Source organism: Protopterus annectens, chromosome 15.part0 (genome assembly GCF_019279795.1).
Source record: "Protopterus annectens isolate FY-2018-M chromosome 15.part0, PAN1.0, whole genome shotgun sequence".
NCBI classification, from domain to species: domain Eukaryota; kingdom Metazoa; phylum Chordata; order Ceratodontiformes; family Protopteridae; genus Protopterus; species Protopterus annectens.
Genome location: NC_056749.1, coordinates 169,506,384 through 169,578,472, shown reverse-complemented (window position 1 = coordinate 169,578,472; position 72,089 = coordinate 169,506,384).

The window sequence follows — 72,089 nt, the reverse complement described above, 5'->3', positions numbered from 1 at the left end:
TTGTCACCCACCAACAGCTACGGCAATTTCTAGCTTGCTATGGTGGCAAAGATTATTTTTGAATGAATAATTGACTGAGGGACTTGTTTGTTCCACGGTCAAGCTGGAAATTGTCCTTTCCTGTGGAAAATAGGCAGCACAAACTGGTAACATTTTAAAAGTAGTGTAGTGCCACTTTTCCCCAATAAAAACACATTAAAAAGCACTTGTAGAATTTACTAACCCCAGAAGGCAATACAAACACTGTTTCTCCACACAAAAAAAAAAAACAGTTTTAGAAGGTTTAAATCAACTTTTAAATTGCCAAACACAAAAGTACACTCCTGTTTTAAAAGTACAGCAAAAGTCACATTACAGTCAATAAAAATACACAATCCTAGCTTGAAATCCCTTTCCCAAACAGCAAGGTAAATTTAAACATTAAAAATATGTGGGAAAGTTTTTCTTTCCCAGTAAGGGACTTATCTACCCAGCAAGGGAACAGCACAAACTGGTCAGCCCACTGAAGTCCAAATAAGAGACTCTTTGGTAGTAGGAAACCAAAACCTGTCTTTTTAGTCAGCTCAGTTCAAGTTGACTAATGGTTTGATTGCATGGAAGGTGCCGCAAAGCTTCTAAAGCTGGCCAGCTGTTACATTCTATGCAGGATATAATCAATATAGCTTAGGCTACTGCATGGGTAGTCAATATGAAGAACATCTGCTTTAATGCAAACACAAGTCCTGAACTAGCTTCTCACACACACCACATAAGAAAGAAACCAGGGTTTAATTCCAACAACATTGTAACTATTTACAAGAATTACTAATATAGCCTTAAATACCTTAGCTAAAACAGATGCAGATTGCTGAAATGAATGTAAAAACAGATAAGTGAAAAATCTTCACTTACCTTTGTTTAATGTAAATAAATGGATAAACATTTTTTTAAAGAATCTACTTATTTTGCTAGCATCATCTGCTTTACTGTTGAAATAAATTTCAACATACTTGAACACTTTTTCAAAAAGAAAATTCCAGCATAGAAGGCAATTAAAAAGCCCATAGAAAAAATATAAACTATGCTAATGATGTATGAGAATATGCAAAAATTGTGAAAAATAACAGCAAATAGTACTGAATTACTTGTTTCTAACACAGCAAGTCATATCTAAACAACTAAATCCAGATTTTAAGAAGTGCAGCTCAACCAAAGTATAGATTATATAAAACCACCAAACAGTGAAGTATTTGTGTTCCACAACCACAAGAACCAGGATTCCAAAATGCATAAAAAGCACAATTTTCTGTTTTATTCAAATAAAACAAATTCTCCTAGTGCCTTGGCTAACAAAAAGCCTTCACAGAGTAATCCCTATTCTAAAATACACTCCTTATATACACAGCATTCTTCCAATTACATAATTTTAAAGCTGTTACACAATTAAACAATTAACAATACCAAATGGCTATCATAAAAAAAAACATTTCTAATTGCACACACTATTTAATCCCCTTGGATAAAGTATGTTATATTTCAATATAAAAATGGATTATTTTTTTCTTAGATGATTTGATGCTCTCTTCACTCAAAAAATTACTGTTTGTTCCAGAGCTGTAACTTGTAGACACTCCAAATTTCCTATATAGAATTTATTAAAATGTACTACTGGACTGGTAAATTTATTATTCTTAATATCTCTTGCATGTTATTTAATCCTAACTGCTAGGCTCATTTTACTTTCTCAAACATAATGTTTACCACAAGGGGACCTTAAATCATAAATACCTACAGTTTTACAAGAAAAAGGCCTCTGCTCTTGGAATCTTGTTACATTTATAGTTGAAAACATTTTAACTACATATTAAAAGTATAGATTTGTTTAATGGCTCTCGTAAACTATAGTTAAGAATCAGTATTTGAACCATAAAATAAGAAATGATAGCTGACAGCTGTAGTTTTTATGGATATATGATTTGAAATAATTTTCTGACAAAAGCAGCAGTTAGCAAAAATCTTATTAAAATTTGGCAATTGTTTAAAAGTTCCAAAATATTTAGCTGGTGTTTTAAAGAAACTGAGGAAGTTAACACATCATGATAGTTTGCTGAAATTTAGAATATATAACTGGTATATGTTGAAAAATTGTTTAAAAATTTGAGAAATTGGCAGTTTTTGATTAAATAAGATGAACTATGTTCTTAGACTGTTAATCTACTTTGTATCCTATTAGTAATTTTGTGCATTTAACAAATATTTGTGTACATAATGTAACTTGAATGATTACTGAACACCAAACATTCACAGAAAGCACAAGGTATAATCATGACCATAAAAGACACTACCCTTATGTTTAGTGCTGTGATAGCTGACGGAATAAAAAAAAAAAAACTTTGTCCTAGATTGTTTAGGGTACTCCATGTTTTGCTAACATTGTAGGCATCATTTTAAAATGTTTCCAACAATGTGAAATGTGCCTAATTTGTAACACCATCAGGACTCTGCTTTATAATCTCAAGGATATGCATATAAGCATTACTATCACTTCTGCCAACTCTGAGTAGGATTTAATCACAGGCAATGAAATGTCAGCTTTACACAGCATGGCCTTGTTGCCTGTTTTAAGACCCATACTCCAGATCATTGCAATGATGTTTGCCTAGCTTCTAAATGATCATATTTAGAATGCAATTAAGTCGTAACCAGTGCTACAAATTTGGATTAATTAAACCTTAACATATTTTATTGTGGATTGGTGTCACATGTTTTTCCTTGATATGTAATTGGGAAAACCATTGTGGATATACTTTGCTCCACCACTTTAACTTTTTTAAATGTTCAGCTACTCTCCAACTGATTCTTACTAGGCTCACTATTATGTCTCACCAAGAATTAGGTAAAAAGGTGTACATTCTGACAAAGGTTTGTACCCAGACTGCATCTTGAACCCTAACTAAGGGGACATGCAGTTTGTGTTTATGCTGTAATGTTATATAACATAGATGCTTGGAATCCTCATAATTTATTTATGTCCATAGATGAATGGGTCCTAATCCTTTTCTACAGGCATGTTCTGCTGTCATCATAATGGCACACATTTTGTGCTGCTTACATACCTTAGCCTTTGATTTATACTGTTAGCCAACCTGCATATGCCTTGAGAAGGTGACATCTCCACCTTTGTTTCTATATGTATACATACACAGTTCTACAGTATCTTGAATATCAGAAAAAGAAGATCATTGACATAAATTAGCTGTGATTTACATCTCAGGTAGTCTGACAGATTTAACTCAGAACATGTACCATTTTTGGCTTATTCCAAGCAGATTAAAACTTTTGCTTACTGAAATGTAGAAACTATGATTCTATGTGAAATGAAACAATGACATTACCACTGGTATGTTTTACTCTCCACCTGAATAACAGATTTGAAATCTCGTACAATAATATTAGATAAGGTTAATCAGGACAAGCTCAATTCTTTTAGATCACTAAGGAGCCATTAGATCCAGATGCAAGGATCATTTTTGGAACTTGGGGTGCCCATGATGGTCATCTGTCTCCTCCTTTGGGATATGGATTGATAAGATCAGTTTGAGATGGTGAGTTATTTCATAGGTTTGTGACTCACTGAGAGAGAAAGTTGTTCATCTTCATCTTGCGGTTTATGTAGAGTTTTATTGAAGCTTTTCATTTTGTGGTCAGATCGTGGGAATGTACTCTTTAAAAGTGTTTCAAATAATATGTCTTTTAGTTGTCAGAAATAAATCTCTCTATGAAGGCAGTGAAATGCAGATCATAGACAAGGTGTTGTAGTCACTGGTTATAAGAAAAACATAGAAGCCCTTCAATTCTCTTTGAGGCATCTTTGTTCCTTTTGCAGATTCACCTGTGGTTTCCCTTGCGTAAGCAATGTTTGCATCATTCAAATAAAAGGTACATACCTTCATTGTGAGTTTCATAATTTTGAAAATAAATTATTATATTTGCACTTGCAGGAATTAAACATTAGTTTAGGTCTTTTAGCCTGGACTGTGTGTACATGTATATAAGTGTCATTAGTAAATAAACATTATCATATTCTGTCTTTTAAATATGGAGATCTGATGATGTGGTTTATATAGATGACTATCAAAACTGGTTCTTTTGAACATGAATAGATCAAACTCTTCAGGATGGGATGTGTGTGGCTAGTATATCTAGCAACAGATAACTTTTGTTCGGCTTCTTTTCACTTTTTTGACAGGAATTTATAATTTGTCAAAAAACACAAATATAATTACATATATTTACTACTATAATTGTTTAGTGTTAAAATTAAGAAGAAATATGTTTCCAGGATTATTTTTGATTTTAATCCTGTCAGAAGTTCTTAAGATAGATGCAGTCATGAGTCACTCTAAAGTGTCTCTTGAGGACAGTGCAATGAAGAAAAATTGCAAACCGTTATCACAAGTATTCATGATCATCCTATCAAAATGGACACTTTGGAGAATAAAATGGATACCATGAAGCAAAATAGCAAGAAACATCTGGATTTTCTCAAATCTTTACAAAACATTCAGGTCATATCTCAGTCATTGAAGAATCAGTTAGTGACATAGCTGGAAGACGGACTGAAAATTAAAATCAGTTTGAATTTCTTCTAAAACAAAACACATTTGGAAAAAGTGGAAGATTTAGAAAGCTAGGAAAAGACTAAATAATATCAGAATGTATGGAGTGCCAGAAAAGGTGGAAGGTAATATAGTTCAATTTCTAAATTATTGGTTGCCTAAAACATTAAATTTACCTGAGTCACTATCCTTTGGAATAGAGAGAGCTCATAGGTCTTTGTCAATTATTTATTCATTAAACTACTCATCAGCTTCATGATCCATAATAGTTAAATTTCTATCTACACAAGATAATGTTCTGGTCTTAAAAACTTCCTAGTCGAATACTCCAATTAGAATGAATGAGAAAGGCATAATATTTGATGCTGACTGTACTGCTTTAGTAATATCTAAAAGGAAAGCTTCATTCCTCTAATTAAAAGCTTAGTCTGACATCAAGGCTCAAATTATCTTCCCTGTTAAAATAAAGATCTTTCTTCCTCAATGTCAAAGAATTTTTAATACTGTTGCTGAATTTTTGGACTTTACACAGAAAAATAAGCTGTTGAATAAACCCGAAGAAATAGAATGGTCTTTGTCTAGCCTGAAAAGACAAGCAAGTAAAAATGATTGGACAACTAAAGACAAGAACAGTAAAATGTTTGAAGAAAAACAATTTTCTTTTTTCATTTATTTATGGTGTTATATTGAATATACTGCTTTAGTTTCTTCTGAGGAATATTACAACCATAAGGTAATATCTTTTATTTCATCTAAACACTATGAACATTTGCATAACTGGTACTTTGCAATATTATATGGAATAATGTAGTACGAGTAGTCTTCGTATATTAATGTTTAGTGTAGTTATAATAGACTTAATATTTAGTCATGTAGTTTTTTTCTTTGTGCTTTGTTTCCCTGTTCTTTGCAGTCCTATTTTTTTCCTCATACTTTTTCTCTCTCTCATACTTTCTTCTTTGTTTTATTTACTTTGAGTATTTAAAATAAAATGTGATGACTTTACATCAGTGATGGGAGAATGGTTTGGATGGAATGATGTGTTGGCTTTCCTATAAATGTCCATTTTCTCAGTTTCTAGTGTCTGATTTGTTTCATACTTTTAATCTTCATTCATCAGAAATAATCATGAGCTTCTCATTGTATAATCTACTTAAGACTAAGTTCCCACTGGAACACATCAATGTACTTTTTTCATGATGAAAGGAGTCTGAAGCAGTTTCTTGAATTGCAGTGGTACACAGTGTCATTGCCAGTATGTAGATGTAGTAGGAAGAACATTCTGACTTTGAACTTACCAGAATTATGCTCATTTTAATGTTGAGACAGAGAGAATAAGGAAATACACTGAAGATAGTAAATGTAAGATATGTCAAAGAATAACACTTTGCACTATATTTTTTCTGTGTAAGATATCATCAAATTGTAGATTTATGCACTTTTTTAATTACTTGTATTTAATGTTTCTTTTATTGTTTTAATCCATAATATTATTTTTGCAGGGTACCTTTCTGGAAGGGTTCCTTCTACAAAATAGTTTTGCCTAGTAGGGTCAACTCACTTAACAAATGTACATAAACAGGTAAATCAGTATTTGCACGAAAGGTATAAACAGATTCAGTTAGTTGTCCATTCAGGGGAAGTAATGCAGACATGTACATAGGAGTGTAAACAGCAGCATATGAAAGTGTGCAAGTACATTGTCAATGGCTTCAAGGTATACCAGATCAAACATCTCAAATGCTAGCATATTCATTTTAGAGTGGTTACAGCAATTACTCCCAGCTCTCCTTTACATTGTAGCAAAATTCTAGTCGAGTTACACCCAAGTTATTTCTCCTGCAAAAGAGGTACTCATCCAACAATTAGACATCCTATAGATGTAAGAGACATCGGTGGAAAAGTTGGGGTAATTTGAGACATAAAGCAGGTCACTACAGCTTGTAGTTCAGTTGAGAGTTGTCATCTTTATAGTGTAGAATATTAATCATTATATAAGTACATGTCACAGTAAAAATACATTTTTAAATGCAGAAATGAAAAGACATGCAAGATAACTGTCATGTTCAAATATATTTACCAATGCCCATTTTATTTCATCATAGATTTATTGGTACTATGTACATAACTGAGCAAGTACTTAAAGTCTTAGCAATCAAGCATAAATCAATAACTGAATTAACATACCATGAATAACAGCGTACATTTAACATTTAAAACTCATCAATATAGCAAGAGTACTCTTTGCATGTAGCAGGCACCAAAAACAATGTAAACTGTTCTCTGGAAGCTGCCTACTGAACCCAGAATTGAGCCCAACTTCACTTTTAGCTACACTACCACTTGAGAAGGTTGAGTGCCTTCGTCAGTGCTACAATTTGGTGTCTTTAAAAGTAAAAAGCAAGAGAGGCGAGATTGCGTTGGTTTGGACATGTGCTGAGGAGGGATGCTGGGTATATTGGGAAAAGGATGCTAAGGATGGAGCAGCCATGTAAGAGGAAAAGAGGAAGGCCTAAGATAAGGCTTATGGATGTGGTGAGAGAGGACATGCAGGTGGTTGGTGTGAAAGAGCATGATGCAGAGGACAGGAAGAAATGGAAACAGATGGTCCGCTGTGGTGACCCCTAACGGGAGCAGCCGAAAGAAGATGATGGTGAGAAGTACACATTATGCAGGACTCCTAAACTCTTTGTCAGCACTAACAGACATCTTGGTCAGCATAATGTTGAGGGGTGAGTGTCTTTACATGAAAGAGGTGGTCATTATAAATTGAATCATGCAAAACTGTCCATTAGGGAACAACACTAACTTAATCTACTTTTAATGGTATCTTGTCCTTTGCTGCTTAAAGGAGATTGCCTTGGAAAGGTTCTAGGGTACTGTAAAAGGCACCTCAGTGGTGGTCCATAACGCTCACTACAGAGAGAGAGATACCTAGATGGCAGGCTAGAAGAGTGTGGCAATTTATGTATATTACTACTGTAAAGCAAGTTGCTACACTGCTCTGAACTTCCTTTAAGAAGAACACAGGTCCAGATTGTAGATTTGTGCAGTTTAAATACTGGAAAACAAGAATTGTTGAACTCTGGTGTGGCATGCTGAACACTGTGTTTCTAGGCCTTGGTATTTAAATTACTTGTTTCCAGTTAGGAATACTCAGCTCCACTACAGTATCTATTCCATACAAGTATTTAAAACAGGATTTTAATGATTACAGTTTTACACTAAAGTTCCTAATAAATTAAAAAAAAACATTAAAAATATATGGGTATTGGTATTACATTTTGGTTTTATTCTGCATTTTAAAGTGTTATTTGATTGACAATCATTTTCAGTGAGCAAACCCTACACAATTTGAGAATGTGATTCTAATTGCTGTTTATAAGTTTTGAATGACAATATTGATATCTAAAATGTAAACTGCTAAATTGAATATTTAGCTACTTTGACATTCTTAGACAATAAACCTTGTATTGATAATTAGTACATTTACGAATACAAAATTGATCATATAATTATTGAGAGTCTGGATTTAGATATACTGAAAATTGATTTAAAGCGATTGATATTAATGAGAGAAGCTGTTTATTTTAATTTACTCTGTTAAATGGACTACTTTCTGAGGTAGTATGCGGGTTCGTATTAGATGACTGATCGAACTTGAAAAGATGAAAAGGCAAAATGACGAAGCGGCATATAAGAGAATTCTTTTCCTGGGAAAGAAATCACTTTTTCGTGTCCATTACTTTGCCGTTTTCGTCACTGTAGCGCCATCTCGGAGTTGGTAAATTTAAGTACAGGGGTGTGGGGGCGAAGCCCCCCCCCCCACTTTGTTTTAAGTGTTTTATTTATTTTTTTGGAACAGTGATTTTTTCCCCTTGGAAAAAAATCATTGTTCTAAGCGTTCGAGTTTGTAAGCTTTCACTTACATGGGATCAATAAATCATTGTTTGCTTTTCTAAGCATTCAGTGATTTAATATAGACCCAGATAGTGCTAAACTAGAAACACTATCTCGTCATTCCAAGAATATTTTATTCCATGTGAGGTGGTGTAAAGTTTTTTTAAATTAATGTTAGCAGTAAGGTGGTTGATCTTGTCCATAACAGAATTTGCAACGAGTGTATCTTATTACAAAACTATACTTTATTATATTTTTGTTTTTTTAAATGTATAAGTGCATCTCATTGATTATTAATGGTCTCAATCTCCCTATGAAGAGAGGTAATTTAAATATTTAAAAATAATGTCCTTTTCACTTTTTTGCAAGAAATGCGTTCGATGAAGAAGAACTTAGACTATTCAAAGATTATTCAATACTTGCAGATTCACATTACAGTTCAAAAATGAGGCCCTCTCATAATTTAGAAGAAAACATTGACTATATCTAAGAAGTTAATACATATATAGATAAAAATGGAGTGTTGGGTTTGGTTGTTCTGGAAATTAATAAAATACACATTTATGAATGTTTAATGGATCCCTGGAATTGGTTCTAATGTGGCAAGAAAGTACTTGGATATAACTTTATATTGGAAGGATGAAAATTTTATTGACTGGTGATTTTAATTATATTCCTTCTGAAAAAGATATTGTTAAAATTAGGAAACCTAGATTATCTGCTGCTACCAAACAGATTACTTCAAACATTCTTCTATTTTTTCTTTTGGCTATTCCCGTTGGGGGTCGCCACAGCCGATCAACTGTTTCCATTTCTTCCTGTCCTCTGCATCTTGCTCTGTCACACCAACCATTTGCATGTCCTCTCTTACCACAGCCATAAACCTTATCTTAGGCCTTCCTCTTTTTTGTTGCCTGGCAGCTTCATCCTTAGCATCTTTTTCCCAATATACTCTGCATCCCTCCTCAGCACATGTCCAAACCAGTGTAATCTTGCCTCTCTGGCTTTGTCTCCAAACCTTCCAACCTGAGCTGACCCTCGATTATACTTATTCCTAATCCTGTCCATCCTCGTCACACGCAGTGCAAATCTTGATATCTTCAACTCTGCCACGTCAAGCTCTGACTCCTGCCTTTTTGTCAATGTCTCCAATCCATACAACATAGCTGGTCTCACTATCCTCTTGTAGACCTTCCCTTTCATTCTTACTGGTACTAGTCTGTCACAAATCACTCCTGACACTCTTCTCCACCCACTCCATCCTACCTGTACTCTCTTCCACACTCACCATTACTCTGAACTGTTGATCCCAAGTATTTAAGCTCATCCACCTTTACCACCTCAACTTCCTGCATCCTCACCATTCCTCTATCCTCCCTCTCATTCACACACACACAATCTGTCTTAGTCCTGCTGACCTTCATTCCTCTTCTCTCTAGAGCATATCTCCACCTCTCCAGCATCTCCTCCACCTGTTCCCTACTCTCACTACAGATAACATTGTCATCTGCAAACATCATAGTCCATGGGGACACCTATCTGATCTCGACTGTCGACCTGTCTATCACCATTGCAAATAAGAAAGGGCTCAGAGCTGATCCTTGATGTAATCCCACATCCAACTTAAACGTATCCTTCACTTCCACCACAGACCTCACCACTGTCACACTACCCTTGTACATATCCTGTACCACTCTTACATACTTCTCTGACACTCCAGACTTCCTCATACAGTACTACAACTCCTCTCTAGGTACCCTGTCATATGCTTTCTCTAAGTCCATAAAGACACAATGCAACTCCTTTTGACCTTCTCTGTACTTCTCCATCAACACTCTCAGAGCAAACCTCGCATCTGTAGTGCTCTGTCCTGGCATGAAACCATACTGCTGATCACTAATCATCACCTCCCTTTTAAAACTAACTTCCACTACTCTTTCCCTTACCTTCATGCTATGACTGATCAATTTAATGCCTCTGTAGTTACTACAGCTCTGCACATCACCCTTATTCTTAAAAATTGGTACCAAAACACTTTTTCTCCATTCCTCAGGCATCCTCTCACTTTACAAGATTTCATTAAACAATCTAGTTAAAAACTCCACTGGCATTTCCCCTAAACACCTCCATGCTTCCACAGGTATGTCATCTGGACCAATAACCTTTCCATTCTTCATCCTCTTCATAGCTATCCTTACTTCCTCCTTGCTAATCCACTGCACTTAAATGATTCACTATCCGCACATCATCCAACCTACTTCATACATTACTTAAATTCATAAATTACTTTATACATTCTATGAAGCTAAAAGATGTATTTGAAATAACATTGCCAAATTTCCTTCATTATGTATATTGCTCGTATAAATTCGGTACCCAAACAAATATAAATATATATATATATATATATATATATATATATATATATATATATATATATTTTTTTTTTTTTTTATTTCTAAGATTATTTTCTGAAGCTGATAGTTTCAATTTCATGTTTTTTTGTCTGATCATATTGCTATCATTTTCAACTTCAGTGTTAAATCTAATGACTTAATTTTTTGGCAAATAATTTCATCCTATGTTGTAAAGATTAAAAGGTTCAAGGAATGGTTCTTAAAGGAGTTAAACTCATTCTTGGAATTTAATAACAGTGGTGAAGTTTCTGATGTTATTTTGTGGAATACATTAAAATCAAAAAGTATTAACTGAGGTACAGTCAAAAATCAATAATTTAAAATTAAGCTTAAAAACTAATGCTATAGTTGCAAACTCTAAATTGAATGATCAGAATCAAAAGTATATATAAATATTAAACCATAAAGTTTTAATAAACAGAGAAACTTAAATTACGATAATACTCTGTTAATGCAAAAGTCTGCATAGATTAGCCATCAGATGAAAAAGATTAAATAACATAAATTATATCAAAAAATTACTTGTCTTGATAGTAAGCTTAGAAGAGCAACAAATGTAAAGGATATATTAGAAACATTTAGGAAACACTATGAATTCATAATAGTAAATCCACTTCAGATAATTGCAATTTAACTGATGGCTTTTAAAAGGAAAATATAGCAAATTGACTGAAGAACAAAATGTGAAATTAAATCAGTTTATTTCAGAGAATTAAAAGAACAAGTCAACCATTTAAAAAATAATAAGGCCCTGGTTTAGATTGCATAATTCCTAAGTTATATAAATTAATTCTGGATAACACTAAGAATTCTTTTAAGAGCTTTTGAAGAAGTCAGGAATGAGTCGATTTTTTTTTCTCTCTTGGAAATATGCAATATCATCTCTCATTTTGAAGCAGGATAAAGAACCTAAATTATGTTTTTATTGCCCTATTTCACTTTTGAACATTGATTACAGAAATTATGTCTATACTGGGGAAAAGACTAAATCAGATGATGTCAAGATTAATAGAAGATAATCAAACTGGCTTTATTTTAAATATGAAAGTACATATCATCTGACTTCATTGATTGATATAGCTAGTAAGAAAATTAACTTTCAATCATAAGTTTAGACTTAGACAAAGCTTTTGATTCTATTAATTTGACTTAAAGTACTTACATTTCTTTTAAAAATTATAGAATTAATAATTTATACAAGAATTCCTTATCCTTTGTCAAAATTGGGTTATTTTTGTGTGGCACCTTTAAAATATTGAAAAAAAGCACAAATCACCCAAAACAGGAACTTGAAAAACACACAAATAGCTGGAAACAATCCACCAAAAAACGAACGGCAGCAGATGAAAATTGCCAATACAGTTTATTCTGGTACCTCAGGTTTTCACCTTCTAACGAAAAAAAAATCACAATAAAACAGCCATCTTATTTAAACCCCCAAGTGTAGTTAGTCGATAAATTTAATTAATTTAAACATAAATACATTTTTCCAATTTTCATCAAAACATGTACCCTAGCAAGACAATGAACATGTACAATATCTTTAAACATTTTTAAAACGTTATTAAACATATATATTTTCAAACCTTAATAAATACTAGGAGTTAATATGTTTTATAATACTATGTGAACAGAATATAACAATTTTCATTAACAAATCCTATAGTTATAAATCACAGAAATAGATTGACTATAAAGTAATATTGCCATCAATGTTAATCCCCCTTGGATGAAGTGTTCTATAATTTATAATCATTCTACGCTCCAATTTATCAAGTTCATCCTTAAAGCTACTCCCATATTTCAAACAAAGGGTGTGCCAACACACTAAAAAGCAAACTAGTCTGAGAACCCCCATGAACATACAGAAAATGATCAGCTATTGGGCTATTAGCATTACATCTCCTAATGTCACCCAAGTGTTCCATGATTCTAGTCTTAACTTTTCTCTTTGTTTGCCCAATATGCCATTTGGTGTCCCTGCAACTACATCAAATAACATATGCAACACCCTGTGAATTACAATGAAATGCCTCTCTAGCCTTATATAATCTACCATTAATTTTGCAACCAGTTAAATTATTTGATCTACCACAAACTGAACACTTACGCATCCCCACCCACTCATCCATGCTATGAGACCAACCATCCCCATTTGACAGTTTTCAAATTATTATATCTCCCATAGGAAAAAGTTACGTGTTGAGGGAAAAGATGTCCCACATTCACATAATCTATGACCATATACCAAAACTCACTAATAGTTTTTTTTAAATATTAGAAAATAGAGAGTATTTGGTAACAAAAAAACTATTTTCCTCCATCTTATACTCATTTGTATCATTCTTTTACACATTTGCTTAATCCATTATCACATTTGTTCTGCTTTTTCTGAATCTAACTATGAGCCTCATCCAAGACAATACTAGAATACCCTTGTGAGCTTAACGTATTATAAACTTCAAAAAACTCCTTTAAGCCTCACTTCAAGCATATTCTGATATATTCTCTTGAATTCACCATGAGGTAAAGATTTTATCAAATGTGGGGGGGGGGGTGCATTCTATCAGCATGTAGAAAACTGTTGACAGATGTAGATTTTCTATAAGGTTTAAACTGAATAATGTTATTTTTATCCACATTAAATTCCACATCCAAAAATGTGACTTTCACAGAATCAAGATGCCATTTAAATTTCAAACCATGGAAGGTACCATTCATAAGTGCCATAAACTCCACAAATTCCTTTTATCATCCTTACAGATAAAATTCAAATCCTCAATGAATCTTTTGTAATAAATTACATTCTTTGTAACGTATTCAATTGGGTACATACATTGCTTTTCAAATTCACCCATATACACCACAGCATACGTGGGGGCATAAGATGCCCCATCACTGTGCCTCTTTTTTGCAAAAAGAATTTGTCATCCCACCTGAAGTAACTGAGTAAGACAGAATTTTAGCACTAACAACAAAAAAAGAAGTATGTGGTCCCTCACTCATAACCTCAGTCATAGCCTTTAAGTCCCATATTATATCAGTGTTAGTATATAATGAACTAACACCTACTGTGGCCCCCCACAAATTCTGCTACCACCTCACTTCATTCAATCCCATACATAATCCTCTAGTATTCCTAATAGAAGGAAATTTCTCCAAATATTTTTTTTAAATGATCCAAAAACAAACCAACATATTCCACATAAGATCCTGCCATCGAGATGATCGGTCTCCCCGGGGGGTTTATCATAGACTTGTGTATTTTGGGGACAGCATAATATTTAGGATCCCTAGGTTATTTGACAAAAAGTCTTTGCACATCCTTGCTATAGTTAGGAAAACTAACCTTTCCCCTTTCTCCAGTAATTCAGTTAACTCACCATTAAAATCCTGTATTGGGTTGCTGCAAGTTGAACATGAGCTTTATCATAAATAAGATTACCAACATTTTATGACAATCATCCCTACTCATTATAACCCAATTAATCGTTTTGTCTGATAATGATCCAAATAGTAACGTGTCATCTGTAATTCTATCCACTCATTCTTAGTTATATTATACATTTTATTACTCCTGCCATTCATTCATTTTTTGGTGGATTGTTTCCAGCTGTTTGTGCGCATTTCAAGTTCCTTTAAAATCTTGAATGATAGGAAACACCTTTATCTCTTTTGTTTGCTTTGTCAATAGAGCCCTTTGCTAATTTTATTAGAGCAAACTCAGATAAAGGAGTTTTCCATTGGTGAAAATTATAGTTCAAAAATACAATGGACCACACAGTGGTGCAGCGGGAGTGTTGTCACTTCATAGCAAGAGGTTCTCTGATTTGATTCACAACTGGGATGCCTTCTGTGCAGAGTCTGCATGTCCTCCTTGTGTTCATGTGGGTTTCCTCTGGGTGCTTTGGTTTCCTCCCATGTTGCAAAGACATGCATCTGGAGCATTTCTCCCTGAGCCACCACTAAAAATTGGCTTCGTTCCAAGTTGGACCTTCCCAGTTAAACGTTAAAATAAATCGTTTACAGTTGTTATCTTATTAACAAGTGGGGGCACTGATTTTCCATTAGAACATATTAACACAATAAAACATTTTGAGAAAATGTCATGTCTAAGTTCCAATCATAATAAAACAAACTCTGATAATTAACTGGGAAAAATAATCAACATAATCATCTGTGAGTTATAAAATCTGGTTTGAGACATTCACTTACAGCAAACTAGAAATCTGTAGTCAAAACAATATTAAAAACTACTGGTAAATGAAATAAAATGTCTTTCACAATGGAAGGCAGGCTCACTTTGATAAAAATGATTATACTACCAAAAATGTTATTTCTTATACAGTCATTGATTTTTACTTTCATCTCAAAAAGCGATTACAGAAATACTCTATATTACTTAAGTTTTTTGTGGCATACTCAAAAATCAAGAATTGCATTTGATTGGCATGTTAAAAGTTGGGAAGAAAGTGTAATTGGTTTTCCTAACATCGAATTATATGCCAAATCTGCTATTTTAAATATAGTGGGCCATTGGTTAAATTCTCATATACTTCAAACTAGAAAAAGATTCATTAATCAATGTTATAAATTGATATAGCAGAATAAATATTGAATTACTTTCAGATATTAAAATATATTTGATTAAAAGAGGTTTGTTTAAATGCTAGAAATTATCCTACCACTATCCCTTTTGTTAGCTAAATTTTAACTAATTTAAAGAATGTGATGTATAGCAATTATCTCATTAAATATTTATTAATTCTAATGTTCCCCATAGTGTACACTAATTGTTGTTTGGAGTCCTTTAATCCAAGTAAAATAGATATTGTAAAAAATGGTTTAAAATGTTGGCATCAATTTTTAGATAGCAATACATTACATAATGCTGATTATCTCCTGGCCAAACATAATAAAAAATAGTTGGTTAAATATACAAATATTTAGATAATTTATTAGTAATAAGATACAAATAACATTACATATCAACTTAATGACCATTCCAAAGATATTAGAATTCTTATTTAATGATTAATAGTATAGAAAATAAAAATAAGTATCATTAGTTAATGTATAGGCTCTTAAGAACTAAATGTACTATCTTTGATTTGTCTTACTGGGATTATTCAGCAAGAATAAGTAAATATTTTCAGATATTAATAAAAAAATAAAATCCATAAGTAATGCAACCTTATCTCTAGTGGAGAATTTTTACATGGGAGCATTTACATAGTTTAACATCACATAAGGTTGTCCTAATGTATAAAAAAAAAAAGAGAATATAAATTGTTGGAGATGCAAATTGGAGCCATATGGTTTTAGAATGCAAAATGGTTGCTTCATTTTAGATGGAGTTCAGAAATTTTGTTAAAGCATTATGGTCAGACAATTGCACTCTTTAACAATTTATTGATTTTCTTCAGTGCTCCAATTCTAGATTCCACTGCAAAAATGCAAAGGCCTCTCTACCTATTGCGGGAAAAGTTATGACAATATATTGGAAATATAAAAACATCCTCTGTCTTTCAGACTTCATTTGTCTAGCAAAAATGTATGCAATAGGGAAATACAAATTGTTCACGCTAAAATGTCAAACTTGACCAACAATTGTTAAAGGTCTATTGGAAAAGTTTTAATGGTTTTATATATGTATTTTGTTATGGACTCTGTATATTGTTTTATTTGATGTTATGTGATCCTATCTCGCCTACATTCTGACTGATGGGTTCGGAGCCGATCCCTCGGCTCCGACTCGGCACGCTTATGCCAAAGAGCGAAGTCTCTTATTGGCTGAACTTACTATATCCCAGGATGCACCACTACCAGTCCCCCAGATCTCGTTTGCCGCTAACTAGCAAAGACGTGGTCTCGAGCTGGCTGAGCTAAGTAGTGTCTTTTCACTAACTTTTTCTGTCAGAAATTTGCTAATTTCTTAACAAAAAGCTGTTTTAACGGCTACTCTGTGCTGTTGTGTGTGTTTGACAACTTTTCTGTGGAAAATTTGTGTGTGATTGATATTTGTTCTGGTTACAGGCTCACTTGGTCCGTAGGGCCTTTCCTGTTGATTAATCCCTTTTAAAAACCTTAGGGTTTCTTAATTTCATTTATACAGTTGTTCACTGTTGTTCAATTGGCCTTTATTTTATTGCGGGCTATCGTTGTGAACGGCAAGTTAATCTTGTGTAGTCAGTCTTTTCACTAACCTTGACCACTCTCTGTGTGTATATTGTTTGGGCGCCAAACATTTGCAGGAGTCCTGCAGCGTGTGTCACGCTTTTTCCTCGAGGGTCCTCCAAGAGAGGAAAAATAAGCTTATATTGAAAGGCCTTATAAAACCCTCTTTTGAAGAAGCTCTAGCATCCTCTCCTTCTCCTGCTAAAAAGAAAAGGGCGTCGGCTCCGACCAGTCCGTCGGACCCGACCGCCAAAAGACATAGGCAGGCTTCTCCTTCGGCTCCAAGGACTTCGGAGCCGGCGAACGGTCTGCCTCGATGCCTCCAGTCTCGACTCCTCTGGCTTCGGAGCCGATGGCTGGGGCATCGAGGCGGGTCACCTTCATCGGCTCCACTGGTCTCGGAGCCGATGAAGGTTGTCCGCTCAGACACTTCCTCCTTGGCGCCTAAGTCCTCCTCGGCACCGATGGAAACTGGTTTGGGTATTCCTTCGGCGCCGATAGTTATCGAGTCGCCTCGGAGCCGGTCCCCTAGCCCCTTGGGGCCGTTGGAGAGGCCAACTTGAACCCGTTCAGTCTCCTCTAGGTCATCGAGGATGTCAGATTCGGACATAGACAGGGTGCTCCAAAGACTGTTCCAGTCCCCAGTCTTTCAAAAATTTGTTTCGGCTCTGACCCAATTGGCTTCGGAGCAGATAGCCCATCCCATTGCCATTCCTCCTCCGACCGCTTGGGCTCCGTCGGAGCAGGTGCTGTTGGAGCCGGTGGAGATCCTAGGGTCGGCTCCGACCCTTACTCCAACCCCAGCCTTTGGGTCCGAGTTTGGCACGTGGACTTCTTCGGCCGGACCCGGGGGTGACGTTTCAGGACCTATGCTGTCTGTTCCGAGCCTCCCTCTCGGTGCTTCGGCTGCGGGACTTCCGTCTGCTATCATGGCTCCGGGGACCGGACACTCCCAGGATTCTGGGGGTCCGGCTTTCAGAGCTATGAGGAGTGCCTTGGCCAAGTCTTCTTCGGCCATCTCTACGGCTTTACCGGCACCTTCCCTGGGCGTGGAGACTGGGTCTTTGGCTGTTCCCCTGTCCCTAGGCAGCGGAGCCCCGGGGCCTGAGGTTACCCCCACTGGGGGTTCCCCTCCTCCTGAGGGTCTTCGGAGTTGTCTTCGGAGGAGCCTCCAAGGAAGAGATCGTGCAAGAGGAAGCACGTGGACTCCCCCGAGTCTCTTACATCGGACACTGATCTTGATGATGCGGAGGGGTCCCCAAAGTCGTCCTCGGATGATGTCTCATTCTCAGACATTTTAGAGATCCTTAAGCAACGAGGCGGCTGGATATCCAAACCCCCCTCTGCTGATGAGTCAGTGCTTCTCAAGGCCTTTGGGGCTCAGCCCTCTGCCTCCTGGGTGTCTCCGCCCTTCAACGAGCTCCTGGATTTGGTTTGTCGGAGGGCGTGGGAACATCCAGATACTGTGGAACCAGTGCCTTCTCGCCCTAACAAATTTTTGTCTGCCCCACCCGAGAAGGAGTTCTTGACAAAAGGCGTGGCTGTAGATGCCATGGTGGTGGCATCTGCTACACAACAGGACGTGGCAGAGGCTTCAACATCCGTCCATCCTCCTAATAAGGAGTCTAGGAGCATGGACCGGTACGGGAAGCGCACCCTGACTTCAGCGGCCTTTACACTAAGGTCCCTGAATTCTTTGGCACATTTTACCAGGCTACAGAGGGATCTGGTCAAGGAGCTGTCAGATTCCCTCTCAGGTAACCTACCTGAGCAGCTAGCCCAGTCGGTTAGCTCTCAGGTGGCTATCCTTACCTCGATTTCTAACTCGTCCATGAGGCTCATTTCATATGCGGCCAAAGGGGTGGGCAGAGCAGCAGGCACAGGCGTGGCTCTACGGAGACAAGCCTGGCTCCGTTTGTGTCATTTTGCGGAGGCCTTCAAGTCTTCCTTCGCCGACGCCCCCTTTGATGGGTCCTCTTTGTTTGGACCTAAGGTTAAAGACACTCTTACCCGCTGTGAGCAAGAGGGAAAAACTTTATCTGCCGTAGGTGCACGTTATTCCACTCCCTTTCGGCCTTATCCCAAGGCTAAAGGAGGAGGGAAGATGTGGTTCTGCAAATCACGTAAGTTTTTTCCTCAACATCAGGAAGATTCCCCTTCCAGAGGCAGAGGACGGGGAAATTTTTCTGGGAGACGCCGTCCCAGAGGCGGCAGAGGGCCCCGCAATTCTGGAGACCGCGAGTCCTTTCGTGGCTCTTCAGCCTCCCACACTTCATGAGGGATTGCCCGGCTGTGCTGCGTCGGAGCCAGTCGGGTGCCGTTTTGCCAAGCACCTAAAAGCCTGGGAGTCTATCACTCAGGACAGATGGGTGCTTCAGATTATTGCCGGAGTTTACACCATTCCCTTCACACACTCACCCCCACCGTCCAAAAAAATCCCGGACCCACCACCCAGTCAAAGGGAAATTGCAGCCGCAGAAGCGTCAAAGCTGCTAGAAAGGAGTCATCCAACCGGTCCCCACAGACCAGATCGGATCCGGAAATTACTCAAGGTTCTTTTTAGTGCCAAAAAAGACAGGGGACCTGAGACCAATATTGGATCTCAGCAAACTAAACCAGTCCGTCATGAAGTCCAAATTCTGAATGGTCACTTTACAATCCATTCTCCCATTGTTGGAGAAGGATGTTTGGATGTGCTCCATAGATCTCAAGGACGCCTATTATCATATACCGATACATCAGGCGTCCAGGAGGTATCTGCGCTTCAGCCTGGGAGACAGTCATTTCCAATTTTGTGCACTGCCCTTTGGTCTCACCACAGCGCTCAGGGTGTTCACCAAGTGTTTGGCAGTAGTGACTGCTCACCTGAGGAGTCTTGGATTCCAAGTGTTTCCCTATCTGGACGACTGGCTCCTGACTGCCACCACCAGGCATCTACTAATAGACAACCTCAAAGCCACCATCTCCTGGGTGCTACCCTGGGAATTACATTCAATTGGTCAAAGTCTGTCTTGCTGCCCTCTCAGCGCATAAGATTCATAGGAGCAGAGATAGACTCAAAATTGATGCGCGTCTTTCTTCCTACCGAAAGGATTCAAACTTTACAAAGTCAAGTTCAAGCCCTGCTTCCAAGATCCAAAGCCCCAGCCAGGATGGTCCTGCAACTTTTAGGTTCGATGTCTGCCACGGTTCTCCTAGTTCCACTGGCAAGATTGCACATGAGGATTCTTCAGTGGCTGTTATCGACACAATGGTCCTTTCAGAATCTCCCCCTCAATCACCCCATTCTGATTACAGAAACGTGCAAACGGGACCTCCACTGGTGGCTTCAGCCATCCAATCTGAATCAGGGAAGACCTTTTGTTATCCCCCCTCCGGTGGCCACCCTGACGACGGATGCCTCCCAGACAGGGTGGGGGGGGCATTGTCTGGGCAGGTTAGTTCAGGGTTCCTGGCTTCCAGACGAAACCTTTCTCCATATCAATGTATTGGAAATGAGGGCTGTACTTCTGTCCCTACAGGCCCTCCACAAGTTTCTCCCTCAAGGCATTATCGCTATCCACACAGACAACATGTCGGTGGTCTGGTATCTAAACAAACAAGGAGGGACCAGATCTTACCCCTTTGCAGAGAGGCCATGAGGGTGTGGGAATGGGCTGTAGCTACCAACCGCTTTCTTGGTAGCGACCCACATTCCAGGAAATCCAATATATTGGCAGACAGATTAAGCAGGACAATTCTCTCTCCTCACGAGTGGTCCCTGAACGAAACAGTAGCAGCTCAGGTTTTCAGAAGATGGGGGACACCGTGCTGCGACCTGTTTGCAACACCACAAAACACAAAGTGCAAAAGGTTCTTCTCCTTGACTCCACGTCAGGGGGAGGCAGCTACGGATGCTCTAGCCCAACCTTGGCCAACAGGGCTACTTTATGCATTTCCTCCGGTCCCACTTCTCCCCAAAGTCATCCAGAAAGCTTCTCAATTGGGGTCCACAATGATACTAATTGCTCCGCACTGGCCTCGTCAGGTATGGTTCCCCTACCTAAAGAAACATGCGGTGGACGATCCTTGGTTGTTGGATCTAACTCCGGATCTGCTGATTCATCAGTCGGGACGACAACACCAGTCCCTTCACACTTTGAAATTGACAGCTTGGCTCCTCCACTTCCGACTTTAGTCAGAAATCACATTTTAGACCCGGAAGTTGTTCACATTTTATCTTCGGCCCACAAACCCACCACTAAAAAATTGTACCTCAGTAAGTGGAAGAGGTTTGCTATCTGGGCTCAACTCAGGGGCTTAGACCCTATCACTGCCCCGATACCAGAGGTTTTGAAATTTTTAACATCCCTGTTTAATCAAGGATCTTCAGTCTCTACTATTAAAGTCCAACTAGCGGCTATCTCCAAATTCCACGAATCCATGGATCCACCGTTGATGAGCAACAGATTATGCAAAACCTTCATTAAAGGTGCTGGGCTGTTAAGACCCCCAGTTTATCACCCTGCGCCTCCGTGGGATCTTGATTTGGTACTTCGTGCCTTAACATCTTCCCCTTTCGAACCGGCTGCTACATGTGAGTTAAAATACCTGTCTTGGAAAACTGCCTTCTTAGTTGCAATTACCTCTGCAAGAAGAGTTTCAGAGCTTCAAGCCCTATCTATCAAACCACCGTACTTGATTTTTCACAAGGATAGAGTATCACTTAGGCCTAACCCATCTTTTGTTCCAAAGGTTTGTTCTAATCTCTGTCTCCAACAATCTCTAGAGCTACCAGTTTTCTTTCCAAAATTCTCCAACGAAGCGGAATACACCCTCCATAAATTGGATGTTCACAGGCAATTGCTTCTATCTAGACAGGACTCAACAAATTCGAAAATCAGACCAGTTGTTTGTGTCCTTTTCAGATAATAAATTGGGTAAAACCATCACTAAAGCTACTATCTCCAAATGGATTAGAGATTGCATAACTCAGGCTTATTCCTCTTCAAATAAGCAACTTACAACATCTATCAAAGCTCACTCTACCAGAGCTATGGCTACTTCTATTGCCTTTCATTCCAAGCTTGCTATTTCTGAGATTTGTGCTGCGGCTACTTGGTCCAACCCGCACACTTTCATTTCCCACTATAAATTGGATGTGGCATCTAAAGGGCGAGCATCATTTGGTTCCACGGTACTCAGGAGTGTTTTCCAGTGAGCCACCCAGGATTCAGGTGCTAGGGACGCTGTCCCATCAGGTAACATCTTTTAGTTATGTACTCACCATAACTTCAGATGTTTGGGATCCATCTCGCCTACATTCCTAATACCCACCCTCCTTCCCCCTGCCTTGGAGATCAGAAGAGATTGAACGGTTTTGAGTTCTACTGTTTTTTCTTTTATCTTGTTTCATCTGACGATGTTATATAAGCAGCATGTGTGTCTGTGTATGTATGCGGACAAACTAGATCTGGGGGACTGGTAGTGGTGCATCCTGGGATATAGTAAGCTCAGCCAATAAGAGACTTCGCTCTTTGGCATAAGCGTGCCGAGTCGGAGCCGAGGGATCGGCTCCGAACCCATCAGTCAGAATGTAGGCGAGATGGATCCCAAACATCTGATGTTATGGTGAGTACATAACTAAAAGTTCTTTGTTTTGTTATAATGAATTCTTACTGATTTAAAAATGTAATAAGTTTAAAAAAAGTCTTCAGGATGTGGATAAACTTGTAAGTATTGCACTGAATTTGCCTTAAGTATTTGCATTTAATTTTAACTGTAGTTTTGAGAGTATAGCATTGAAGATTAAGGCTGTAATGCACTAACATTCTTAATGATATAGACTGAGTTTGGTTCACATTTCTTTCCATTTGCATACTGCAGGAAATCAGTAAACTTAATGGTGATGTGTGTATATGAAAAGAGGCACTTCTACATCACTTTGTACCTTTGAATGATATGAGTATATAATGAGATCTGTCTTCTAAATAATGAAAATTATTCTGATATGATGTAGTGCCATCTGTCCCAGGGAGAGTACGGCAATGCGTGTGTAACAAATGCCAGCATAACTAGCTGGGTTTTTGTAAAGAATTTTGTAATTTGACTATCTCAGTGATTTATACAGATGCTTATGTTAAAAAATGTATTTGCAAAGTTGCTTTTGCTAAAAATGCTTCAACAGTGGGTCTTGCTGGACAGATAAGAGATGTACATGTATGTCAGACAGTATTATATCTGATTAAATGTGTAAGTTTTAAGAGAGAATTCTGGAAGGGAAGAGGATAATCTCAGTCCAGCTAATTTTGAAACACAGGTTGAAAATTAAATGGGTTGCTTTAGGGCATAAAGATATTACCTTACAGGTCTGATTAAAGCCAGAGAAAAAATGTCTTTAGGAATTTTACTGTATTGTCCTTAGGGTGGAACTAATTGCTACCCTGGGGTGTTGGACATTTTTGAAATTGTTTTATAGCATTAAGCTGCTGCAACAGATCTTAGCAAGCTCTCGGTGTGTATTGTACCAAAGTCAGGTGACCAGATGTGATGATGTTGTATAACCAGCACTGAAAGGATTTTTCAGATATTAATGAGAGATGTGATGGAACTCTCACAGCAGCCCATTATCGGAAACTGACAGGAAAGGTCTCTCACAACCAGACACCTCATCTTGCCTTGCTGTAGTAACTTAACTAGGGAACAGTAATATTTAATCAGTCAGTATAATATAGTGAGATTAGTTAAGTACTATTTTTCTGCATCTGTGTGAATCTCTCCAACTGTTATTTTTTATATTTCCTTTGAATGTAATTCTGGTCTTTATTGTAACTAGATATTCAGTGTACTCATGTTTTCTATTTTATTATTTATTAAATATTGCTATAACTTTTGTTGTGGCTGGTCATAAAGAGAATACTTTTAATGTCTTAATAGTACTTATGCTTAATTTAGTGACACTGGATGCTTTTGAAAGCCATGCTGCTTTGGTCAAACTCTAGTATTAGTATAAATTTTACTCAGTATAATTTGGTACCCTTGTAAAAGCCTTAGAGTAGCTGACTGGTGGCAATGCAATTACCTTAAAGTCTGCATAGAGGGATCCCAGCAGGTAAATCTGTGCCAACCTCTCCCAGGTGTGCAAGTATGTGTGTGAAAATCAAATATCCAAGTGTGTGTGTCAGCTACTTGGAACAGGGACACAGAGCTCCAGAGTGGTCAGTGTGGAGTCTTATTTCGGGTCTGGAGAGAGAGACAGAGTCCAGTTCCAGGTCTGGAATGTGCTCCCTGTGTGCTCTTAAGGGAAAGTGTGCTTGGTGCAGGGAGCTGTATCTGAAAATACTGTGTGCACCCATGTTTTGCTCCTAGCGGCTGTCCCTCACTGGTGATGATCTAGGATCCTTGATTACTGGCTTGGAATATGGACCATCACATATTGGTGGCAGCTGGGTGGTATACTAATTGAACCTTTGTAGTGTGTGGGCAGTTGTCACTGAAGTTGTGTTTACTCTCAGCAGCCACAAGATAAACATACAGAGTTTTATTTTCACAACAGTGTTGTTTATTTTTGTTAGTTTAGTCGGGGAAAGCAGGCAAAGATGTCAGCAGATGATCATGGAAAGCTGAAAAAGAACCAGTTGCCCAAGGTGTCAGAATGCCAAAGGACTGATGCATGCCAACCTGACTTGAGAGGAAATGATTTCAACCCTAATCACAGCTGTAGCATGGACCAGCAACCAGGAAGATGACCAGTTTGGTGGATGTGTAGCCTTCAGAAATAGGACAGTTTACCTTTTCCTCATAGGACTTAAAAACCCATTTGGAGTAAGAGAGGCCAAACATTTGGAATTACAATCAGTGGAGAGACTGCGGCAGTCAAAACAGATGGGATTAGAATCAGCAGAGAGACTGTGGGATTTGGAGACCAAAGAAAAGGAGAAACGGTGTCAACATGGTGGGGAGATGCTGATTCTTTGTCAGGGTCGAGGAGGTAATTGGGAAGGGAATGACTGAAACCCAGAAGCAATAAAGGTCAGTAGATTTCTTCAACAGCTTACAGTGTGAGATAATTCTGATAGTTTTATTCATATATTTGAAAGGGAACTTAAGCAGTATAATGTTAACCAAGGGCTGTGGGTATGGTTTCCTACCCCCCCCCCCCTTGCTCCATGGTAAAGCTGTAACTGCTGTTTCTAAATTGTCTGATGCTGATTGTTTAAAGTATGATAAAGTTAAACAATGACTATTGGAATGTTTTAAGTTAACACTTAAAGCTTACAGAAAAAAGTTTCATGAGCATAGTCACAAGGCAGATGAAAGTATATGTGATTATATTGCTGAGTTAAGCAATTATTTTCATAGGTGGGTGAGTTGGTGTCAGGTCACCACTTTTTAAGGCTGACAGACCTTTTGGTAAGGGAAAAAAACCTTAGAACTTTGCCTGAGGACACAAGAATCTGGTTTGCAGACTGGGGGAGTAACTCTGCAGATGAGCTGGGGAGAAAAGGGGTCTCTACTTAGCAAGCAGGCACCATTACACAAGAAGGCAATGCCCAGTCCTGCACATCAATATAAGGAAATCTGTGGTGGGTATCAGAAACCACCCCAACAGAGTCCAACAGTAACAGGGGAAAGCCACTAGTTCAGGTACATAGCCTGGATCAAAGGTTATATGTTTTAAATATAACCAGAGGGACCATGTAGCATATAGATTTTCACTGTAGCAAGGTGGAGAACAAAAGGTGATGGAGCCAGCAAGTGAGAGTAAAAGCATGTCAGTGGTAAGTTGTCTGGAGACAACAGGGATACCAAACTATTATGGGAGTTTGTATCTTAACTTAGTGAATGCAAGATAGGACACTGCTGAGAAAGAGAGAACCTCTGACGCAACCAATGTGAAGCCTGCAGTGGTTAAAGAAGAGCAATACTTGCTTGGGCAGTCCATTCCAATCAGAGCTTTAGGAGGGACCCCATTCCAAATACCTTTGGCCAGAGTTCACCTTGACTGGAAGGGTTGAAAAGGAAGCAAGCAGGTATGTGTGTTTGATAGTATGCCTGCAGATGTCTTGATATGAAATGATTTTGGTAATGCAGTGCCTCATTTGCATGCACTTACACGCAGTCAGGCTTGAAGATAGGCATTTGGGTCTAGCAGCCTGTGGGAGACCCAGACCGACCCCATACCTGACGCTGGGGCTGGGGATATGGCTATCTCAGGCAGGGAGCTAAGTTGTAGCAGTGACCCTGAAAGTGAGCCACAGCTGCTGGTAGGTACTGATGTTCCCCAAGACAGGGTGACTGCAAGGACAGAGGTGAGTGGTAGTACCAAGGCTGACAGTGAGGTGCTGCTGTCAAGATACTAGGCTTCCTGTGGAAAGGGAGCTGGGAAGGTCACAGCAGTAGTGTTGAGAGAGGCTTAGCTTTCAAGACTCTACCTTGCGATGTTTGAGGGAGGGTAGCTAAGGAGGCACCAGATTCTCATGGAAAAGGAAAGTCTGTATACTGGAACAAGGGGTTGCTGTATAGAGAGTGGACCCCTGAGGGAGGGGCTAGATGGTGATGTAATACAGCAGTTGTTAGTGCCCAAAGCCTACCATCTGGCACTTCTAGCCATAACCCATGATGATCCTTCTGCAGGTCATATAGGTATAAAGCATACCAAGAGACCTATTAGGCAGAACTTTTATTGGCCTGGGATTGCAAGGGTACTGCAGGACCTGCGAGCAGTGCCAAAATGTAGGCAAGGCAGGAGACAAGGTCAGAGCTCCTTTGATGCCTTCGCCTATGATTGAAGAGCCCTTTCAGATGGTAGCTATGAATATTGTGGAGCCAATGAGTACCCCAAGTTCCATAGGGAAGAAATATATCCTGGAGGTAGTAGATTATGCTACTAAATACCCTAGGGAGGTAGATCTGTTCTACATTGAGGCAGAGAAGGTGGCAAATACTTTGTTAGAGATTTTTTGTTCGAGATTTTCAGCAAGGTAGGTTTCTCAAAAGAAATAATGACTGACAGAGGTGTCAATTTCCTGTCAGACTTGCTGGTTTATCTGTGCAGGCACTGTGGGATGAAGCACCTAAACACCCCCCAACCCCCAGACTAATTGTTTTGTGGAGAGGTTAAACTCCTACACCAAGACCATGCTAGGGCATTTGCAGACCAGTTTGAGAGGGTGGGACAAATATTTTCCCCATCTGCTGTTTGCATACAGAGAGGTACCCCAGGAATCCACAGGTTTTTCACATTTTGAGTTGATGTATGAGAATAGGATGAGGGGGCCTTTAGATTTGATTCGAGATGAGTGGGAGGGTGAGTGTGAATTCTACAAGGAGTCTGTTGTGGCATATGACTTAAACCTCAGGACAAACTTTAAGGACCTTATGGGCTTGGCCCAGGAGAAACTGGCAGGAGCCTGACAGCAGAAAAAGGTCTGGTATGTCAGGAATGCTCGAGCCTGAGAGTATGCTGTGGAACAACAGGTTATGGTGCTCATTCCTTTCAGACATAGTAAGCTGAAGGCAGCTTTGGAGGGACCCTCTGAAGTGGTAAGGAAGGTCAGTGATGTTAATTGTATGGTAAGCCTGCTAGGCAGGAGGCAGGGGCACAAATTATACCATATTAACATGATGAAGCCTGAACCATGATAGGGAGACTGCTGCTGAGTATTTGCAGAGAATGTCAGGAGGAGTCTGAGGGGGGGGGATCTGGTGGGTGATCTCTTCAGTGGGGTTCAAACTGGCACCTTTGTGGAAGGGGTAGCAATGTCCCAGTGAGTATTCCCTACCCAGGTTCGAGAAATCCAAGTAGTGTTGGGGACAGTGGAATACAATAGAACACATGTTCCCAATTATAGTGCAATAGCCGGTCCCCTCATTGACCTGACAAGGAAAAGATGGTCCGATTAGGTAGTGTGGACCCAAGACTGTGATCCAAAAGCTTAAAGGGGCTCTGGGAATACCCCCCGTGTTAGGCATTCCAGATTACAGCAAGTAATTTGTTGTACAGGTCCATACTTTAAACCTTGGGGAGGAGGCTCTACTCAGCCAGATTTCCTCAGAGGGGCAAGATCCCTCCCAGTTGTGTACATCAGATAGACTCCAACCCAAGGAGGAATGTTATGCAGCTGTAGATAAAGAATGTCTAGCCATAGTATGAGCACGGCAGAAAATTCAGCCCTAGTTGTATGGAAGAAAATTCACTTTGGTTGCAGACCACAATCCCTTAACATTTCAAGGAAAAAAGCTATCTTACACTTGTCGAAGGTTTACCAGTGGAAAAGTGAAGCAAACGAAGAAAAAGACCTCTGGTATTCCACCACAGCAAAAATCCACTATGATAAAGTCCTGTGTCAAACAGCAAGCAAATTTAATGAAAAAAGTAAAAACAGCATTAAAATTCCATAGTGATAAAACGATTAGCGCTTTCGGCTATTTAGCCTTCTTCAGATCTTTATCTTTTGGTAGCAATGCTTAGTATTTATAATAAAAACTAACCAATAAGGTTTAAAATCAGTTTACTTCTAAACCAGTCATGTCAATTCATTCTTAGTCTTTATTAGAATATCCAATAATCTTTCTTTGCACTACTAAGTAGAACCGATAGCTATGATTTAAAATTGGCACCAAAATTATGCTAATATACTATGTTGGCCTATCCTACTTCAGTTATATGCTAATATGCACTTCTCTGCCTTGTTTTTTACTGGCTATAAGTGCCAAATATATCATTCCAATAGATTTAGTTTTACATAGCTTCCCTGTTTCCACTTTGATGCCATCCGGTGTCCAAAGTGTAATACTAGCTTTTTAAAGATTATTCAAAAGCATTTGTTTTATTTTTCTTTGTCGTATATAAACTTACTATAATTAACTTCAACTAACAGGTCGCCTTTCTAGCATTTTTATATAAAATCTTATTTTACAGTTATCTATTTCTCCAGATATACAAAACATTTCTTATCTATGACTACCAAACTATTAAAATATTACTGACACAGCCAAAAGCATGGTCACTATGTCAACTGCTTCCGTCAGCACAGAAATGGATAACTGCACATTACAATTTTATATCCTTTTACTACAAAGAGTCCATTATTCACTAAATAATCTCTATATATATAAATATATGGAATGATGTCCCTATTCTCTGCCTTGATAGGAAACAAAGTCCAAATATATCCGTTGTGGAACTATCACTATTATGAAGCGAGAACATGCACACAAAGCAATATTCATATCTACAGTACTTTCCATATCAGAATTAATGAATTATTATACTTATTAAACTTAATATGCTTGTTTTGTATTTGATGGACTCTCTATTTATGTAGTATTTATGAAGATTTTATATAAAAATTCTAGAAAGGTGACCTGTTGAAGTTAATTATAGTAAGTTTATATATGACAAAGAAAAATAAAACAAATGCTTTTGAATAATCTTTAAAAAGCTAGTATTAACCTTTGGCCACGGGATGGCAGCAAAGTGGAAACAGGGAAGCCATGCAATAAAAAATGGAAACAAACGCTTCTGAAAAACTTTTAAATATCTAGTATTACCCTTTGGCCACTGGATGGCAGCAAAGTGGAAACAGGGAAGCTATGTAAAACAAAATCTATTGGGATAATACATTCGGCACTTATAGCCAGTAAAAAACTAGGCAGAGAAGTGCATATTAGCATATAGCTGAAGTAGGATGGGCCAACATAGTATATTAGCATAATTTTTGTGCCAATTTAAATCATAGCTATTGGCTACTTAGTAGTGCAAAGAAAGATTACTGGATATTCTAACAAAGACTAAGAATGACTTGACATGATTGGTTTAGAAGTCAATTGATTTTAAACCTTATTGGTTAATTTTTAGTATAAATACTAAGCATTGCTACCAAAAGATAATGATCTGAAGAAGACTAAATAGCCGAAAGTGCTTATCGTTTTATCACTATGGAATTTTAATGCTGTTTTTACTTTTTTCATTAAATTTGCTTGCTGTTTGACACAGGACTTAATCGTAGTGGATTTTTGCTGTGGTGGAATACCAGAGGTCTTTTTCTTCATTTACAACCACTTAACATGGCTACATCATGCCAGCCAGCAGAATTTCAAGTTATTAAGGTGTATCCAAGTGTTGCAGGCATATGACATGACAGTGCAGCACAGTAGTGGGGCAGCAATGCCAGTGCAGATGGGCTGTCAAGACAAGGATATAGGTTTGTGTTCCCAGATTGGACCACTTCTCTCTAGCAATGTTTTTTCAGATTCACTTGAAAACCTAGCTTGAGTCTTCAGAGGGGAGAGATATGATATGAGGTAGTGCCACCTATGCCAATGAGAGAGCAGTGCATGTGTAACATATACCAGCATAACTAGCTGGAATTTTGTAAATAATTTTGTCATTTGATTTATCATACTGATTTATCCAGATGCTTGTGTTAAAATTGTATTTGTCAAGTTGCTTGTGTTAAAAATACATCAACAGTGAGTCCTGCTGGGCAGAAAAGATATACATGTATGTCCAACAGTATCATAATAACTGATTAAATGTTTGTTTTAACAATGAATTCTGGAAGGGAAGAGGATAATCTCACTCCAGCTAATTTTGAAAAATAGGAGAACATTAAATGGATTGATTTAAGACCTAAAGATTTTATCTTGCAGGTCTAATTGTAGCCAGAGACAAAAATGTCTGGAAAAACAGGACTAGGAATCTTGCTGTATTCTTGCTCTTATGGGCGAACTAATTGCTACCCTGGAAGGGTAGAAGTTTTTGAAATTGTTTTATAGCTTTCAGGTGTTGCAACAGATCTTGGCAAAGCTCTGGATATGTATTTTTCCAGTCAGGTGAACAGATGTGATTTCATTCTGTAACCAGTACTGAACTAATTTTTTAGATATTAGTGAGAGATATGATGGTACTCTCTCAGTAGCATATTTTTTTGGAACCTGACGGGAAAGATCTCTCAAATGTATCTCACACAACCACACACCTCATCTTGCCTTGCTATAGTAAACAACTTGGCACTCATCGTGTCTTGCTGTAGTAAATAACTTAACTACTGGTTACCCATTATCACCTTACCCACTCTCAACCAAAGAAAAACAAGTCTGGAGGGGCTCCCTGTGTGAGTCTGCAGTAATCTCTTAGCCCAACCCACCAGACACAGTCAGTAGGTCCTAGCTTTCCCAAGAACTATATGCGTGCTCTTCCTCGACTATTATGTTTTAGATCTACGCAACCAAATGTGCACTGCAACAGAAAATTTTATTTTATTTATTTATTTATTTAAATTTGTTGACCGGGAGTGTCTGACTGGACGTAGGTCCATTTTCAGCAGAGGCCCGGGGAGAAAAGCTCCACAATTAAAATAAACATACAGTATATACATTAGATTACATAGTGAATAACAATCTACATAGCAATTACTTACAACATATTTACAGATGAAGAACATAGTACATCAGTAGACAACTAGAATCTTTATCTGTGAAGTACATACTAGACATTAACAAATGTTACAAGAAGAAGAAGTTCGTGCTGTATAATAAGTACTGGCTTATGAGCATCTGAGCTTGCTATAATCAAGGTAGTTAGTGGAGTCGAAAGAAAGGTAGTGGTTGGATGGGGTGGATGATATTAGAGTGGGAGTTGCAAGGGCATAGCCAGCATGTTTTTAGTTGCGCTTTTAGTAAAGTTTTGAAGTGGGTGCATGATGGTATGGAGGTAATTGTGGGTGGGAGTGAGTTCCATAATTTGGCTATGGTGCAAGAGAATAGTGCTTCAGCAGCAGAGTTATTGGCTTTAGTGATCTGCAAGGGATTTTTGCTGCTGGATCTTAGTGGTCTGGTGGTGCGATAGGGTTGGAGTAGATTCTGGAGGGATGGGACATTTAGTGGATGGTTTACTAGTTTGTGGGCGAGTGAGAGTTAATACCACTGAAGGAGGTGAGAGAGTTCAAGCCAGCCCAGTTCAGCAAGTGAGAGGCAGTGGTGACTACGGTAGGATGCCCCTGTGGCGAATTTGGCGATTTTGTTGTAGCAGGTCTCTAGCTTGTTTAGATCACATTGCCTTAGTTTGGTATATATCGGAGAGGCATAAAGTAGGGTGGAGATAAGGTGGGAATTTGCTATTGAAATCTTTGCTGCTTTGGTGAGAAATTGCTTATTTCTGTATAACGCTCCTAGTTTTATGTGGACTTTTATTTATAGTCATGGATATGTGAATGTCAAATTTTAGTTTGCCTATTTCCAGTCCTAGCAATTTGGTGTGTTCAGTTGGGTATATATTGGTGTTGTCTTTTGCCGTGATGTTAAAGTGAGAGTTGTTTTAAGTATGTTTGGTGGGTTGGAAGATGAGTAGTTTAGTTTTGTTTGGGTTGATTATTAACCGGGCATCGGATAACCATGTTTCAACGGAGGAAAAGGCTTCCTGTGTGACTTTTTGCAGTTTTGGTAGGGACTGAGCAGATGATGGTCGAGTCATCTGCGTATTGTATGAGTGTGCCATGTTTGGTGGCAGAGGCTAGATTATTGATGTAAACAGAGAAGAGTAGGGATCCAAGGATGGATCCTTGGGGAACCCCTATGGAGACAGGTAGTTGGGGAGATATGTTATTCTGCCATACAACAGATTGTTGGCGGTCAGACAGGTAACTCTGAAACCAGTTGGTGACCGATTGTGAGAAGGATAGGTTATTGAGGACAGAGATAAGTTGTTTGTGTGGGACCATGTCAAATGCTTTAGATAGGTCTAGGAAAGTAGCAGAGGAGAGATAGCCATTGTTTTTATGCTGAAGGCTAGTGTTAGTTAAGGAGAGTAAGGCAGTGGTGGTGCTATGGTTTGGTCGGAAACCATGCTGAGTACTGGAAAGGAGGTTGTTAGTAAGGAGTTAGTCTGAGACCTGAGAGTGTATGCATCTTTCTAGTATTTTGGAGAGTGGAGAAAGAATAGCTATGGGGCGGTAATTGGTTAGTTCTGTGGAGGGTCCGCCTTTGTGGAGGGGAATTATATGTGATACTTTCCACAGTGTGGGAACGTAACTTTCTGACAGAGATCGGTTAATCAAGATGGATACTGGGTAGGCCAGAGCATCAGCTGTGATTTGTAGGTATTCACATGGGAGGCTGTCTGCTGCTAATTTGGTAGGTTGAAGTTTAGTTAAGAGTTTTTTTTTATCTTGGAGGTAGGTACAGGAGAAAAAGGGAAGGCAGTGGGGAGATTACTAGTTGAAGGTGTGGGTTGGAGGGGAGGGGGGTTGTGTTGTTTAGCTAGTGATGGTATGGTTTGGGTGAAGTGTGTTGAATGAGGTAGCAATATTTTCTGAGGAGTGAGGGATGTTAGGAGGAGGGGTACTGACTTTACCTGGGTGGAGGATGGAGTTTATGGAGGACCAGAATTGTTTGGGGCTGTGTTGTGAGGAGACTATGGCAGACTGGTAGTATTGGGATTTGTTCTGTTTTATTAGCTTTTTGACTCTATTGCGTAGTTCTAGAAATTATTGTCTAGCTGAGGGGGGTTTTAGTTTTGCGCCAGTGCTCCCAGGCTTTATCCCTGTTTTTCATTTCTGACTTAGTGGTTATACTGTGACAGCCCTCCAAACTAGTGACCCCAACAACTCTGATAACAGAAACATTCTGTAATACATCCACAAGGACATCGCCATTCACATGGTATAATCCCTTAAATCACCAGCCACCAAGACTAAACACCATAATAAAGCATTCAAAACATGCCTGGTCAATGGCCAACATATGAGGAACTGCCCAAGACTTTGTGAAATCCTGCAACCCTGCCACCTATGCAAATATACTAAACACGACTAGGTTCTCCTTGACCGACTGAATTGCCTTACCCCCAAACCTGAGCCATGTTTCTCAGTAAGAGATCTTTGGACCAAACTCCCTCCTACTCTGGCAGCTGCAAAACCAGGTTATCAAAATTATGTAGTGCCCTACCATAAACCTTCCTGTTGGATGCTGCCCAAGACTGCTGCATCAACTGTTAGGTTTCTTCAACCCAATTTGACACACATCATCTGGCAACACCCTCTGCTCACCCTCTAACTGCAAAAACCTGGAAAACTGAGACATGCTAGCAGTAATCCCATTCCTAGCACCTGCTACATGCCAATCTGTGAAAGAAAAAATAATCAGCAAGCCCTGCAAAACCACCTTAAGTAATACGAAAAATAATAATTCAAACTTTGCTGTCTTATCCTGTAAAACACACACCACTGAAATATTGTCCAAATGAAAAATAACCCTCTTTCTCCTTAACCGCTCCTGCCAAACCACAGATGTCTCCCAAATTGGTATTAACTCCAAAAAGGCTACATTCCTCTTCCACTTATCCTTCCAGTCTGCCAGTCAATGAGCTGCAAAAACCACTCACCACCAAAAATAATTCCCATTCCATTGCCCCCTGCTGCTTCTGTATACAATCACAATTCCCCCTGACCAACCCAATCCATCTGCCAAAATGAAACACTGTTAAACTGATCCCAGAAGGACAACCGTGGTGCCAAATCAGCCCGTACCAACTTAGCAATCCTTTCCCATTAATATTTTCTTTCCCCTATTTTAACAAAAAGGCCACAGACCTATAAAATGTATGCCCAGGGTAAATTGTCTAACAGGCAAAATTGAGAAGCCATAAAAGCTCCATGACATCTTTGATCCATACCCTGTCCTTGGTCTTCACCAGTCCAATCTTTTTCCTCAAATGTGTTATCTTCTCAACCACCAGATAAAACAATCTGTATTTTGCATTCACTAGCACACACAACAAATCCAATGCCCTGGCCAGGCCTTTCAAATTCTGCATATCCAACAGGACACCCAGTTCATTGCACATCCCAAAAAACTCTTGCATACTTTCCAGTGCTCACTCAAACTCTTGACCAACTACTAAGAAATCTAAGTAATGTACCACCTGAGAGCCTACCCACTGCTGCCAAATCCAATGGAGTATGGTGTTAAACTTTTCAAAAGTGGCACAGGCTACTGGACATCTCGGCATAGCTTTCTCAAAATAAAACTTGTTTTTAACCATCATGCCTAAGAACAGACTTTCTTCCTCCTATACTAGCAGTAATCAAATGCAGATTCAATGTACACATTAACCAGGCAGTGATACTTAAACTCTTGAATAACCTACACTGCATCATCCAAAGATACAGAACTCACTTTGGCATCCTCTACTGAAAAAAAATCATTAATGGAGCTCCATTCAGGATAAGACAAATGGTAAACCAACCAAAATTAACCTGCCAACTTCTTAGGAACCAAACCTAATGGTGAAATCTTAAAACTGCCAAAAAGAGACGCACCAAAAGGACCCAGCAGTCTTCCCACCTGCTGTTCCTTCTCCTCCAGACCTTCCAAAATATCTTCCTTCCGCTGCACTGAAAGTGAATTCTTACAGACTGCTCTGCCTCTATCCCCTCCAACCCTTGATTTTATAGGAAATTCCTGAGAAAACGCAACAATTAAATCCTCCACAACAGCCAAATCAGGAAATTATTGGAGCATGTTCCACAACACCTGAACCTTAATGGGAGAAAGCATCCCCTAGTCTTCATCTCATCCCTAGAAAGGTTACCCCCCCCCCTTGCCCATGAAAATTCCCCCTACTTTCCAGACTTGGACATTCCTGAAACAAAGAAAGTAAACCACCCAAGTTGGTCACAAAAAAACTGGGATTGACCAATTTGCCTTCTGGTTGGCTGTACTGTACAGCTGGATCTATTCCTGCACACTTCAAACAAGTGTGCAAGAACCTCCATGCCATCCGTGAGCACTGACCTGCATTAAAGGCCCAACATACCCCCCTCCCCTTCCATCTTCCTCCACTGCTAACAGCTGCAAAGCCATCTATCATAGTGGCTAACCATATGTCGGGGTGCTTAACCTTCCAATGCAGTGAGTGATTCCCCGCTTTCGGCTTCCAAAACCTCTGGTTGTACACAGCCAGGTGTGTCCTGCCATAATCATTGAGCCTCCCAGTTTGTGAAAAAGTAAGATAAAGTGGTAAAGCCAAGGCAATATCTTCTTCCAACCAAACCACCATGTAGTACACAAAGTATAACACACAATTTTCCCATGTGCTTGGTTACAGCCTACCTACTATCTTCCAACCCACACTACTAAAACTGCCAGAAGATCTTTTCTATTTGCAGTTCCCCATTCTAACTAGCATTGAACCCCTTCTGCATCAATTAATTCAAAGATATCAGCATACCCCCCTTCCAAATCTTTTCTTTAACTGAGGACGGTATGTGAGAGGTCAGAAAGACTACTCCTGTTCCTTGTCCCCAAGCGTGTGTAGCTAACCTATCACCCAGCTGGATGCCAAAGTCTGACCAAACCTCATGGTGCGGCTCCACCTCACCTAGAGATAACATGAAACTCCCCATAGACACCCTTATACTACCATGCCTGATGACTGCCTTACCTTGCACCTACCCTCTTTCTTTAAGCCTCTGTGGATCCAGCATAGCACCTGCAGCTTCACTCAATGCCTGACTTACCTCATCCCCTCCTATCCATGGATTATTCCTAAAATGCACAGAGTCTGACATGCCTACAGGAACTCCCAGCAACATGCCATTACCTGTGGATACATCATACACCACTCCAGGGGCGGGCACATCCACTGTGACAGCATCCTACGACTGCCATGCCCACTTCCCTCAGGCCACTGACTTGCTTTTTGCCGGCTGGTGTTGTCTCTTCCAGCTGGAACTCTCCAGGTTCTAAAGCCACCACAGACTCGCTCGTAGGCAATTCTTGGAGCAGTTGTTCTTCCTGTGAAAAAAATAGCTGCCTCTGCTGCAGACTTTGCATATTAGCCAAGCCATCTACCAAAAGAAAGGAAAGAAATAAGACTGGGGGTGGTGGACTTCAACCTCACAGACTATCTTAAATGCTGTTGCCATGTTATCTGAACCCACTTCTCTATTTATTGTCTGCCTTATCCATGCACATCTATGTGTAAAGCAAGTAGGCGTTTAGCTCTGTAAATGAAAGAATTTATTTTAAAATTACTCTTGTTGGATGATGAAGAAAGGGCAGTGTCTTAAAGTAATTTGGCTTTGACATGTTCATAAATTCGTACTAGGCTAACTCCCTTATGAGTCATTTAATGCCAAGCTAATATCCCCATGTGAGAATCAAACTCTCCAAGATGCGTCTGTGAACCAAGCACCTTAACCATTATGGCAACCTCTCATGTTATGCTTCACTACAGTACTGTTCCCCTTGCAGAGGCTAAAAGCACACCTCTCACCAAAATATATTGACATTTTAAATATTACTCTTAAAACTTGTACACTTAATGGATTTCCAGGTTATGCACACCATTTCACTATCTCGCAGAACAGCATGCCTACATAAACCCAGGGACTTGCCAAAAAACACAATTTTATGAAAACAGACCAAATTATGAGGTAGAATCTGGGCAGTCTGTTAAAATCTGGACAGTGAATGGTATGCCTAACATTTTAAAACAGCCAAAAGCGATGGCAGGTCCTTGTCCCATTGCACACATGTGAATTGTCTGATCCAACAAAGACAACCTACCTGCTTACTTCTCCCTTTGCTAATCCCTGTCCTCATTCTATTTCATCATTAATGTACTTCCTATCTAAAATTGCACCCACGGGCCGACCATTCACACATCTACTTCACCATCTTTCCATTGGTCAGCATTCCACCACACATTTGCAGCAGGTGACTATTATTCTGCCTGAGTCTGCAAGATATTCTCAGCTTTGACTGAATCAAACAGTATTGAAAGTCGCTGCAGCCTACAACAACCACCAACGAATGCAGGAAACCCGTCGCACAGGTCCTCACCCAAGGAACTACAAAACCACCCACCAATGCTGTATAATAGCCTTGAACAAAATGTTGTGGCAGAAACAATGGCTAGCGAAGTATGTAAATATATTCATAGATGTGATGAACCTCACTACTAATTGCTGACTCAAGTACCATTTCTCTCCACTTTTTTTATAGGCCAGAACAATAGTGCCAACACCCATACCACTGCCTACAATACTGAACAGCTCTCCCTCATGGATCTAAAGCAAATCAAAGAGAGAGAGAGAGAGAACTCACAAACGCAACCAAGTGTATCCTAAACCTTTGCTACCAGGCATTACTCACCTTTTCCATTCACACAACTATTACTCGAAGGCATAGCTGACCACAACAGTAATTACAGGTCATCTCGGACATATGTCTGCACTGTAGCAAAATCATGCCTAAATCTGAACCCTTTCTCATCTATACTCTCATAAATCCCGACCCCACACCTACCTCACTTCCTCCCAACTTCCCCTTATTGAATTAACCTGTCCCTATTCATGTCTCTACTTAAATTCCTTCCCCTTCCCTCTCCTCCTTAATACCCTTGTCATCTTCCCCACTCTACCCTCATCCCCCTTTCTACCACCTTAACCCCTTTCTTATCTTTGCATAAACCCTAAAACTGAAGATGACCATGTACAAATTGATTTGTTCTCAAACCTCATTTCTCATCATCATAGAACAGTAAAAATCAGAATTGTCCCACAAAATCTGATCTTCCATATATTTTCTTCTAGTATATTCAAAGTCTTAAACAGTACTGCCTCTGCTCTATTACATTTATCCAATACAGTTAACCTTCATAGGCACAATGGCAAATATGTATCCTCTATCTTTTTTTGATCTTTCTAAAGCGTTTGATATGGTCTCTTTTTTTGATTTATCAAATATTTGATGTTCTTCATCTCACATTGCTGCAGTCCTTACACTTGGGTAGTCCGCTGTCCTCGGTCGGCCCGAATATCAAAGTATAAGGCTGACGTCGGTCAAGGCGCATTAGACTGACATCAGGACGTCAGGGTACAAATGCGCATGACCGACGTCATATCCTCAGTCTTTTTTGCCGCATGGTCCGATGCAGAAGCAGTGTTGCAAGTGCCGTTCGGCGTTCTGAAATTTTTCGAATTCGGAGTTTCAGACAGAGTCAAAGTTGGCTAAGTACCCCGTTGGGAATATTTTAGTTTTTTCTTGCCTCAGTGGTTTACCGGATGTCAGAAAAAGTGAATAACTGTATTTCTTGTGGGAAACAGATACCGCATAGAGATTATCATACTTTGTGTATTCCTTGTTTAGGGCCTGAGCACGACGTTGTTGGGTGTCGCTCTTGTGCTAGATTCAATAAGCGCACTATAAAGAGAAGGTTAGATTGTGCCAGGTTAGTCTTTGGGAAGCGGTGCAATTATAAAATGCCGTCGGATGCTCCGCCCGCTTCTTCGAAGAAGCGCGAGGACAAAGCAGCTAAGCCTAGGCTTGAAGAGCCATCCGTGCGGACGCCGGTTCTTTAGAGGTGTTGGTGGAGCCGGTGGTTCCGCGGAGGTTTCTCTGGAGTCCCAGGGAGAGACTTTGTTATTGCAGGATGTGGCCTCTCAGGAGGCAGGTCAGGCTGAAGGGGCTTCTCAGGTTTCTGTGCTCCCCTCCCTTCCTAGGGTGGTTAGGCCCACTCCTTCTGTTTCCAAGGCTTCTCCCAGAGGCAGGCCAGGTTTAGCTTCAGTTGGTGTCACCCCTAGTTCTTCAGGATCTGTGCCCAAGAAGCATATGCTTAAAATGGCAGAAGATTTGATTACTTTGATTAGAGGTTCTTTGCCCCCTCCTGATAAGAGACCTAGGGTGGAACCTGAGCTAGGGAGTTTTGAGCAGGCTTGGATGTTTCTGAGTCTTGGCTGAAGACTTGCAGGAGTATTCTCCTTATTCTGATTCTGATGTGGATGATTCTACTCCTTCTGCTTCTCCTCCTGAGGATTTTTCTTTTTCAGAAACTCTTCATTCCATGAGGGAGCATTTTAAGTGGGAAGGTCAGGACTTCTCTGATTCCAGGAAAAGGCTTAGGGAATTTTTGTTTTTACCCCAGCATAGGCCTTTGGCTATACCTCCTGTTCTGGATGTGGTAGAAGATGTGTTTGCAGAAGCTTCCCTTAATCCTGATTCTTTGCCTCCTGCTCCTGTTAAACCGGACAGGTATTACAGGGTGCCTGAAGCTCATAAGTATCTTTTTAAGAGTCCTAGGGCAGACCCAGAAACTGTTAGTCAGGGGCCTAAGGGTGTTAAGGCTTCTGTTGTCAAAAATCCGGTTCCTCCAGATAGAGGCCAGGGCTTTGGATAGATGGGGAAAGAAAGTTTATACTTCCTCCACCTTAGCTATGAGGGCTTTGAATTGCCAGTTTCACATGTTGAAATACCAAAACTATCTCCTTTCACAATTGAAGTCTAAGGTAGATGCTCTGGCGGAGGGTATTGAGTGTAAAGAGTTACAAGATTTAGTACATGTTTCTGAACAGGTGGGTAAGCATTCTTTGCAATGTGGTTTTGATGCTGTACAGGCCTCGTCTAGGGTGGCTGCCACTGGGTCAGTTCTTCGCAGGCACGCCTGGCTGAGGGATCAGAATTTATCTGACCATGTTAAGACAAGGATTTTAGATGCTCCTTTTACAATCTGATGTGTTGTTTGGTTCTCCTGTTGAGGCAGTCTTAAAGAAAATGGAAGACAAGGCTAAGTCTATGCAGACTGTTAAAGATTTTTTGCAGGTTCAGCCTCCGAAGTTTAGTAGAAATTGGCCTACCAAGGGGTGGACGTATCCTTCTTATGATTCCCAGTCTAGGGGTAGATCTAGACGTGGTAGGGGCAGAGCTCAGGGCTCTTTCAGGCCTAGAACAGGGAGTTCACCTGCACAGTCTTCGGGTGAGGGCAGGGGTCAGTCCTTTCGTAAACAGACCCAATGACCTACCTTTTCAGCTGCCAGAGCCTTCTCGTCTGGCAGCACCTTTGGGAGGAAGGTTGGCACTTTTCAAAGAAAATTGGAGTTTAATTACCCAAGACAGATGGGTATTGGATATCATACACCACGGTTACAGGTTTTATTTCCATACCTTGCCTCCTTTCAAAGGCATGCCCAGACGTTCCTCCTCAGCAAAGAATAGAGGCTCACAAGCAAATTTCTCTGTTACTCCAAATAGGGGCCATACAGCCGGTTCCTATGCCAGAAGTGGGCCTAGGATTTTATTCTCGCCTGTTCCTAGTACCAAAGAAAGGGAACACGTGGAGACCAATTTTGGATTTATCTATCCTCAACACTTATCTGGACATTCCCAAGTTCAAAATGTTGACGTTACAACAGCTTTTACCTCTGCTGGGCAAAGATCATTGGATGGTAACTTTGGATCTCAAGGAGGCTTACCTTCATGTTCCTATCAGACTGAGTTGCAGGAAGTATCTGCGTTTTCGAGCTGGGACTTCTCATTATCAGTTCTCTGCATTGCCCTTTGGCTTATCTACTGTGCCCAGAGTGTTCACGAAAGTTCTGGCTCCAGTGATAGCTTTCCTCAGGATAAAAGGAATACAGATCTATCCTTATTTGGACGATTGCCTGATTCTGGCTCAAGGAAGGGACGAGCTTCTTCATCATTTGGAATATGTGATAGCAGTGCTAAGATGCCTGGGGTATTCTGTGAACGAAATAAAGTCCAGTCTAGTACCCTCTCAGGACATGTGCTTTCTGGGTGTGAGACTGAATACAGCATCCCAGATGGCCTTTTGACCCCGGACAAACAAAAGAATCTTTCCCTTTACTTTCATCAATTGTCTCATCAGTCCAGGCTGACTGCAAGGACAGTCCTTCAAGCCTTAGGGTTCATGGCATCTTGTATTCTGGTGCTTCCCAATGCCAAACTGCATATGAAGAAGCTACAATGGTATCTCAAAATGTATGGACACAGCACTGCCAGGATTTGGACACTGTCATTCAAATAATACCTTGCATTCAAAAGGAATTGTTGTGGTGGGCTCAGGAATGTCACCTAAACAAGGGACTCTCTGTGACCCGGCCAGAGGCGAGTCAGATTCTAATGACAGATGCCTCAGACAAAGCTTGGGGAGCTCATCTGAATGGAAAGTGGATACAAGACAAGTGGCCTGCCAGACTACAACATCTACATATCAACTTGAAAGAGATGTTAGCAGTCCAGTTTGCATTAATAGCTTTCAAGGATTTACTTCTTCCAGGGCAGGTGATGATTCTAACAGACAACACAACTGTCATGTGGTACATCAACAAGCAAGGCGGAACACATTCTTATCCTCTATGCAGGCAAGCAATGATTTTGTGGGAGACTGCTCTCAGTTTACAGCTAAATCTTCAGGCAAGGTTTCTGCCGGGAGCACAGAACTCCTTAGCAGATGTGTTGAGCAGGCGAATTATGGATCCCCACGAGTGGAAATTGGATCCTCATGTATTTCAGAAATTGACAGTGTCATGGGGAACTCCAGACATAGATCTGTTCGCTTCTCCACTAAACCACCAGCTGCCAAAGTTTTGCACGAAAAGGTTTCATCCCACAGCTTGGAAAGTGGATGCTCTTTCTTTCAATTGGAGCAATCTTCATGTGTATGCCTTTCCACCTCTGCCTCTCCTCCCAAAGGTACTACTAAAGGCCAGACAGGACAAGCCAAGGATGATTTTGATAGCTCCAGATTGGCCTCGACAGCATTGGTACCCATTACTGAGAAGCCTGGTACGGGAGCCTCCATGGCCTTTGCCTCTGATTCCACACCTGTTGTCTCAGGAGGACAGTCATTTGCTCAATGTCAAGCTTCATTCTCTGCACCTAACAGCCTGGCATATTCTGTTTTGAACCATAGTGGGCCTCCACTTCCACAGCAAGTTTTGAATGTTATTTTGGAAGCTAGAAGGCCTAGTACAAGGAAAGTGTACGCAGATAAATGGAAGAGATTTTTATTTTGGAGTGCAGCAAAGGATTTTGATGTTTCTGAGCCTAATTTAAGTGTGGCTCTTCAATATCTTACTGAGTTACTGGACAAAGGTTTGTCCTTCTCTTCTATTAAGGTTCATGCTGCAGCAATTTCGCTCACTATGATTGTGACCCACCATTGTTTTCTCATCCTTTGTTCAAGCAATTTCTTAGAGGGGCAAAGAATATAAGACCCCCACGTAGAGCTCCTACTCCTGCTTGGGATCTCAATTTTGTGTTGGAGAAACTCACTCTACAACCTTTTGAGCCTGCAGCTACTACCGAGTTGAAATTTTTATCATGGAAGACTGCTTTTTTGTTGGCCATTACCTCTGCAAGAAGGGTTTCTGAGTTGCAGGCCCTTATGGCGGTTGAGCCTTTCTTAATTTTCCATAAGGATAGGGTATCTTTACGTACTAATCCTTCCTTTATGCCTAAAGTGGTTTCTAGTGTGGCTTTAAACCAAACTATTCATTTGCCTACTTTTATGCAAATCCTCAAAATAAATGGGAAAAGATTTTGCATACTTTAGATGTACACAGGCAGTTGCGATATTATTTGGACAGAACTAAAGGGTTCAGGCAGTCTCAGCAGTTATTTGTTTCATTTGCTTTGGGTTCTCAGGGCAAGCCTGTGTCAAAACAAACTATTTCTAAGTGGATTGGGTTTTGCATTGCTTTCTGTTATTCCCATCATGGCAAGGAGATTCCAGCTGGGATTAGGCCTCATTCCACTAGGGCTACTGCCACTTCGACAGCTTTTTAAGGGGTGGCAACTAAAGATATTTTGGAGGCAGCTACTTGGAGTTCAGTGCATACTTTCTCTAAGCATTATCACCTTCCACTTTACTCTAAATCTAGGGCTGGTTTTGCCACTGCTATTTTACAGGGCATTTTGGCAGCTCCTGCTTCTTTATAGTTTTGCCATCCTCCCTTACCTCTGCTTTGGGATTCTACCCAAGTGTAAGGACTGCAGCAATGTGAGATGAAGAACATAGTACAGTTTTGTACCTACCATAAATGTAGATGTTCAAGATCCACATTGCTGCAGTCCAATTTACCTCCCTCCTTCCCTCTGTAGTTAGAGGCGGTTGTGTGGGTTGGGTTGTAAATATTGTGTATATTGTATATATTGTACATATTATTAGTGCAAGGGTGGTTGGTTAGTTGTTTGCTGTCTTTTGGTTTTGACCTTTCTTTTTAGGGTCTTCTGACATCTGGGGCAAGAAAAGACTGAGGATATGACGTCGGTCATGCGCATTTGTACCCTGGCGTCCTGATGTCAGTCTAATGCGCCTTGACCGACGTCAGCCTTATACTTTGATATTCGGGCCGACCGAGGACAGCGGACTACCCAAGTGTAAGGACTGCAGCAATGTGGATCTTCGAACATCTACATTTATGGTAGGTACAAAACTGTACTTTTCTAATACCATGACAGGACCCCATTCCTAAGTCGAAGTGTAATTCAAGTTTCAGTTTTACTATTGACCCAGTTTCTTATTTTTAATTGATTTATTAATGGTGATCAAAGTTGGTTAAAGAAGTGTTTATTGAACATTGGTGTGTACAAAATGGGTGGTTGAGCTATGGTTTGTTGTTCTGCTGAAGTCTTTTAGACGAAAGTGAAGATTAAATATTTAACACTAATCCTGTGCTCTGTCTGCATGCCTTTTTTGTTTCAAGTTTTGGTGGATTTATTTTGTTGTACAATTAAAGTTCATCAAATTAGTATTGTTTTTCTGATGTCAGCCAGAATTGCTATTCACAGCATGGGCAAAGTGCCCAATAGTGACTCCTCCTGCAATTCGTATGGAGTAAAATGTTATCAGTAGCATATCTAAATATGATTGTAGATTCTTTTTTATATGACCCATTGCTCCTACTACTATTGCAACTGTCTAGGTATCTTTCTTACCACATTGTTCTCATTTCTGCCTGCAAATCCTAATATTTTATGACTTTTGTGTAGACAAACACAAGTCACTGGGTGTGGTGATTTCAGCGATCAATGCTACTTTTGTCTTCTTTTCATGGACTACTATACCTGGTTTTCTCCCGTCTGTCTTTTGAACTATTGGTAATGGGTGATCCCATGTGATGTAAACGTCATCATTTTCTATGATGCTTTGTGGCCCATGCTTCCAGTCTTTTTAAGCTACTTCAACATTGTAATATTTGCACAATCCCCAGTGCAACAGCATTTCCACTTTATTATGTCTTTGAGTATACAGTCCTTCTGCCTTTAGTATGTCACAACCAGCAATAAGGTGTGCAACTGTTTCCAATTCGCTCTTATAAAACCCACATATGTCTATTTCTCCCCATGTTCAATGGATTCTGTAAACCAACATATGCATAGTCCACTATCTTGGGCCACCAAAATTAACCTTTCATCTTTTGGTTTGAATTCACCTCTCCTTGACCATTACTGCATTTGATCCTGATCAGCATGAGGTTGTTACAGGAGTTTTCTGTACTTGCAATTATATTTATGTATTTTCCACATTTCTTGCCTTCTCTTCTGATCCTTCACCTTGTATTTTTTCTTTTGTTTTTTGGCACATTCATTTGCTGCCTGATTTTTATGTACTTCTGGTTTGATTTCCATTCACACTTGACACTAATATGCTTCTGCTAGACTAAGCAAAGAAGTCATCTTAGATTTATTCTCCTCATGTTTCAAAACTTTCACCATGTTTGGGTCTTGTAATGCCAGCAGGTATGTATGCAGTCCCACAATTGCAGATCTATACATGTAATCAGTTTCAAGGAGGCCCATACCTCCTTCAGAATGGAAATTATAAAATCTTGGTATGCACTGATTTTTATGAATCATTTGAGCATGAAGCATCCTTGTTTTCCTGTCTAATGTATCTAATCTGTCTAATCCATCAATTCCCAAATATACATACAACCCCCTCTTGCTCAAGTTATTTTATATCACATTCTTGTCCCAAACTAATGTTTTCTTGATGCTGCAGCTTTCCTGCTTTAAATGTTGCTTTTGCACATTTATCAAGACCAAATGACATTTTTATATCATCTGAAAAGGTTTGACTATTTGCAGTTGTGCTTTCAGTTCCTCGTCTATTGAGCTATGCAATTATAAATCATCTACAATGAGAAGACTAGTTGTCTTTACACTATGTTGCTTTCTAGGAGCCAAATTATAGCCATTACCTAATCTGTTAAGCAGACAGCTTAATGGGTTAAGGGCAAGGCAGGAGAGCAGTGATGGGAATATCCCCCTTTGGATGTTAATCCTTGGAATAATAATTTGTCCTTTATCAGTGCTTAACTGCAAGGTGGTCTGCCACTGTTTCATGGTTACTGTGATGTAGTTTATCAGTGTAGGGTGCATCCTGTACATTTTTAAGTACTATTTTTATCCATGAATGTGGGATACTGTCAAATGTTTTTTTGTAGTCTACCCATGCCATACTTGGGTTCTTCCCCTTTTTACCATTCTCCACTATGACTTCATTTAGCAACAAATGAGACTTAGTTCCATATGAGTTTATTTCAATACCCTTTTGTTCTATTGCCATAATTAAATTTTTTTCTGAATGACTATAAACTCTGTCGGCATCCATTCCAGTGCATAGTTTATACGTTGTTTGAAGGCAAATTAATGGTTTGTAGTTTTTAGGGTAGCTTGCAGGTTAACTTTTAAGTAGGAGTATTGTCTTTCCTGATAGCCAGGCTGGTGTCAGTGTGCACATATAAATAGTTCTTGCTCATGGCTAAATCTTTGTGCAAAAATGTTAGCTTTTTGCCGTAAGTAAGGTACTGCATCTGGGCCTGGGGTTTTCCAATTAGAGGCTTTTCTTAAGTTTGTTTCAATCTCCCTGGCTATTACTTCATCCCATTTCATATCCTGTACATTTCAACATATTATTCTTTCTTTTACTTCTTCTATCCCTTTAGCATCTTTGTTACGTTCCACAGGATATTCATAAATATTTCTCCAAAATGCATCTATTTTTTCCATTTTTGGTGATCTTTCAATTCCTTTTACCTTCTTTCCAAATTCTCTCTAAAACATTTTTGAGTCATCAATAAATTGCTTACTTTGTATTTTTCCTTTGTATTTATCTGTGTATCTTCTAAGTTTTTCTGCCAGCGCTGATATTTTTAGTGCATTTGCAAAAGTGCTTGATAAATCCTGATCCATTGCAATACTGAGCATTGCTTTTATCACATCTGTCTTTGAGTATTTTTGTTGATCTGTTCCCTGTTCTATACTCTTCTAACAATGACATTTCTCTCCATCCCTTACCTTACTACCTTGTGTTCTTGTGGTAGGACTGTATCTGTTATTAATTTGGCTGCACAATAATGTGTCATATTTACTTCTGTTATACCACATGAATCTCTAGAGATAGTCGTAATTACTGTGCTCATTTGTTTTATCAAACTTCTACCTTTTTGGGTTTTATTGACCCACCTGAGTCTATTTCTTTCATTGATCTTAATATGTTTGTCCATCTCTATTAAATCGAGCAACACTTATCTTAAATCATTTTTTTCTAAATTGAGGGCACATTCTTTGTTTGGCATTTCCTGTGGGCGAAAGTTTCAGAGCATCTTCCTGTGCCCCATTCTATTCAGTTTCACCCTGTGTAATCCTTTACTCTTTCATATGGGACCTCACTGGCGTATCACTCCATGACATTGACTGTGACAGAGTTGCCACAGTTTCCTGTTCTTTCCCTTGCTATACAGCTCCAACTGAATGTTTTTACTAGTTTCTGATGGGAGGCTCCAAAGTATCTTCATATATCAGCTGATTAGATTCCCATTCCATTAGTTTCCCCTTAATTTGGGTGTTCATTGCTCTAGCCTTTTGTGTTATCTGGTTAAATTTTCTACACTAAATCCTTCACTTTGCAGGTAATCCATAACCTCCATTTCCATTTCTTTAACTTTTCCATTATTAATCCTCTTTTCTACTTTTCCTCTTTATTTTCTTGTTTTTTGTACTGTAAATTTTTCCATATCTGGATGTCTTCTTCTGTATTTCTTTTCAAATATCTTTGGTGCTGCTCTTTTTGTATTGATTAGTTTTGCTTTCTCCTTTGCATAAATATTGCACCATATTAAATATATTATCTGAAGTAGGCAGACTTCATTCGTCTGCAACCTGTGGGTATCGGATCCGACCTCGGATCCGAGCCGGCAATTCAAAAGCTTAGGCTCCGAGCTCCTAGCCCCTCCCTCTTACCCATAACCCCTTGCCAAGCCCTGACTGACCTCAGATTTCATTTGCCGCTTTTCAAGTAGCTACGGAATTCCTGAGCTCCTGGCGTTGGTGAAGATAAGAAACAATTTTTTGACAGAAAAAGTTTTAAAAATCTTCTTTTTTGTTGTTGATATAGTTAGTGTTGAGTGTGTTTAGGCTTTCCTCTCGCTTTTAGTTAATTTTCTCGGGTTTTTGCGTAGTTTGTGTGTGTGTGTGTTTTGTGTTAGGCCTTAGGGTTGTGATGTCTGAAGCCCATAAGGCTGTTTTCTCGAAATGTACCGAGTGTGGCCATAAGCTGTCCCCAGCGGATGGCCACACTCGTCATCTTGGGGTTGAACACCTGTCATCTGGTTGTACCATTTGTGCAGGGTTCAACCCCCGGGCTTTGAGGGAGCGGAGGTCGAAGCTGGTGCTGGCGGGTCTTTTACCTCCAGATACCGCTTCGGCCTCTGCCCCTTCCACTCAGCAGCCTGTTGCTGTGGGTTCTCCCCCTGCGGCTGGGACTCAACCTCCCTCTAAGTTGCCGGAGGGGAAGGAATCCTCTAGGGAGAGAGAGAAGAAGGAGAGGCACAGGGAGAGGCACCACAAGCGAAGAGCCGAAACTTCCAGTTCGGCTCCTCCATCTAAGCGGGCCTCCCCTGTGCCTTCTAGCTTTCCTCCTCCTCGGCTCCACTCCCCTCGGTTCTCTCCTGGACCCGAGGAGGAGGAGGCTAGCCCTTCTAGGAGGTCTCCGAGGCGGCTCTCTAGGTCCGCTTCGGTGGCCTCCACCAGGTCAACATTTTCAATGAGTGAAGCTGATATGGACCGGATGATGAGGAAATTCATCCAGGCCCAAATGCAAATGGGAGTGCTCCTAGCGCCCCACCCCCCATCCGGGAGGGGCTTGACCCTTTTCACCCCTTGGCTCCTTCTCCGACCCATACCACGGGTTCGGAGCTGTCGGCGCCGGGCAGATTTGGATCCGGGGGTGGGTCGGATCCGATGGGTCGGCGCACCTCGGATCCGTCCCATCCCTTGAGTGCTTCGGGTACTTCGGACCCGACCTCTCGGAGCTGAGGGCTGAGCCTCGGATCCGAGGGAGCTGGTGTGTCTTCGGCTCCGTCCAGGTCGGAGCACACCGGTCTCTCGGATCCGACGGTTTCGGCTCCGACTCCGATCCGTCGTCGGATCCGAGTGGGGTCGGCTCTCTGGGCTTAGAAGCTGGCTCCCCTCGGCGTTCGACGTAGTGGAAAGGGCACTGTTGAGGACATCCGGACCCCCGGTCCCTGCCACGGCTCCATCCCGCACTCCATTGCAGTTGGGCCAGGCCCCCACCAGCCGGTCCCAGGGATAGCCCGCCTCGATGTCCCAAGTGGTTCCCTTGGAACATCCAACTGCTGAAGGGTACTCCTCGGACAGCCCCCCCGATGAAGTACCTCGGAAGCGTAAGTGCAAGAGGAGGCACATGGACTCCCTGAGTCCGTCACTGAAGACATAGACTTGGATGAAGGGAAGGCTCCCTAGGTCACCCCATGAGGACGTCTCATTTGGAGACATCATGGCGATGTTAAGGATCAGGGGGGGTGGTCTGCCCCCAAGGCTTCTTCGGACGAGTCTGTGTTCTTGGAGGCATTCGAGGCGGGCCCTTCTACCTCTTGGGTGTCCCCTCCTGCTGACCCCCTGGTGGATCTTATTTCCATCAGGGCGTGGAAGGATCCGGACACCATTGAGCCTATCCCTAAGCGCCCGGACCGCATTCTTTCCCCTCCGTCGGACCGCACCCACTGGAGTAAGGGTCCCCCAGTAGATGCCAGATGATGGCTGCAGCCACGAAGAGGGAATTGGCCCAGGAGAGTCCCTCCATGCATCCTCCGGGCAAGGAGTCCCGGTCGATGGATCGCATTGGGAAGCGAGTTTTTAGTTCAGCAACCTTCTCCTTGAGAGCGCTGAACTACATGGCACATGTCATTAGGATGCAGCGGGATCTGATTAAAGAATACGCTGCATCTTCCCTGGAGTCCATCTCGAGTGAGGATAAACAGGTTTACTCCACCCGAATGGCCACTCTCAGATCAGTGTCCAATACATCTATGCGGCTGCTTTCTCATGCTACTGAGGGAGCCGCTAGAGCCAGCGGAGCAGGCCTAGTCATGAGGCGACAGGCCTGGCTCCGCCATTGTGATTTTGCAGAGCCCTTCAAGGCGACCTTCGCGAATGCCCCCTTCGATAGTTCTGCCTTGTTTGGCAAGACTGTTCGCGAGACATTAGTCCAGAGCGAAAAGGACGGGAAGACGCTGTCTGCCGTCGGAGTCCGCTTCTCAGCTCCCCAGAGGTCCTTCTCTAAGAACCAAAAGGGACAGAAGAAGATGTGGTTCCGGAAGTCGCAGCAGTCCCAACCTGCTCCGGATAACCAGTCCTTCCGTGGCAGAGGAGGACGGGGAGGTCGTCGTGCTAGAGGCAGGGGGGCTCCTGGCAACTTTGGGTCCAGAGAACCTTTCTCTGATAGACCCACGCAGCAGCCCTGAAGGGTTGCCCGGCTGTCCGTCTCTGGAGGCAGTCGGGGGGCGGTTTTCGAGGCACCTGACTTCTTGGGAGTCCATAACAACAGACAGTTGGGTGCTTCGTGTCATATCCAGAGGATATTCAATTCCCCTATTCAAGGTTCCCAAATCTCGCAGCCTCCCAGATGTTCCACCCGACCAAAGGGAGGCGGCAGCTGTCGAAATCTAACAGCTGCTAGAAAAAAGAGCTATCCAGCGCGTCCCCCGAGATCAAACCAGATGAGGGAGAACGACTGGATGTGCTCCATAGACCTCAAGGATGCGTACTACCACATTCGGATGGACAGACGATCCAGGAGGTTCCTTCGCTTCCGGCTGGGAGCCAGTCATTATCAGTTCAGGGTCCTCCCCTTTGGTCTCACCTCAGCCCCCAGGGTGTTTACCAAGGTGCTAGCGGTGGTAGCGGCCCACCTGAGGCTCCAGGGATTACAGGTCTTTCCGTACCTGGACGACTGGCTCCTGACGGCTTCATCAAGGCATCTTCTGTGCTCAGCCGGGGATTACTTTCTTCAACTAGCACCAAGGCTGGGCATCACGATCAACTGGGAGAAATCTTTACTGAACCCCACACAAGTTATAGATTTCATAGGAGGAAGACTAAACACCAGATCAATGCGAGCCTTCCTCACCCCAGACCGTATTGCCAGCCTGAAGTGTCATGTGACAGAGATCCTGCAACCATCTCCAACTGCCGCTTCGGTCCTGAGGGCCCTAGGTTCTATGGCGGCAGCTATTCCGCTTCTCATTCATGCCCGTTTACGCATGCGGGTTCTTCAGTGGACCCTTCAGGTTCAGTGGTCCCCTCTTTGTTCTTCTCTAAACGCTCCGATTGCGGTCAGCAGAGCGTGCAGGGACTCCCTTCTTTGGTGGCTTCTTTCACTGGAGCCCCTGGCAGGGAGACCTTTTTGCGCTGCATTTCCCCGAGCCACAGTGACCACGGACGCTTCTTGCCTCGGGTGGGGGGGGCATTCCGCGGGAAAGATTGTCCAAGGCACGTGGAATCCCACAGAGACGTCATTGCATATAAATGTCCTGGAAATGAGGGCGGTGCTCCTAGCGTTGCAAGCACTTCACCACTTTCTTCCTTCAGGGACTATTGCGATTCAGACAGACAACATGTCGGTAGTCTGGTATATCAACAAACAGGGAGGAACCAGGTCTTACCCCCTTTGTCGAGAGGCCATGAGAGTCTGGGAATGGGCAATTTCCACCAAACGCTTTCTGGTAGCAACGCACATTCCGGGAAAGTCCAACATCCTTGCGGACAAGCTCAGTCGCACCATCCTTTCTCCACACGAGTGGTCTCTCAATCCTCAAGTAGCGAAGAAGATTTTTGCCGTTTGGGGCAACCCTGTTGCGATCTTTTGCCTCTCCCTCAAACGCCAAATCGACAATTTCTTCGCTCTGCTTCCCACCAGGGAGTTCCCGAGATGCTCTGGTGCATGCTTGGCCTCCCGGTCTCCTTTATGCCTACCCTCCACTTCCTCTGATGCAGAGGCTTCTGCAGAAAGCCAACAGTTTGGGGAGCAGAATAATTCTCATTGCCCCGTTCTGGCCTCGACAACCTTGGTTCCCCTTCGTATGGTCTCACAAAATCAATCCACCCTGGATTCTGGATCCAATTTTGGATCTCATCTCCCACCCTCTGGGAATGTCAGTTCCCAATCTGCGGACCCTGAAGTTGACAGCTTGGCTGCTCCAGTTCCATCCTTAATTAGGACTCCCGGTATCTCATCACCGGTCAAGGCCATTTTAGTGGCAGCTCATAAACCTTCCACCAGGCAGGTTTATCGGAGTAAATGGAAGAGATTCTCTATATGGGCAGTACAGAGAACTTTGGATCCTTTCTCGGCACCTATGTCAGCGGTGCTGGATTTTCTAACAGACCTCTTTCATCAAGGGGCTAGTTCTTCCATGATTAAGGTACAATTGGCAGCTATCTCGCATTATCACATTGGTCATGACACAGCTCCCCTTATGACGGCGAAATTATGCAAAACATTTCTCAAAGGAGTTTTTTTGTTGAGGCCTCCAGTCAAGGAGGTTGTACCACCCTGGGACTTGTCTTTAGTTCTGCAAGTCCTTACTGCTCCTCCCTTCGAGCCTGCAGCTTCTACTGATTTAAAGTACCTTTCCTGGAAGACTGCCTTCCTGGTAGCTATCACTTCAGCCAGAAGAGTGTCTGAGCTTCAGGCTCTATGCGTCAAGCCGCCTTACCTTTCTTTCTTCCCTGATAGGGTGTGCCTCAGGACCAATCCTTATTTTCTTCCGAAGGTCTCTTCTGAATCCAATATTAACCAGTCAATCAATTTACCTGTGTTTTTTCCCAAGTACTCAAACAAAGGAGAATACAAATTGCATTCCTTGGATGTTCATAGACAATTACGTTTTTATATTAACAGAACAGCTGGTCACAGGAAATCAGATCAGCTGTTCGTCTCCTTTGCTAAATTTACTCTGGGTAAAGCAGTATCTAAAGTCACTCTAAGTGGATTGCTAATTGTATTCTGCAGGCATATGACACTTCAGGTAGACCTGCTCCTCAGAGGGTTACGGCTCATTCTACTAGGGCAGTTTCCACGTCAGCCGCCTTTAAGTCCCGTGTATCGTTGGATGATATTTGCGCGGCAGCTACTTGGGCCTTGCCTCATACTTTTATTTCTCATTACAAGGTGGATGTTGTTTCTAGAGGAAGAGCATCCTTTGGCTCAGCGGTGCTCCGAAACATCCTTCCATGACGGCCCAAGATTCAGGTAGCTAGGGACTCTGTCCCACAGGTTGCAGACGAATGAAGTCTGCCTACTTCAGATTTAGAAGTTATGTACTCACCATAACGTTCCATCTGAGTAGGTGACTTCATTCGGATGCAACCATCCCCCCCTCCATCCCCCTGACCTTTATAGAGCGAGTATTTATGCTGTTTTAGTGTACTGTTGTCAGTATTTTGAGGCAAACTCAATCTGAGGTCAGTCAGGGCTTGGCAAGGGGTTATGGGTAAGAGGGAGGAGCTAGGAGCTCGGAGCCTAAGCTTTTGAATTGCCGGCTCGGATCCGAGGTCGGATCCGATACCCACAGGTTGCATCCGAATGAAGTCACCTACTCAGATGGAACGTTATGGTGAGTACATAACTTCTAATTTCTTTCCCATGTCCATATTTATTCTTCAGATGTCTCCTGCTCCTCTTGTTTCTTCTTACTTTGGAGACTAGTTGTTCCATCATGCTGTGATATAACCTGTGTTAGATTTTCTATACTGAATCCTTCACTTTGCAAATTTTCTACAACTTCAGTTTCTATTTTTTTTATTTCTACTTGACTATTCTTCTGTTTTACATTTCTCTTTGTGATCTTATTTTTTTTATTGTGAAATTTTCCACATCTGGATGCCTTTTCCTGTATTTCTCTTTGAATATCTTTGGGGCTGCCTTTTTGTGTTGATTTGGCTTTCTCCTTTGCATAAATATTGCTCCATATTATATCTCTTTCTTTCCTATGTCCATATTTCTTTTTTATACCCTTCAAGTGTCACTAAATATAATTCTTTAAATCTTTGCACTTCCTCCGTTACTTATTTTGCCAAACAGCACAAGGTTTTTTGGTCTATATAATGTTTTTTCATAGATCTGTCGTATTAATGAACACAATTTTTTATTTTAAGCTGACCGTTTTTCTTGTGGAAGTATTTTTCTTCTAACTTCTATCTCAATCATTTTGTATATCTTTTGTCTGGAAATTATGGGCTTCTTGCATAATAGTAACACTATATAATTTCTTTCTTATCCTCAATAATCCACTATGTTGTCTGTATGGCGCTCTTTTTTTTTCCTGTCAGTTTTTGTGATTTTTGTGGAAAGCTACTTCCTTGTACAACACGGGGGCACCCTCCCCTGGGCCTGACCTAGCCCCATAGTAAGAATACTTTTGTGTCTTCAGGATTCTACACTGTGATTTTTTTCCAGTCCTGGTACCAGTGCACCTACATAAGTGCATTGGGCACTTTGTTATCCTGGGCCATGTGCACCCTGATATCTTCCTTATTTTTTAACCTACTTCAGTCCATGATCTATGTTGTATAAAATACAGTCTGTATATCCGTGTCATCTTGGTGAGATTTTTGTGAAACACAGGGTCCACCTCATGAAGGCACTTACCAAGACTTGAGGATGAATTCAATTCCTGCAATATTTCTCTCCTTTTTCTGATTTTAGAATCTCTCCATTTGGACCCCTCATCTCTCCATTTAGACCCACATAGTAAACTGGGTTGATGCATTATCAGACCTAAATCTAAGCCAGAATACTCCGTTCTAAGACTACTTAACTGGCTACCAGCAAGCTGTTCAGTGGCACCCAAACCTCTCTCCTCCCTACCTATTAACATAGGGGCTCTTCAGGGGAACTATCCTGGATCTACTACTCTTCACACTGTTTACCAACAGTCTCTACACCTCAGCACTGAATGCTCTGTTCAGTACACAGCTGATTCCACACTAATATGCACTGCACCATCTGTAGAACAACTACAATTAATAATGCAAGACTCTTTCTCAAAAGTGGAAGCCTGGCTAACTATGTCACACCTAAGTCTAAATCCCAACCCAACAAAGCTTATGCTTTTCCATCCTAAAAGACCTACTTCTTCCCTCCCCACATTCAATATCCTGTCCAAGAGCAATAACATAATTGCACCCATAACCCACACTAAACTTCTAGGAGTAGTAATTGATAGCAGCATGAGATTTGATATCCATATTGCACTGACTATAAAACAGTGCACAAAAAAATTGGTACTCAGTACAGAAACGAGTAATATCTTACTAATAACACAAAATCAACCGTTGCACAGACGCATCTAATATCAACTCTCCTCCATGCCTCACCATTCCTGACTAACCTAAAGAAGTCAGATTTAGTCAAATTAGACTCCTGCTACAACAAAATTGTCAGATTTGCCACAGATGCATCCTTCAAGTCACACGACTGCATAGCATTCAAATAACTGAAGTGGTTATCAACTTACTATGGCCCATACAATTCTTTACCATTCAGACAAAACCCCTGCCCTGCAAAATCTACTACCTCCTTACACAAGTAATAAAGTCCTGTTCTCTAGTAACAATTCTCTGTTGAAAGTAACTTCCTCTTTTCAAACTATATAACAAAAATCTGGCATACCTTGCCTACAGACATAAGAACAAACAAGTCCCACTTCAAAATAATACTGAAATCTTACTTATCTAAAACAAGGCTTTGCTCATATGCTACTCCTGACTTTCACCTTCTTTTTTAACCACCATATACTAACACTGTCTGTTACTAAGTTACATGTACTGAAAAGAAACTCCCATTCCTTTTACATTACTATAGTAGTCATTTAAACATTACCAAACCACAAAACCAGTATAAACTTTCTTCTATAATATACATGCTTAGTATACTAATTGTATACTCAGAAATATGACAATTTTATTAAACTCTCTGCTACTAAAGATTAACCTCTGACTGTATGCTAAATGCACAAATGTGTTGCATTTCACTGTACCTTGTATTTGACCGTTTAGTTTCTCTTCTTGTATATAGCTCTCTTCAACATACTATGTATCCTGTAAATGATTTTGTTTTACAATAAAATATCCTATTCTATGTTAAATATATAAGTATTTCACACTATCTCATACTTATAAACGTTTACACTTAAATGTTTTATGTGGAGCTTTTCTCCCCTGGTCTCCACTGAAAAACAAGACATGTTTCCAGATGGACTTTCCCAGTAAACAAATGTAAAATAAAATAAATTCCATAAGTCATACAAGAAAGTCACTTATCTGTTGATGGTTTGCAAGCAACTTAACACACATCAGTAAACACTGAAGCTAAAACATTGCAGCCTCCTTGTTCATCTAATTGTTAGCTTTCCCACTTTTCTGCGTAAGTACTGGCTTTAATTTACAATTATTTAAGAATGGTTTCTGAGTTGCACTGAAGCATGTTATCCAGTTATGTTTTACATGTTCAGCAGTCATGGCTATATCACCACATTTATTATTATAAATCAGTTTAGTGATCATAAACTTGAAAAAATGCTGCTCATATTATTTATACATGAAATGATTGGAATAGCAATGTTTTTTGTCTACAGTGTATAAAGTAACAAGTTGAAGATGTAAAGACAATAGCTACTTGCTTAAGACAATTTCAATCAAGCCATGTTTAATAGATATTTCACCTTTAAGAAATATTGCACAAAAAATAAACATAGATTTTGAATAAATTGCAATACACGGGCAAATGCAATTTGCAATAGGTATCTACTGATGACAGAATTTCAGGAGATGGATCTTTACTGGATTTCAAGAATAATTAAATTTTTAGATAAAAGTTTTGTTGCAAAAATAGTATGAAGAAACCAGTACACTATCATAACATACACACTTGTCCATAAACAAAATACTCCAGCTGTAAAAATATTGATAAAGGATTTCCTCTTATACATCAATATATAATAAGGTGATATTCCATTTTTCATGAAAATAGTGATGCATTAAATCTAGTGTATTTAACACACTGCTCTGCCTAAATAGTTTATTGTAACGGGGAAAATGAGACGATCGGTGAGCAAAGGTCTGACATAAAAGGACATAATAAAATAATGCATTGTGCTTAACTCATTCTTATAGGCATGCTTTCAAGTTTAGGGCTACTGAAGCGGTTTTTAATACTCTGTTTGGTAGTGATATAGTCAAGATTGCTGAACATGCAGAAAGTAATTGGGGTAATATGCTTCAGAGCAACTTGGGAGACTAAGCTTGGATGATTATTATTCATTAAAGCTGACACTAAAGCAGAAAAGTTTGGAATATTAATAATCAGTTATGTTGTAAGCATATAAAATTCTTTGTAGGTATATATTTTGTACATAAAAAGGGTAACTGTTGAAAAAATTTTATTAAACTGTGCCCGTTTTCATTGTTTCAAAATGATTGCATGCTTTGTTTTACTATAATATTTGAGAAAAAAATTCTGTTTGTAAAAGTTAACATAATGTTTACAGCTAACTAATTCTGAACTTCTCTTCCCCATAAAGATCATTTAAATTTTTTGTATTTTTGAACTGGCCTTGGCTAGATATTTTTTCTAACAGGCGTAAACCTTTTCTGGAAAGGTCTGATGGTGTCTGAATATACAGTAGGCTTGTTAAAACAATCACTTGTTAAGATGATTGACTTTCTGTATCTTTATTAGAGAACCCAAAAGATAACAGTAAAGTTTGCACAGTCCATCTACCTGTGTAGCTACTTAATAGATTAACTGTATAAGCTGTTTAACAAGCTGCTTTCCTGCAAGTATAATAAAGGTCTTTCCTCCAACAACAATTACTTCATTCCAATTACTATGACACTTTAACACTGTTCTGACATTACCTATAGCAACATCACAGTTCAGCAGTAAAGTATTGATTTTATTTAGCGCTTTTATCCCTTGGTATTACAGACTTCATCAGAATGAACGAAGTTAAAATGCAAGGAAATTTAAAACCTTCTAAAACACGCCCCCTGTTAGAAATAATCAATAGAATGAAAGTTCCTGTAGAATGCAACTTCCTGTAGAGCGAAACTTCCTGTTTCCCTCATCATGGAGACCATACATGAGTTAAATGCAACAAATTGGCAACACAAGTCACTGTTCATTTCAAACCAAAGCAATACTGAATAAAATCAAACATTTTATAAAAATTCAATGGATTTAAGTTTTAAAATATAATTAATTGATTAGCATTTAATCTGGCCATAACTAGCCGTGTTCATTCTGATATGTCTATGATATCAAGGAACTAAAGCACTAAACAAAATTAATATTTCACTGTGGAGCTGTGGTGTCACTTCATGTGCTGTCTTTTAAACTTTGTTTTTGGCGTTATCGAGGTTACTGTTTTGACATTGTTTCCTCTTCATTTTAAGAGCTCTACATGTTTCCACTCAGTCAAATATATCCACATATCTTCAGCTGAGCTGCTTACCTTGTACTTTCAGATTTTGTCCTTTTGGTCTTGCTTGCCTCTTTCAGTTTTACTTATTCTGAAATTAGATTCCTGCTTGGATTCCAAATATCCGTTTACATACTTAAATGCTCCTATACTGCTGCTACAGCTTTCCTTTCTTTAGGACTGGTACATGTTAAACACTTCTAGTCATTTTTCTTTTGTTTACCTTTTGAGATGATAGACCATAAAAAAGTTCACCTCTGAGAAGCTTGTTTTCTATTGTGACACCCCCAGAAAAGCGCATCTCCTTTCAGGTGGAGCTTATTAATTATTAATAGTTCTGTAATGGGCTCTTACTGTGTAGCTCCTTCTGAAATGAGTTCTTAGACAAATCATTTAAGAAAACGCTACAATGTCTATTTAGTAATAACTGCACCTTACATTAATTTTGCTTCTTGCACCCATTTTCATAGGTTCATAGGTTCATACTAGGCTATCTGCCCAAGGGCATTTATAAGCCTAGCCCATAGTTATGTGGCTTTCGCCACCCCTTTAGTTTGAATAAAAACTATGCCTATCATTTTGCTGTGCCTCTGTCAAGCAGTGACACTGAAGTAATCCCTGGGGTATATCTGCAATCTCCCATCCATTGGTCAAGATTCCTCTTGAACAAGGCCAGAGAGGTGCTCTGCCTCACATGTACCGGGATTTTGTTCCACAGCATAGGGAGTCTCTGAGTGATGAATCTGTCCCTCCAGCACGTTCTATTTATAACCGTGTCAAGGTTTAAGTCTCTCGCCCTTGTGGTTCTGAGGGATCTAGATTTTTTGAGGTGAAGCATATTCATCAAATCTGGGTTTGACATGGCCTTATATGTCAGGCACAGGTCACCTCTGAGCAAGCGGTATGAGACTGAATAGAGCTGGAGTTCTTTCAGTCGGGCAGCATAAGACATATTTTTGAGACCCTTTATCCTTTTGGTGAGGAACTTTTGGGGCCTTTCAAGCTGCAGCAGGTGTCTGGTCAGATACATTCCGAACGGGGCATTGTACTCAATCGTAGGTCTAATGAGTGATGAGTACAGGGGGACGATGACCTCCCTTGATCTAGATGTGAATCCCTTCATGATCAGGTGGGTGATATAGAAGGTTTTCCTAACTACTTTAGCAACATGAGTGTCAAACGAAAGGCTACTGTCAACCTGGGTCCCCAGATCTCTGATGACTTTTTCTGTGCTCAGTGGATTGCCACCTATATGGTAGCTAGGGATAACCTTGTTTTTACCGAAGGGTATGACTATGCATTTTTTGGTGTTTAACTTCAGGCCATGGCTCTGGCACCAGTTATCCGTTTCTGTGAGGCCCTTCTGGAGGATATCTGTGTCAGATGTGTTTTCGACTATGGCGCCCAGTTTGCAGTCATCTGCAAACTTTGTCAGCCATAACCCTCCTGTGTTTGCTTGTACTTCAGAAAAGTAGATGCCGAACAAGAGTGGACCCAGGACTGAGCCCTGTGGGACACCACTTGTGACAGGCTTTGAGTCTGACATGGCTCCAGCAACTCTGACCCTGTGGGTTCTGTCACTTAGCCAGTTTGCAACCCATCTTGTGATGTATGGGTTTACATTCAAGCTGATGAGTTTTTCGATGATACCTGAGTGGGGTATTGTGTGAAGGCCTTTGCCAGGTCGAGGTAGGCTGTATGGACTGCCTTTCCCTCATCAATGGCCTTGGTGACTGTCTCGAAAAAGTCAACCAAGTTTAAGAGGCAGGATCTGCCTTTGACAAAGCCAAACTGGGTTGGATCCAAAGTCTGCAAGTTCCCTATGTCTTTATTTATGAGTTCCATTATGATCCTCTCCATGGCTTTGCAGATAAGGCTTGTCAAGCTAATGGGCGGTAATTTCCAGGGTCTGTGGAGGCACCGCCCTTATGAAGTGGGACCACAGTCGCCGTGCGCCACTCCTTGAGTGCGTATCCTGAGGTGAGGCTAAGATTAAACAGCTGTCCTAACTGTGGGTTTAATTCCTCGTTGAGTTCATGAAGCACACAGCCGGGGACACCATCCGGTCCCATGGATGCTGTGTTTTTGCCTTAGTGAGGGCAGTTCTCACCTGGGCGCTGGAGTTGTTTGGGGGGGCTACAATCCTCTGGAATAGATATCTCTCCTTTTGGGGGGGGGAGAAGTTTGCACTGAACCTGTCAGCCAGTATGTTGGCAATGTGTGTAGGTTCAGTAATTTTCACATCATTTTGAACTAATTCTGAGCATATCTGGGAGTTTCCTCCTAGGTTTCTAACATAGCTAAAGAAGGCCTTATGATTGTCTTTAGAGTCCTTGGCGATTTTTCTCTCAAAATTTGCCTTGGATGATTTTATGAGAGCTCTTAGTTTTTTACTTATAATGATCAAAGGTGTCTTACCTTTCAAGGATTTTTCTCTATCTTGTAGTAGCTTCCTCCTTTTGTTGTAGAGCTTGTTTATGGCTGGGGTCCACCAGACTGGATGCTTGCATTTGGTACAGAGAGTCTTAGTTTTGTTTGGGATTGCCTGATCCATGCAGTCCTGTAGGTGCTGGTAGAAGGCATTTGTAAGTGATTCAGCGGTTTGAGTAATGTTTACCACTGGCTCAGGGGCCTTAAAGGAGACCACACTAGTTTTTAGAAGTGTGAAATCGGCTTTTGAGAAGTTTTTCACTGTGGTCTTTTTTGTTTCAGGTGGGGGCGGGATGAGGACCTCCAGCGAGATTAGTTTATGATCTGATCTCACCAGTGAGGGTATACTTCCGGTGTTGAAGATTTTGATCCCATGTTCGTGATGATGAGATCAAGTATGTTTTCTCCTCTTGTGGGGATGGTGACTAGTTGTTCCATGGCATTTGTGTTTATGAACTCCAGGAATCTTTGGGTTAGAGTGTTCGGGCTTGAGTAGTGTTCCCAGTCTATATTAGGGTAGTTGAAGTCACCTAGTATGATGGTGTTTGGAGATACATTTATCCCCTCCAATGTTTTCAGGAAGGCCATGTGAGGTTCCGGAGTTTGAGAGGGTGGCCTGTAACATGCTACAAATTGCAGAGCAGTCTTGCCTATGGTTAAATGCTTTAGGAATGTCTCATTTAATATTTCAAATTTCATTACTAAATTAAAAAAGCCAACATATACCCAGACAGATCTTCAATTGTACAAATGTCTTGGTATATGCTGCAATCATTTTCATATCACATAATTAGCATCAGTAAATAGTCTTTGTCAGCTCTGCTGACACAAGTATAAAGGAGAGTCACTCGACTTTTCAACTCATTTCTTTATAAAGTCAGTTGCATAGCTGTTTAAAACCTCAAAGTTGCTGCATGTTTGAGCTTTCTTCATTTTCTAAAATGACCTTAAGTACAGCATAAAGCAAACGCAGCCTGTTCTGTTTGGGAATTTGGGGGGGGGGGGGGCTTTACTCACCACAAAAATAGTGTTGAGGTGCTTTGCTTTCTTCAGCATTCCATGTGTGTGTGTATGTGTGTGTGTGAGTGAGAGTGATGCAAAGCCCACTTGCTGGAGATTTGTGAAACTGGATTTCATTTGCATTTCATTTGTTCGGCATTGCCAAACAAGAGGTAAGAGATGTATTTTGTAAACTGATAACATGTATAGGTTTAAAAAAAAATCTTCATTCGACATTAAAAAATTGCCTACTCTTTGTGTATGATTATGCTTTAGCTACAAGGCTGTGAGCATAGTAACAAAACACTGTTATCACATTGTACACACACACACACACACAAATGAGGCATAAACTTGTTAGCAAACAGCATCATGACCAATAACACTTGAACAGCAATCACTCAATTTTTGAAACAAGCAACAGAAAGACCAGTTTTTCATATGCTGTAGTCTTCAGCAGCACATCCATATGAAAACAGACCAGAATTGTATTTTTAACTATATTAAATGCTGAATTAATGACACTATACTATTATAAACTAAGCAGGATGCCTATTATAAGTAATCTTGACTTTTGTGTTTTGGTGTATTACACATCAGAGTTGTAAAATAAACCTTTCCAGTGCTGTTGATCTTGGCAAATTATGATAAAGTTTCTTTTATGCTATGTGTATCAAGAGCGAGTTCTCAAAATAAACTATCTTACAAAATATAGAAGAAGCAATTTTGTCACAGCAAGGTTTTTACATGCTGTTATGGTTGAGGTATTTACTTCACAGATGCAATGTTTGATTCTGATCTCTGGGCAACTAGCCTGGTAACTACTTGGGAACCTATGAATGGTATCGCAAATGGTTCCAGATAAAACATCAGGGGTTGGGGATTGGTATAATGGACAAGGTTTTTCCCTTGTAGACACGCAGTACAACGTTTCATTCCCATCTTTGAAAGGGGGGAAATTGGCTAGGCTTAAAATGGCCTGCAAAGGCAGCTAGCCTAGTACTTATGAACAGAAAATATTCAGGATTATGACTTCTCTTATTGTGATCTGTGGTATCAGTAGCCAGTTGTAGAATGAGTCGTTACCTTCTGCCATAACTAATGTTTATATCCATCTATATATACACACATATATATTATATATATATATATATATATATATATATATATATATATCTTTAATAAAAATGTCGCTTAGAACGAAGACTATAAAATTAAAAGCTTCTTACAAATGTAACTATAAATTTGCTGACAATAGAAAGGCACAAGACAGGTGAATGAGCTTTCGTTTTTTAATGTTAACAGAACTTCTTCAGAATAAATTACAGTTGAACGGAATCTACAATATATAGTACAATGGAACATATGAGGAAAGTCCATATGATGGACAGAAGAATGGTTGGTGAATTGTGTGTGCAAGAGACCAGATGGAAGTGGAGTAAGGCTAGGTGTATCGGAGGTGGGTTCAAATTGTTTTATCATGGTGTGGATGGGAGGAGAACTGGTGTGGGAGTTATCCTGAAGGAACAGTATGCTAAGAGTATTTTGGAGGTGATAAAGAGTGTTGGATAGAGTGATGTTTGTGAAGCTGGAAATTGATGGTGTAATGATGAATGTTAGTGCATATGCTCTACAAGTTGGGTGTGCGATGGACGAGAAAGAAACCTTTTGGAGCGAGTTGGATGAAGTGGTGATGATTGTACCCAAGGGTGCGGGAGTGGTGATTGGAGCAGATTTCAATGGGCATGTTGGTGAAGGGAACAGAGGGGATGAGGAAGTGATGGGCAGGTATGGTGTTAAAGGAATGCAGAAGGTCAGATGGTAGTCAATTTAGCGAAAAGGATGGACATGGCTGTGGTGTATACATATTTTAACAAGAGGGAGGAGCATAGGGTGACATACAAGAGTGGAGGGAGATGCACACAGGTGGATTATATCTTATGTAAGAGGGCCAGTTTGAAGGAGATTGGAGACTGTAAAGTGGTGACCGGGGAAATTATACTTGGGCAGCATAGGATGGTGGTTTGTAAGATGACAGTGATCAAGAAGAGGAGGAGCAGTGTGAGGGCAGCACTAAGGATAAAATGGTGGAAATTGAGAAAGGGTAGTTGTGAGGTGGATTTAGGGAAGAGTTAAGACAGGCACTGGGTGGCAGTAAAGAGTTACCAAATAGCTGGGTAACTACAGCAGAGCTAGTAAGGGAGATTGCTAGAAAGGTGCTTGGTATGATATCTGGACAGAGGAAGGATGACAAGGAGACATGGTGGTGGAATGAGGAAGTACAGAAAGAGGTTGGCAAAGAAGAAGTGGGATTGTCAGAGAGGTGAAGAAAGTAGACAGGAGTAAAAGGAGATGAGGTGCATGACAAAGACAGAGGTGGCTAAGGATAAGGCATATGAAGAGTTGTATGAAAGTTTGGACACTAAGGAGGGAGAAAAGGACCTGTACCGATTGGCTAGACAGAGGGACCGAGCTAGGAAAGATGTGCAGCAGGTAAAGGTGATAAAGGATAATGAGGGAAACATAATTCCAAGCGAGTAGTGTGTGTTGAGCAGATGGAAAGAGTACTTTGAGGGGTTGATGAATGAAGAGAATGTGAGGGAGAGAAGGTTGGATGATGTGGGGATAGTGAATTATGAAGTGCAATGGATTAGCAAGGAGGAGGTAAGGATAGCTATGAAGAGGATGAAGAATGGAAAGGCGGTTGGTCCAGATGACATACCTTTGGAAGCATGGAGGTGTTTAGGCGAAATGGCAGAAGAGTTTTTAACCTGATAGTTTAATGAAATTTTGGAAGGTGAGAGGATGCCTGAGGAATGGATTAAGTGTTTTGGTACTGATTTTTAAGAATAAGGGTGATGTGCAGAGCTATAGTAACTACAGAGGGATTAAATTGATCAGTCACAACATGAAGTTCTGGGAAAGAGTAGTGGAAGCTAGGTTAAAGGGATGTGATGATTAGTGATCAGCAGTATGGTTTCATGCTGGGAAAGAGCACTACAGATGTGATGTTTTCTCTGAGAGTGTTGATGGAGAAGTGCAGAGAAGGTCAGGAGTTGAACTTTGTTTTTGTAGACTTGGAGAAAGCATATGACAGGGTGTCTAGAGAGGAGTTGTGGTATTGTATGAGGAAGTCGGGAGTGTCGGAGAAGTATGTAAGAGTGGTACAGGATATGTACGAGGGTAGTGTGACAGTGATGAGGTCTGCGGTGGGAGTGGTGGATGCGTTTATGGAGAAGGTGGGATTACATCAGGGATCAGCTCTTAGCCCTTTTTTATTTGCAATGGTGATGGACAGGTTGACAGACGATCAGACAGGAATCCCTGTGGATTATGATGTTTGCAGATGACATTGTGATCTGTTGTGAAAGTAGGGAACAGGTGGAGGAGACCCTGGAGAAATGGAGATATGCTTGAGAGAGAAGAGGAATGAAGGTCAGCAGGACTAAGACAGAATATATGTGTGTGAATCAGAGGGAGGATAGAGGAATAGTGAGGATGCAAGGAGTAGAGGTGGTGAAGGTGGACGAGTTTAAATACTTGCGATCAATAGTTCAGAGTAATAGTGAGTGTAGAAGAGAGGTGAAGAAGAGAGGGCAGACACGATGGAGTGGGTGAAGAAGAGTGTCAGGAGTGATTTGTGACAGATGAGTACCAGTAAGAGTAAAAGGGAAGGTCTCCAAGAGGGTAGGGAGACCAGCTATGTTATATGGGTTGGAGACAGTGGCATTGACAAAAGGGCAGGAGTTAGAGCTGGATGTGGCAGAGCTAAAGATGTTAAGATTTGCACTGGGTTTGACGAGGGTGCAGAGGATTAGGAATAAGTATATTAGTGGGTCAGCCCAGGTTGGAAGGTTTGGAGACAAAGCCAGAGAGGCAAGATTACTTTGGTTTGGACATGTGCTGAGGAGGAATGCTGAGTATATTGGGGAAAAGATGCTAAGGATGCAGCTACCAGGTAACAGGAGAAGAGGAAGGCCTAAGATAAGGTTTATGGGTGTGGTGAGAGAGGACATGCAGGTGGTTGGTGTGACAGAGCAAGATGCAGAGGACAGGAAGAAATGGAAACCGATGTTCCACTGTGGCGCGACCCCTAATGGGAGCAGCCGAAAGAAGATGATGATTTTTACCGAGACAACTGGGCCAGAGGCCCATTTTTCAGCGGAGGCTCGGGGAGAAAAGCTCTACAGAAATACACACAATATACAATAATTAGATAGTACAACAGTATACATACACTAAGATGCAGAATACATATCTTCTAGTAAGTCTATAGTAGATACAGGTTCAAAAAGACACAAGCATTTCAGTGAAAATCACTGTGAGAAAAAATAAAGTTGGTAGTACGTACATATTAAATAGTTATGTCCAAATGACATTTCCTTGATATATATTTATTTTTGAGTAGTAATAAACATTTTGAGGAGATGGAGAAAATGAGCTAAGAAGTGGACAGTGTGTTGAGAGAGTTATAGGTATCTTGTCAGTCAGGTTTGGCTCAGGAGGAATGCCAGTTCTTGGAAAGATGCTCAAATAGTAGTTTGCTTTCTCCTTGGTAGATTCAGGTGTGTTTTGGAGGGTGTGGGGTAGAGAATTCCATAATTTTGACTATATGATTTGAAAATTGGGCTTCACTGTGAGTGTTAGCTTTGTTTAATGTGAGAAATATTCTCTCTGCAGATCTTAGACTTCATAGGCATGAACAGGGAACAACAAATTCCTTGAGGGATGGGCAATTGTCAGGATGGAAAATGATATTCTGTGTGAATTTAACTTGGTATTGATGAAGGTTAGGTAGCTCGAGACAATTTAATTTATATAGAGCGATGCAATGGTGGGCTTGGTGGGAAAGGTTGGCTGCAGAACGGGTTATTTTGTTGTAGCAAGTTTCCAATTTGGTTAAGTCTGATTTTTAAAGTTGGTAAAGAGGGGGAAGCATATGAGTGTAGAGAGGAGGAATATATATATATATATGTATATATATGTATATATATGTATATATATATATATATAGTATGGATGGATTCACTTCATAATCTCAAAATACTGAAAAATCAAATTTCAGTATCTCGAGACAATGAAGCTGAAAATCTATATCACCGAAAACACAGCACACACTACACAAACACCATTACCAACAGACATTCTAAAAAATGCAAAACAACACACACAACTAAACAAACACATACCCCTACCATTTCTATATGCAGGGGGGCAAGCCCCCCTGCACCCCCCATGTGAGGGACTGCACCCTTACACACCCCTACTAATATATACTAACTCAGAGGTCGCACTACCCTACATAACACAGACAACTCAGTACCACACATTCCTCACCCCCCCACAACCACACATCACATACACACAAACACCACCACTCCCAACACTAAAGTACTCACATTCTTACTTATCTACTCTAACCAACACGTAAAACTCCCCAACGCACTCAAAAATTCACAAACCCTCCTCAAAACCCTAAAAAACCCAACACTTACCTAGCGCGCTATCCGTATCATGGGTTCAACATTTCAGATTCAACATTTCTGGGTTCACGGTTTCTATCCATTCGACTTTATGGTCTCGAGATACTGAAATTCAATATTGAAGTATTTCGAGATTATAAAGTGTTTTTATATATATATATATATGTGTGTGTGTGTGTGTGTGTATATATATATATATAATATATATATATATATATATATATATATATATATATATAATAGTTCCCCTTTATAATCTTGAAATACTGAAATCTCAAATTTCAGTATCCAGAAACCATAAAGGAGAAACTTTAAAATACCGAAAGTACATAATCATGAATCTGAATATCTTGAATTCACTGTAATGCATTTACGCCACGTTACGGGTAGTGTTTGCTTGGGATGGTGGTTGATGTACTGAATAGATTTACGTGCAATTTATGGTGTGTGTAAGTTGTGCGTGCGGATTAGGGTAGACAGGTGAAAGAATGAGTGTGTAAGTGTTGGATGTGTTGGTCTTTGTATATGTGTGATGTGTGTCTTTGTGTGTGTTTGTGTGCGCGAGGGACTATAGAATGTCTGGGTGAGAGTTTGCGGTCTATGTGCGATCCCAGAGTTAGTATATATAAGTAGGGAGGCTGTGGTGGGGGTGCTGGGGGCTTGCCCCCCTGCTTATTTTTATTGTAGGGTTTAGTTTTTATAGTGTGGGTAGAATGGTGCATGTGTTGTGTGATGTATACTGTTTGTATGTTCCTGGCTTTGTGTTTTGTGGTTTTGGATTGTTCGCCTTTATGGTCTCGGAATACTGAAATTTGAGATTTCAGTATTTCGAGATTATAAAGGGGAAATCTATAAATATATATATATATATTTTATATATATATATATATATATATATATATATATATATATATATATATATATTTAGAGACAGAGGGATGAATGTATATACATGTGTGTGTGCGCGCACACACATTTCTTGACCGCTGTTGAGTCCTGATGCAAGTGGACAAATCGACAAATTTAGGTTCAACCAAGAAATTCAACAAGTTAAAATGACGCAAAGTGTAAGAAGAAGCTAACACATAATACATCAAGACAAGTATTTTGTTGTGTGGCTATAAAGTACAAATGTCTGTACTTCATTGTGTACCATTTGCATAAATAAATGGAAGTTCTAAATTACAAATTTCGAAAAAAAAATAGAAATATGTTTCCATTCAAGTGGTTCCAATGTAGGATTTGCTAATTAGAGGAGTTGTTCATTGATAACAAACAAAAAAATGTGTGAATAAAATTTGGCTAACTCTGTATAATTTGACATAGCAGATTCACATTGAAGCAAAGTCCGAGCTTGTATTATATTATGTCTGATGTTTGTATATTGACTATATACCTCTAAATTTATAACAGTTATGTCTGTTTGCCTCTTTCATAATACCAAGTTTAAACAAAAGTCAAATGAATCTGTAACTATAACTCTCAATTGTCCAGAATTTTGCAAACTGTCTTGATTTGTCCCATGTATTTTTGATGTTCCTCATAAAATTTATCTTTTTCTGCCAAATCATTTAAGATTAAAGCTATTACATAATGACAGGTATATGAGTTTTACACTTGCTATTCTTAAAAAAATCCATACTAATTGAAAACCCATTATTCCAGCAACATTCTCAGATTATAGGAGTACTATTTAAAATTTACTGTCCCTGATTTTGGGCTTTTGTCCCCCCATTAATTTTGTTGTTTTCTAGAATTTTTGTGCTAAGAGATTGAGAGGTATAGCTCCCAAATTAAGATGGAAGCTACACCATTTAATCCATCACATAATCATTTATGCATTCTGTAAAATGAAAAATGGTACCATATCTACTGAGTTCAGTTTCACTCTTTGGGTTATAAAAAAATTAAATAACTCCTGGACACACAGTATATCACAATTATTTTCTTTGTCATCTTATAAAGTATAACCAAGTCAGATTCCCTTATTACTCCTTTTGTACTGAATAACCGAATGGCCATAGACCTCTTCATTCCCTCATTTACAGTATTAGTATCCTTCAAGTGCTACACATACAAGTAAATATTGCCGAGGATTCATTACAATAATTTTCTTTCACCTGTATGTTTAAATATTAATGTATTGTTCTAAGATTTTATTGTTCTAAGATTTTATAAAGCGTTTCCTTCTGTATTTGTAAAATAAAAATGAGCAGCTTTATTTTTATTTCAATTGAAATGGTACAATCATTAATGAAACTATCTTTGCCATTGCAAAAATCTTTTAACAATACCTTATGTGATAAGGAAATAATACTGCTTGCATTTAGAATACTTGACTTTAGGCCTGCATTTGTCAAACCTAGCAAACTATACTTAATTAAAATATCATCTCCATTGGATCAAGTTAGTGCCATGCTCATCACATTATAACTTTTACTTTCCTGTAAGTCTGCATACCTTTACAATGGGACAAAGCAGAAATTCCCTAAGACTCCAAGAGCAGAATAATTTATTTCTTGCATTTATTTAATTGAATTGCACTTTTTAACCCTTATAATTATCCTATACAGCTAGTCTACTACATTTTGCACTGTTAGAATATTTTTTACTGTTTCACTGTATTTGTGTACTGTTTTATACTGTTTTAATTGTATTTTTCATTGCTAGATAGTGTTTCATTACTGTAATTGCATTTTTACTGAATTACTAAACTGTAAACTTCTTTTTCATACTAAGAGTTATATTTTTTTGTTTGTGAGTAGCTTCTAGCTATAATATAGTTCCCCACCCTCCTCCCTGTTGGCGTCTTCTTATACTTGGTGGCTTTGCAGATGCCCGCCCCTACTGTAAATTTGAACTGGGACACTCCTAGTCTAGTGTCGTTAGCTCATTCTACCAAATACAGAGAGAACATTTAAGAAGACCAACCCAATTAGTTTCTTAACCTTGAATTATATTCTGTTCCTCCTTTCTCCCTTTCCACTTTATATAAAAAACTCTTTGCTAGAATCTACCATTGCTAGAATCTCCTTGTGTTCTGACTACGTGTGCTTCTCAAACAATCTGGAAATATAGAGCTGATAAGTATATTTTTTGGCACTTTTTAACTGTACAGAGTTATGCACTGTCTTAAATTTTGCTTGACTGAATTATTTATATATATTTGCTGGCATTGTTTTCTGACCAAGTGCCTCCATTCAGATTTTTTCCTAATTTACTGCCTTCTGCACTTGTTTTTATAGGTTCATAGGTAGGTACTAGGCTATCGGCCCAAGGGTCTAAGTAAGCCTAGCCAACAAGTTTCCCTGGCCTACGCCACCCAAGAAATTTAATTTCCTGTGCCCCTGTCGAGCAGAGCCGCAGAAGTGATCCCCGGGGTGTATTTCCTATTTCCCATCCACTCATCAAGATTTTTCTTGAAGAGTGCTAATCAGGAACTTTGCTTGACATAGATGGGTAGCCTGTTCTAGAGTTTAGGAAGTCTCTTGGACAGGAATATATCCCTCTAGCATGTCCTGTTTATTGTGGTGACAAGGTTTTAGGTCCCTAGAGCATGTAGCTCAGAGGGATTGGGATTTCTTTTGGTGTAGCATGTCCAACAGGTCTGAGTTTAACATGGCTTTATATGTTAGGCAGAGATCTCCTCGGAGTAGGTAATATGCTACAGAGTAAAGCTGGAGTTTTTTGAGCCAGTCAGTGTAGGGCATCTGTTTGAGGCCAGTAACCCTCCTTATGAGGTACTTCTGTGGCTTTTCCATCTGCTGCAGATGTCTTGTGAGGTGCATTCCAAAAGGGGAGTTGTACTCTATAATGGGTCTAATGAGTGCTGAGTAAAGGGGAACAGTGACCTTTTTTTACCTGAAAGAGAACCCTTTTGTGATGAGGTGTGTCAGATAGAAGGATTTCCTTACTACAGTGGTGGTGTGATTATCAAAGGAGAGACTACTGTCCACCTGGGTCCCAAGGTCTCTTATCACACATTCAGCATTAAGTAGACTGCTGTTTATGTAGTAGTCATGGGTACAGAGTTTTTACCAAAGGGGATGACAATGCACTTTTTGGCATTTAGCTTGAGGCCATGCCTCTGACATCAGGCATCTGTTTCAGTGATGCCCTTCTGTAGGATGTCCACATCATTTGCGGACTCGACTATGGCTCCTAGTTTGCAGTCATCTGTGAACTTCATTAGCCAGAGGCCTTCTGTGTTAGCCTGTACTTCAGAGAAGTAGATACCAAACAGGAGAGGTCCCAGAAACCGAACCCAATGGTATTCCACTTGTCACTAGTTTGAAGTCAGGTTTGGAGTATGCAACTTTTACAGTGTGGGTTCTGTCAGTGAGCCATTTGGCAACCCATCTTGTGACATAAGGATTTATACCTAGTTTTGTGAGTTTAGCTATAATTCCAGAATGGGGGATGGTGCGTAAGCCTTGGTGAGGTCAAGATAGGCCGTGTGAATCACCTTACCCTCGTTTACGGCTTTTGAGACTGCTTCAAAGAAGTTGAACA